Consider the following 60948-nt stretch of genomic DNA (forward strand, 5'->3'; position numbering starts at 1 on the left):
CCCACCTCTACCCCACACCACACTTTGGGTCTCCCCAAGCTCTGGTTGTACAGATGGGTGTCCGCTGAGAGGCCCAGGCCAAGCAGTGATCCGCTGAATGGCTAGCAGATGAGGAGGGCTGGCCTGAGTAGGTGTGCCCACTCAGGAGGGACACTCGGGTGGCTGGGAGGAATTTGGCTCGAGGTGGGTTCGTGACAGCTTGTTGTCATCCTGAAGTTGGGGGGAGCACTGGCCACAGGCCCTGGGAGGCTGCAGAGCTGAGGCTCAACATCGTCTCTGCTCCTAACCTATCCTTCCTGGCTATGCTATGGGAGCCGCCCTAGGCCAGGGCTCCAGGCTCCTCCCTGGTGAGAGAAAATGCATCCCTGAGCCGCATTTCTTCCTTGCTGAGCTCAAGCTTCTGCAAGAGCCCATCAGGGTCCCCAGCTTCATCCACAACATATATTCCATTTATCCCCCTCCTTGGGAAGCACAGATGCAAGAGGGTCCGCCAGACCTGAGCTGAAGCCTCTGCCTCTTCCTACCCATGTGATCTTAGGCAGGTCACATCATGCCACCTCTCTGAGCCTGTTTCTTTACAGCACACAGGGACACTGGCTCCTGCCTGGTGGAAGGATTCAGTATATATAAAGTATGTATGTGCACAGAGCCTGGTGCAGAGAAGGTTCTTAAGACACACAGACAAGCTCCTCTAGGGGCGCCTGGGTGGCTCAGTCAGTTGGGCATCTGACTTCAGCTTGGGTCATGATCTCACGGTTCATGGGTTTGAGCCCGGTGTCGGGCTCTTTGCTGACAGCTCAGAGCCTGGAGCCTACTTCAGATTCTGTGTCTCCCTTTCTCTCTGTGCCCCTCCCCAGTTCGTGCTCTGTCTCTGTCTCTCAAAAATGAATAAGCGGTAAAACAAAATTTTAAGACACATAGGCTCTCTGGACCCCAGCCCCCGGAAGGCCTTGGAGGCCAGATGTGATTTAATATTCCACAGGGGCTTTCTCCCAACTGAGGTAGGGGCAGTTGTTACAGAATTGCTCCCTAAGAGAGCCTAGCAGGTTTTTTATTTGTTTTAAATAACTTGTCTGTTTTTTAAAAAAATAATAAAAGTAAACATTGCTTATTGTAGAAAACGTACAAAATATAGAAAAGACAAATGGATACCTCATTCATAATACCACCATTCAGGAGACCTTCGAATCCTGCTAGGTGTGGTTTTGAATCTTGCTTTTACATACATTTAGCATTCACCATTTTCCCATTTTATTCAGTTATTCAAAAACATCGTTTGTAATAGCTACATAGTGTTCTGTATTTTGACTCTATCATAAAAGGGTAGCGTTTTCCCTATTATTAGCATTATTGTTACTACTCCCACATCACTAGTAATAGCTAGAGGTTTATTGAGTGCTGTGTGCTAAGTATATCAGTGCACAGGACCCCGGGCAGACTTCACAGCAATGTTCTGAGTACATACTGTCACTTTGTGGAGGAGGAAATGGAGGCACAGAGAGACTAACTGAATTGACCAAGGGCACATGAGGACCTGGCCAGGTGACATTGGACTCTATGCTTTTAACTACCACGCACCGTGATTAAACAGCCATGTATGTTCACCAGGAGGTAGGTGCCTCTCCGAATCGCTTCCTAGAGACGGAATGATAAGGCAAGAGGGTAAAGTGGCCAAATGTCCTGGTCTGCCCTGGACTTTCCTGGTTTCAGCACTGAGGGTCTTGCATCCCCAGAAGCCTCTCCGGCTACTGCGCAGGGGTGTGAGCAGTGGGGGTTCTCCCTGCCCGTTGCCAGATGGCCCGTCAGAGGGGTGGTGCCACCTTGCCACGTTTCTCTAGTTTCCGTGAGCTGGCTTGATTTCTCTTAGTAGGTACGGTGACAAGAACCTCTAACTGCTTACATTTTAATGATAACTGTTAATACCACCCCATCAACTATGTGGCTGGGGCTTTTAACACCCCTGTGGTGTGTGACTGGTGGAGAAGAAGCGTATCTGCCTCCTCCTCCCTGTACCTTGGGGTGGGCTCAGTAAACACATCATTTAGGATGGAATAGAAAAAACATAGTAGGGACCCCAGGGAGATAGGAGGTGAGTGCTTCCGTCCCCGCCCTCCAGTCGGGGCATCAGCATCACAGTGGGTGGCCCAAGGAGCCAGCACAGGCTCCAGAGCTAGACACAGACTCTGGTCCAAACTGTAGCCCCAGGACTAACTGTGTGACCTCGGGCAGGCTGCTTCACTCTGAGCCTTTTTCTTCTCTTCCTTTCTATAGAATGGGGCCAGTAATACCTTTGGAGGCTATTGTAAAGATTTCTGATCTGTATAGGAGAGAGCTTGCACTGCCCCCGGGACATAGTAGAGGGGGCGCTTCTCCTTACCTGCAGGGTTCACTGAATTCCCCAGTGAGCCCCTCACCAGCCTCCTGCCCCCACACCAGAAACCAGCTATTCTGTCCCGGGTACCTCCGTCATCACGTGCATATCAAGATGTGATCCTGTGTGTCCCCAGCATGCCCATGTGCAGCGTTGTGTCAGGGGACGTGGGGGCGGGGCTCAGGGCAGGAGCAACAGAACCGCTCATAAAGGCCTTCGGGGAGTTTCTCAGGTTTCCAGGTCAGAACTCCAACCAAGGACCTGGAAGGGGGACGGGGGAGGGTCTGAGCCTGTCTGCTGTCCTGTCCCACAGGTGTTTTACCAGCTCAAGGGTGACATGGTTCTCCAAGTCCTGGAGCGAGGGAAACACCGAGATGTGACCATTCGGCAGGGTGAAGTGAGGCTGGGCCCCGGGGGACGGGTGGTGAAGGACCATGGAACAGAAAGCCATTGTCCACTCACCCTGGCTTTGGTTGGAGGGTGCCCTCCCTGCCCTGTCCAGCCTCCCTTCCTGGTCCTCAGGCACTTCCTCCTGTGAACTTCCCATCCTCAGCAAGGCCTGACACTCCCTCCAGTTCCCAGCCGGAGGCTGGCCGAGATGCGGGCTGGGTGGGCCCCGTGGGTCTGTCGGGGAGGGAGGACATGAGGGCACCAAGGCCCCTGGAGGGGGTTGTATCCTTGCCGGCACCTTGTCCCCACCACTGCACTGCAGATATTCCTCCTGCCCGCTGGGGTACCCCACTCTCCGCAGAGGTTTGCTGACACCGTGGGGCTGGTCATTGAACGGAGACGGCTGAAAACCGAGCTAGATGGGCTCAGGTAAGTGGGCCTTGCCTGGGGGTCTTGGGCAGAGACGGGGGCAAGCAGCAGAGGAAAGGACTAGATAGACCCAAGAAAGCACTCCCTGGCCCCTGAGAGGGTCGGAGGCGGTGCGGATCCTGTGTTTGCTGGCTGATGGGGACAGGGTAGGGGAGGTGGTGGCGTGCGTTTGATGATGAGGTTAGGGAGGGATGTCTTCTTGATCCCTTGGGAGCCCACTCAGCCTGAAGGCCTTCTGCCTGGGACTAGAACCTGTGCTTCCTGCACTGAGCTCTGCAGGGACTCGGGAGTGGGGGGTGCCAAAGTCAGAGCCCCCCAGCCAGGGCAGCCAGGAACACTGCTGTTCCTCCCAGCCTCCGACCCCTGGATGTATTCAGTCTCTGCCAGGATGCCCTTGGCCTGTTTCTCTACCCCAGCTCATTCCACAACCAGTGCTAACATGTGTAGGACACTTGCTAGAGCACCAGCTAGGTGCTTCAGGTGTATTTATCCACCTAGTCCACCAGGGATCCTATGGAGTAGGTACTTTATCATCTGTACTTTACAGACAAAGAGACTGGGCACAGGGAAGTTGAGTTTGCTAGAAAGTGGCAGAGCTGACATTGTAGAGAAATAGAAAGTTAGGGTCAGGACAATCTAGATAAGAGTGTGAGTAAGCACCAAGAAAGGGACAGGGGCGCCTGGGTGGCTCAGTTGGTTAAACGTCTGACTTTGGCTCGGGTCATGATCTCGTTCGTGCTTTGTGAGTTCGAGCCCCGCTTCGGGCTCCGTACTGACAGTGCAGAGCCTGCTTGGAATTCTCTCTCTCTGCCTCTCTCTGCCCATTTCCTGCTGTCCCTTCTCTCTCAAAATGAATAAATAAACTTAAGAAAAAAGTTTTAAAAAGCACCAAGGAAGGGACAAACACCAGTGCAGAGGGGGTACTCTTTCTATAGCTGAGTTCCCATTGGGTTCCAGTCAGTCACCTAGTTATTATCTGATGCAGCCTGTGGTTCAGAGGGACACAAATTTTTCCAAAAGCTAAACTATTTTTTGTATTTTTAATTAAAATTAAAATTTCTCAACAAGATCCTGAGGTCAGGATACTTTGCCCCGTATTTTCTGTTACACTGGATACTTTTTAATGCTTCCTTTTTTTCTAATCACTAGAGTCATACACATTCAGTCTTGAAATCAGGAAAAGTAAAAGAAAGCAAAGTTAAAGTTATTTGTCAGGAAAGACATAAATTTTGGTATGTGAATGATATCTCAATAAAACATAACAAATAATAATAAGGAGAAAATCAGGGCGCCTGGGTGGCTCCATCAGTTAAGTGGCCAACTCTTGGTTTCAGCTCAGGTCATGATCTCATAGTCTGTGAGTTTGAGTCCCACATCGGGCTATGAGCTGACAGCTCAGAGCCTGCTTGGGATTCTCTCTCTCTCCCTCTCTGCCCCTCCCCTGCTCTCTCTCTCTCTCAAAACAAATAAATTAAAAAAATTTTTTTTCAAAAGATTCTCTCTCTCTCTCTCGCTCCACCCCTCCCCAGCTCACACCTACTCGCCCTCTCTCTCTAAAACAACAACAACCCCCCCCCCACAGTGTTAGTGGTTGCATACTCATCAACTGCATAATAATCTGTTATAGAAACAAGATGTCTGCCTTTGAATTCCAAAAGGAATTTTTTACATGGGTCTTTATATAGGGAGTCTTTTTTTTTTTTTTTAAGATTTTTTTAATGTTTTATTTATTTCTGAGAGAGAGAGAGAGAGCGTGGGTGTGACAGGGGAGGGTCAGAGAGAGAGGGAGACACAGAATCTGAAACAGGCTCCAGGCTCTGAGCTGTCAGCACAGAGCCCAACGCAGGGCTCAAACCCATGAACCGTGAGATCATGACCTGAGACGAAGTCGGACACTTAACCGACTTAGCCACCCAGGTGCCCTTATATAGGGAGTCTTTAGTGACAGAGTGGACAGTGTCCTCAATAACGTTTTTACAGAAAATTCAATAACAGATTTTACCTGGATGCTTTTTTTTCCCCTTAAGATACTATTTTTAAGTAACCTCTACACCCAACATGGGGCTTGAACCCACAGCCCCAAGGTCAAATCACTGCTCCACCAACTGAGCCAGCCAGGTGCCTCTGGCTACTTTTGACCCTTAATAAAAGCCAGGGACTCAGCATTAAAATGCCACTCTGAAGGCATGCTTCCTGGTGGCCAGCTCCACACCAGGAGAGAACGTAAGGTGCCAGATGGGGTGGGTCCAGTGTATAAACCATGTCCCACGAGCAGGACCACTTCTGGGACAAGTTGAAAAGTGGACGGAGCTGGCCTGAACCCTGGGAGCTGAGCCTGAGGATTAGATATTCAGTCATCGGAAGTGCTGCACACACAGGGGCCTGAGGCACGGCCCGCGTTGGCCAGCAGAGAAGCTCACCGAGCCAGGCTGGGGATTGGATGGTCTTCCAAGAGTTTCCCAGAGACTGCGTGTCCATGCATGAGGACCTTCCTCCAGAGAAGAGGCCCAGCGCTTTGCTCCAGTTCTCAAAGGCATCCATGACCCCTCAAGGGGCAGGCCACCTCATCTGGGGAGCATCTTCCGTGCGCCCCGATCTAGAGCTCCAGCAGGGGGCAGAGCATCCAGCCACGGGCCCTGTATTCAGGCTCAGCCTCGGCTTCCTCTTTGTAATTGATGTTTTCTGTGTTTCTAAGACTCTCAGATCTGTCCTGCTCCTGCCGTGTAATCAGTTACTCAGCTTCTCTGAGCCTTACAGCTCCTATCCACTTTGTGAAGTTTGGGGGATCAGGAATGCAAATGGGGTCAATAATACCCACTCCGGAATTGGAGGCACACTGTGCTTTGGGGAGAGCCAGGTGTGGACGAGCAAGCATTGGCCACTAGGTTGTGCTAACAGGGTGAAGCAGGCAGCCAGCTCTGCAGGGCTAGCCTGGGTCCAGACTCCCACAAACAGAGCCAGGCTGCCTGAGGCTACCCAGGTGGGGAGCTGAGTTGCCTGCCCTTTGCTCTGGCAGGTACTATGTGGGGGACACCACGGACGTCCTGTTTGAGAAGTGGTTCTACTGCGAGGACCTCGGCACACAGTTGGCCCCCATCATCCAGGAGTGAGCCCCCCGCCCAGCCCCTGCTCTTGCTCTCTGAGGCCCCCTGCTCTGGCCGGGGAGGGCAGACCCATCCCAGCAATGCTCTGTGGCCGTACCCACCGCACAGGAGCCATCATGCCTGGGATTTGGGGGGAAAGTCTGCCCCTCCCAGGGTGGGAGGGCCTGGGGAGGGGAGGGGACGGCTCCATGGGGCTGGAAGGGGGTGGTGGACCTATATCAAGTTGCATGGGGGCCCAATGAGTGGTGGGCTCCCACACCTGCGAGTGTACGAGTGTGTGTGTACATGTGCGTCTCACTGGCCACTCCTCCTCCCCACTTCTCCCTGCAGGTTCTTCAGCTCTGAGCAGCACAAAACAGGAAAGCCCATCCCTGGTGAGCCCCCTGGGCACCACCTTTCTCCCTCCCTCTCTGCTTTCCCAGAGTAGAACGGGTCTTGGTCCAGAGTACCAGTCTCCTCTTGAGTACTCTGCCCCGTACTCAGAGTATAAGACAGCGGCACCAAATAGTACCCTCCACATGACTGCTTGGTGCTTGAGATGGATCCAGAGCCCATTCTGGTGATTCGGAGCTGGGAGCCCTGGGGCTGGGCGGGCTGGGCCAGAGGCCACTGACACAGCTGTGCCACGGGTGCAGACCAGCTGCTCAAGGAACCGCCATTCCCCCTGAGCACACGATCCGTCATGGAGCCCGTGTCCCTGGAGGCCTGGCTGGACAGCCACCGCAGAGAGCTGCAGGCAGGCACACCCCTCAGCCTGTTTGGGGACACCTATGAGACACAGGTAATGAACCTGAGCCACTCAGGGCATCTACCTAGGAGCCCTAGGAAATGGGAACTAATCACACACACACACACACACACACACACACACACACACACACACACACACAGTTTCAGAGGTTGTGACATGAGCAGGGGCCTTCCTGTTTTCTCTGACTCAGAGAATGATGGCTTTGCTATGAGTGGAGTATATGGGCTCAAGCGGTCTTTCTTTGCCTTCAGAGTAGGGGTTTGTGCAATCCATGGACTAGTTCCCGAGGGTTTAGATTTATCCTTCTATTAGGAATTCCCGAACCTTTGGCCAGTTGTTAGCCTGGGGAGCCAGAAGGAAGAGAGGTGCCTGGGGTTGAGGGGTGGGTGGAGTGGTGGACAGGGAGAGACCCACCCAAGCAAAGCTGGCCTTCTTCCATTCAACATTTATTGAGTGCCTATTATGTTTCAGGCTTTGGTAGAAAAATAAGATAGAGTCACTGCCTCGAAGAGTGTATGGTCTGATTAACAGACAAGTTCATCAACAATTACCGGAATCATGTGGTATGTTATTTGATAGAGAAGCTTCAGGAAGCCATAAGACAATAAAGGTGGAACTCAGGCTGAAAGGGAAATCAGGGAAGACTTCCTGGAGGAAGTGATGTGTAAGCTACATTTTAAAGCAATATAGGCATTTGTAAAAGGAAGAAAGGGAGACTGAGAGCATTCTAAGTGAGGGAGAAGCAGGAGCAAGGTCGTGGAAGCCTGAAACAGCCTGGCACTGCAAGTAGCTAAGGTTGGCAGGAGCTAGGGCAGGGGAGTGGGGGCAGCAGGCACCGTTGCTAGATGGCAAGAGTAGCAGGCAGTGCCCCAGTCCTGACAGGTCTCCTGGGCTCGACAAGGTGCAGGGATTTATTCTGGAGACAACGGAGCTTCACCCAAGCATTAAAGCAGGGGGGGTGACAAATCCCTCTTCAGAAAGATCACTGTGCGGTGTGAGGATGGGACCAGAAGGGCAAGTGTGGAGGCAAGGAGACCTGCTGGGAGGCTCGTGCGTGCTGGTGCTTCACAGTTTGCCGCCGGCACATCCCTTGCTGTTTGAATTAAACACTCTCATGGAGAGAGGCTCAGTGGATACAGACCTGCCCTGAAAGGTCTGGCCTGCAGACGCCTGGGCTTACACGGGGCTGTGAAAGCAGGCGCACACCACAAGTGTCCTCCCAGGCCATCGTGGCAATGGCCTTCATGGCCCCGCCTTCCACCTCTTTCACACCCCTGCTCCCACCTGCTCTCGTTTATGGTGCCAGATATCTACTGAGTCCCACTCTGAGCCAGCGGGAGCATGGCCCACACAGTGCTGTGTGCTCCCAGGCTAATGCAGACCAAAGGGCTTCATCCCCACCCATCTCCCTCCTCCTTCTTAGGCCAGAATCTCACGGAAGAAGGGAGGTGGGCATTCTGGAGAACTATGTATGTGTGATACAGAAGTCCACACTAGGCCGTGTACACGCAACTGTGTGTGTCCCGAGTGTGCCCCCGGCAGTCATGACTTCGCGTGGGTCAGCAGTAGTCGTGATGGGCATCAGAGGAATCCAGTGTGTGTGTGTGCATGAAGGGCAAGCACATGTGGTCCCGGATAACACATGGGCAGCTCTGTTCGTCACGGAGGCGGCAGGGAAGCCGGGGCCTGGCAGCTTTCCTCTCTGAGTCCTGGTCTTTGCTCTACACGTGAAGATAAGGCTGTGCCTGGTGCTGTGGGGCTGGTGTCTAGGGGCCAGGTTCAAGGCCATCTCCTAAGTGGGGCAGAAGCACCAGAAAGATGTATGTCACTCCCTACCAGGTGATCGTCCACGGACAAGGCAGCAGCAAAGGCCCAAGACAGGACGTGGATGTGTGGCTGTGGCAGTTGGCAAGTGGGGCCCCTGGGAGAGGGTGGCATATCCTTCTGCCCATGGGGACAGGCTTCTCCTGGGTCTTGGACTCCCAGAGCCCAGGGCAGCTCCCAGGGCCTGCTTGCCAAGGCCGACTCAGGGACTCTTGGACAGGTGTTGAGGCCCAAGAGCCCCCATTCAGTTCTCCTGCTTCTCTTTCTCAGGAGGGCTCCTCTGTGGTGACAATGGAGGACCAGCCCCTGAGCCTGGGCCCTGATGACAGCCTTCTGGTGCCAGCTGGGAATGCGTGAGTGCAGGGGAGGACTTTCCCCCAGCTGCGGGAGCCCGCCCCTTTCCCTGAGATCCTCAGGGCCCACCTGTCTGCCCCCGGGCCACCCTTGTCTCTGCAGGTATGCCTGGGAGCGAGGGCAAGGCTCTGTGGCCCTGGCGGTGACTCAGGACCCTGCCCGCAAGAAGCCCCTGGGGTGATCCTCTTGGTGTGGCCCCAAAGCAGCCTCCCCCCACCGTTAGTCTCCTGTCTTCTCTGCCTCTGCGCATCCCGCTGCTGAGCTACTCAGCGTCCTGGAGCCAGACCCTGGACATCGTCATCGTCTCAGCCGAGATGCCAGGCTCTTGGGGGGCTGGGCACACCCCTTCTGCGCTAACAGCTCTCTGCCCTCCGCCCTGCACAGTTCTGCCAGTTGTTCTGCTGCTAGAGGAGGGGCTGCCTCTCCATCCCTCTGTCCCCACACACTCAGCACAGCACTTGCCTGCCACCAAAAAGGCCCTCAATAAAGGCTTCCTGGTGGATGAACACCCGCGTATCTGCATGTACACAGGCTGTCACCAATGGCTGACCTCGTGTGCTCCTGTGACTGTGTGTGTGTGTGTGTGTGTGTGTGTGTGTGTGTCGGGGGGCACTGGGTGACAGTCAAGGACGTGAAGGCAGAGGCTGGTGTGAACTTGGGCTGCAGCACGGCGTTGCTCTGTGCAGGAGCTGGGGGGAGAACATGGGAATGCCCCAGAGAGGTCCCCTGTGCAAGGCCAGGTGGCCATGAGAAAACAAGTTTGTCCCTGGTGCCCAGGGTAGATAATCCAAGAAAACGATAAAAATTAGATCTGTTTTGGGGCGCCTGGGTGGCTTAGTCAGTTAAGCGAAAGTCCGACTTTCGCTTAGGTCATGATCTCGCGGTTCCTGGGTTCGAGCCCCGCGTCGGGCTCTGTGCTGACTGCCGGCTCAGAGCCTGGAGCCTATTTTGGAGTCTGTGTCTCCCTCTCTCTCTGACCCTCCCCTGCTCATACTGTTTCTCTCTATCTCCTAGAAATAAATAAAAATATTTTAAAAAAATTAGATCTGTTTTTTCTAGGAATTCCCTAGAAGTTTTTACATACATTATCTCATTTAATCCTCACCATGCTTTGGGAAGCTCAGAGTGGTTTGGGAAACTAGCAGCTCTGTTTCCAACCCAGGTCTGTCTGCTCAGGGTGGTGATCTCACCCTGCTGCGCCCTGCGGTCGGAGCCTGTCTTCCTCAGCCTTGGCCAGATGGGAGCCCGGGACAGGGGAGAGGCCTGGAGGCTCTGAGAGAGAGAGGCCAACGGGCACCGTGCCCAAAACCCAGAGGCCTCAGCAGAGTTGGCACACGTGACACCCTGCTGACCCCAGCCCGCTGGCAAGGGGCGTGTCAGGTCCTGCAGCCTGGAACCGCAGCCTCCTTTGGTGCTGTCCCAGGTCATCAGAGGCTCAAGGCCCTCATGTCTGTGCAAAGGCCTGGCTGGCCCCACGGCCTCCTGGGAACATCACGCAGTGGAGGAGCTGGAATGCACCTTGTCTGAAGGCAGCCCCAGCCTCCATGCCCTTTCTGTAGTGAATGCTGGGTGGGGTTGGAGTGGCAGGGACAGGAGTCTGGGAGGCTCTCAGGATTGTTCTATCTGGGGGAGAAGCCTCCCGGTCCCAGGTCATGGCAGTAGAAATTGGCAGGGGAGTCCTCTGCCTGTGGGTATTTTATCCTGTATGTTGACTTTGGACCATCGGGAACCTGGGAATAGCTACAGCAGGCAGGCAGGGCACAACAGGCGTATTCGACGAGTCCGTGAGCACCAAAGTCAAGGTATTGGCTGGACTGCCCCCGTCGCTCTCCTGGGACGATGTTCTGTTGGCACCACACTCCCTGCTGCCAGAGCTGGTGAGGGCGTGGAGGCGACCCACCCAGTCTGTAGGCAATGGGCTGGGGGGCTGGTGTCCAGGGTGGCCTACATGACCCTGAGCTATGGGTGCCAGGACCAGCTCCAGCCTTCAGGCAAGCAAATCTGTGAACACATTTCCCCACCTCACCCCAGCTGGGCCTTCCTCCCCCTTCAGGGTCCTCCTGGGCCTCCATCTCCCTCCTGCTGAGCCCTGCTCTCCTCTCCTGCCCAGGGCAGCACAGACGGCCCCCCACCCCCCCCCCGCCCACTTCAGACACTGTGTGGCCAGGGCGCTGGGTGTGTGGGGGGAGGGGGCTGCAGGGGTGGGCGGGGCCTGCAAACAGGAACGCTGGGTGTTTCTCAGGGCTGCAAGGATACTGATGAAAACCCCAGGATATTGAGTCATCGTGGTGGCCAGCTAATAGTGAGCTCCATCTCACTTTGCCCTGAAATCTCCTGCAGGGGTAGAGAGACTGGAAACTTCTCTCAGGCCCATGGCCTAAGCAGCCCATGGAATCTCATAACCTGAGCTCTTCCTCTCCCCTCCTTTCTCTCCCTGCCTCCACTCTCCCTGCCTCCCTCCCTCCCTCCCTCTCCTCCTCTCCCTCTGCCTTCACCACAAACTGGGGGTCACCTGGAGAAGCCTCGGCTCCCTGCTCCCCGGCCTCCTCCCCCACAGTGTCTACCTTCCTGGCTGCAGCCTTGGGTGTGGAGTTTGTCCTGGGCCTGCTGGGGAACAGCTTGGCATTCTTCATCTTCTGCTTCCACACGCGGCCCTGGACGTCCAACACCGTGTTCCTGGTCAGCCTGGTCATTGCCGACTTTCTCCTGATCGTCAACCTGCCCCTTCGTGTGGATTACTACTTCCTGCACGAGATCTGGCGCTTTGGGGCCACTGTCTGCAAACTCAACCTCTTCATGCTGTCCACCAACCGCTCGGCCAGCGTGGTCTTCCTCACGGCCATCGCACTCAACCGCTACTTGAAGGTAGTATGGCCCCACCACGTGCTGAGCCGGGCTTCCGTGTGGGCAGCTGCCAGGGTGGCCGGGGGGCTCTGGGGAGGCATCCTGCTCCTCAACGGACACCTGCTCCTGACTGCCCATACCAACCACTCCTGCCTCAGTTACCAGCTGGGCACGAACACCTCGGCCTCACTCCGCTGGCACCAGGCTCTGTTCGTGTTGGAATTCTTCCTGCCGCTGGCACTCATCCTCTATGCCATCGTGAGCATCGGGCTCACCATCCGGCGCCGCAGCCTGAGTGGGCAGGCGGGCCCACGGAGGGCCGTGCGCATGTTGGCCGTGTTGGTGGCCGTCTACGTCATCTGCTTCCTGCCCAGTATCATCCTCGGCATGGCTTCCATGGTGGCCTTCCGCCTGCGCGCCTGCCACATCCTCAACATCTGCTCGCAGCTCTTCCACGGCTCCCTGGCCTTCACCTACCTCAACAGTGTCCTGGACCCTGTGCTCTACTGCTTCTCGAGCCCCAACTTCCTCCGTCAGGGCCGGGCGCTGCTGGGCCTCAGCCGGAGCTGGCAGGGCTCAGGCAGCGACGAGAGTTCCTACCAGCCTTCCACTCGGCGCCGGGAGGCCTCCAGGAAGGCGAAGGCTACAGAGAAGCTACAGTTGGAGGTCTCACTGGAGTCGTAAGGCCCCTCCCAGGACAGGGGGTTCACAGTGCTGCGGAAGTCAGGACGGCCAGGCTCCCACCTGGAGGGATAAGGTCACTCCCTGGACTATTGCCAGCTCAGGGCCTGTTGGGTGACAGGGAAAGGAAAGGGTCTTGACCTTACAGAGCAGTGTATCCTGGATGATGTCCCCAGAGCACAGGAGAGGGCACCATGGCAGGTGGAGACAGGCGGGGGCTGTGGCAGCTCCACCGCAGACAAAGGGCCACATAGCTGCCCAGTCCAGGGGCCAGAGTGTGATGATGGTGAGAACACAGGCCTTGCTTTAGAGATTGGGCCTCCGCATTTTCTCTTTTCTCATTTGTCCCTTCCAATGCTAATAAACTTCCTTTGGAAAATGCAAGCTTGCCTCGGCTGCTCTAAGGAAAACCCAGTGTCTTTGGGTCCATCTGGCCCTGGGGTCAGCAGGGTTCCAAGTGAGTGCCCTAAGATGAAGGGAAACTCAGGGGACACAGTGGGGAAGCCATCTGGGGCACCATCCTTCCACATTGCTCCTGGGGCTCTGGGATGTCCTTCAAGGCAGAACGCTTCTCCGGGTCACAGGAAGGGCAGCTTTGTCTGGATTCCCAGGAGACCCCTGCTCCTCTCTGGCCTTCAGCACTATTTCTGCAATCCTGGAGGTATCATGCAAGGCACCAAGGGCCCAGCCCTGCTCTCCCCTGGAACAACGAGGATATCTTCCACCTTGGAAGTTACCCACTTCATCCAGGTCAGGCTCCTAGCTCAGCTTGGGCTCCCTCTGCCCACCCTCACTGGCTTCCCTCAGCCCCAACTTTCCTTCCCTAGTCTTGGAACCTGTGGTTGGCTGCTACCCCGCCAGGACAGGGCCCAAGTGAGGACAGGAGCCTCAGAGTCACCAGGGCCGGCTCGGAGGCCTTCTCCCAGAACCAAAGCCACCTTGCCCACCTCCATCCCTGGTTCTGCTCAGTACGCCTGTGGTCAGTGTCTGAAACCAGCTGGGCTAACCCATCCATTGGCCTGGGCCCCCCAGGCACAAAATGTATACCTGGCATGAATTAGGGTTTTGGGCGGGGAATGGGGGTTTGTCCACAAGGGAAGTCACTCTTTGGTAACTGCTTTTAGGACAAATTCCTAAAATAGTTATGCAGACCCAATCTGCATTTTCTACTCTTAAGTCTCCTAACTGTACCCTAGGAAAGCAAGAAGTTTTCTAATCTAGGTTGGGGGAGGGTGAGGCATGGCCTTCAAGGTTTCCAAAGGGCTACTTAGAGGTCAGTAGGGTCCCAAATACGCACCACCTGAACCCTGTGTGTCTCCAGCCCTCATTACCTCGGAACAATGAACACACATGCACCTCCCTGCTGAGGGGACAGAAGGGGCCGGAACTGGTTCTCCACTCATCACCTCCCCATGGGCCCCTGGACTTCTAGGGTCTGATGAATGGGACCAAATTCCCTCTCAATTTCCTTTGGAGTGTTAATCCAAGTCCAACCCTCTCATATCATAGACAGGGATGTTCTCTCTCTGTTAAAAGTCTTCAGAAATGGAGGCCAAAACCTAGAAATCACTCCTGCCTGGGGAAGGAGGCATCTAGGAGCAATGCAGATGTTGGGGTGGGAGATGGAGAACATGTCAGGTGGAGGGAGGTGGCCTAGGGGACAATAGGTTGGCTAGATACTGGAGCCGATCTCCCTGGTGTATCTCCAGCCCTCTTTCCTTTCCTGAAAAAGCCCAGCTGCTCTCAGAAACCCACAGAGAAACAGAGAACTCAAACCAAGGGTGTGCTGCTTAGACCCCTACAAGATGGCTCCTTATGTGTCCCTGCCCTGCATGGCCCCCTGCTCCCTGTCTCCCTTCTTATTTTTAAAGATTTTTTTTAAATGTTTTATTTATTTCTAGGAGAGAGAGAGAGGGACAGCGTGAGCAGGGGAGGGTCAGAGAGAGAGGGAGATGCAGACTCTGAAACAGGCTCCAGGCTCTGAGCTGGCAGTCAGCACAGAGCCCGACGCGGGGCTCGAACCCACGAACCGCGAGATCATGACCTAAGCGAAAGTCGGACGCTTAACCGACTAAGCCACCCAGGTGCCCCCTTGTCTCCCTTCTTATTGTTGCCTCTTTCACCCTCCTAGAGTCACTCCTAGGGACTCCCCACCTCTCCACCCTCTGCCATGGGAGAAGAAAGGGTCAAGACTGACCCAACCCAACCTCAGCTTGAGATTTTTAATTGTCAAGTCAGACTGGAGGCTGGGGACTGAGCACTTTTCCATGGGGCCCCACTGCTAGGGTGCTAACACACACTGTATGCTGAACGCCAGGAACCTTCCCTCTAGTACCATCTCTTTCCAGGTTTGTACCTGCCTAGGCACAGGGATCTATGGGCAAGTGGGGCTCCGTGTGTCATTTCCTCCCTCTTCTCTTTGCTGGCCCCTTTTCTACCCTTTCATGTCCTCCCACCCTCAGCAACTGGGCTCACTCACCTTGCCCCCACCCTCTCTCATTTTAAGAGAGTAATCAAATGGTTCCCATGGCTTTCATGCAGTGCTGTCTCTCTCCTTTGAGGAGTCCTAGGGTAGAGACCAGTCAGAGTTTGGGCCCACTCCCAACCCGCCCAGGATCCTCCCTGTCCCTCATCTTGACATTAAGGACTGTTTCCTCCCTGACAAACTGAGCCAGCCCACCTTTGACAAGGCCCTCTCTACCTGGTGTCCCAGGGAGAAGCAGAGTTGCCTCCACACTCCCTGCATGGAAGGCCTCCTTGGCCCTAGCCGTGGTCCTGAATTAATTCATTTGTGAAATGGGAAGAATGGCTCTCATCCAACTCCAAGGGTTGGAGATGGAAACAACTGACATGGCTGAGTGCTGAGTGAGGAAGGCAATTACTACACGGAGGGAGGGTGGGGGGGAAGGGGGGTAAGGAATGAAAAGGGATGGAGGAAGAGGAAGAGAGGAAGGCCAACTGTGTTGAAGAGCATAAAACTACAGGTGGGAGGGCAGCACCCATGGTGGTATAAGGTTAGCTGGAGGAAGGCTGATTAAAAATCCCATTTCCTAGGGGCGCCTGGATGGCTCAGTCGGCTGGGTGTCTGACTTTGGCTCAGGTCATGATCTCATGATCTGTGGGTCTGAGCCCCACCAGGCTCTGTGCTGACAACTTGGAGCCTGGAGCCTGCTTTGGATCTCATGTCTCCTCTCTTTGCCACTCCCCACTTTGTGCTCTCTAATAAATAAATAAACTTAAAAAAAAAAACCCATTTCCTACATTTGGGTTCCAAATGGCATTTTGGTCCCTGGGGTGAGCTACACTGTTCAGTGTGAATTTGGAGAAATGCCTTCTCTTCTTTCTCCTAATGTCCCCTGAAAGATGAGCAAATGGCATCCGTGACTTGACTCTGGGGACTTCCGTGCAGGGGGAGGGGAGGCAGGGCTGGGCTGATGGCCCATAGCCACTCATCACCCAGCGTTTACTGGCCTCCCACCAGGGGCCAGACACTAAGCTGGAAGCAGATAATCTGACTCTGACCTTGAGCCCCTCCAGGCCAAGCCTGGGAGAGGCTGACCTGCAAGTGGATCAAATGCAGCCCAAGCCAGATTAATCCAAGGTTTTGGAGGTAGCAAGTCATAGCCAGGAGCAGTCAGAAGAGCTAACTGCCTGGTGTAAACAAGGCAATGCATGTGAGCTGAATCCTGGAGGATAAGGCAAGCAGCAATGGGAATGGCATCGTTGGCACAGAGCTGGCATGCAAGGGAGGATGAAGTCGCTGAGGCAAAAGAGGAAGTGGCCTAGCAACAGATTTAGGGACAGGCATAAAGGTAGGCTGAGCCACATCACATTCAGAATGTGATCCAAAAGAAAGGGACCATTCATCCACACGGGGCTCCACAGCTGCAAAGTCCCATGGCAGCAGGATCAAAAGTAGTCCCTGGCAGGAGCACGTCAGTTGAGGTTACAAAGCAAGTAAGCAGTAATTGTCAGGTTCCCCGTCTGCAAGAATGCCTATTGAAACAATATGCCCTTTTAGAATTCATGTGGGTGGTGAATGATTTCTGTTTCTGGCAACCATTGATCCTGACTAAAACATGCTTCAGAAAGGGCCATAAATAGGTAATGAACATGTTTCTGCATTATAATTTGCTATGACCCCATTCCTATACTCCTGAAATTTAAGACAGCTACCATTTAAACAATCTAACCTTGATCTCTCACTTCATCTGGCTCACCCAAGTCAGTGAGACCAAAGTTGGGAAAGAATACACCCTGTCTCTACAAACGATGGTAGCAAGATAAGCCCACACATACTAGGACACTCCAAGTAGACTACCAGAACCATGGCTTCCACCCACAGAGGGTTCCAATGCTAAGTGGAGGGACCTGGAATTCATGAACAGGAAGGAAGGTCCTCATGGATACAAGTTCACAAATAATCTGGAGGTTGGAATTCATTCATTCATCTCTAAGTCTTTATGTACTTATTGGAGGGGATAGTGGTATAGGATGTGCAAAGGGATTTCAAACTCTCACGACCCAGGGCAAGGGACCCCACCTACTGATTCTGTCCCAGCCAAGAGCCCCGCCATAGCCACAGCAATCACTTCAGGCCTGGGGGGAAGTTAACAGAAAAGGGCCACATGAATGCAAAGCCATCATCTCACCTCCTGGGCTAATGTCCATGTATGTGTCCCATCTCAGAACCCCAGCACAGTGCAGAGAACAGACAGTGGTGGCAGACTGCTTGCATTCTAGTCCTACTTATGCCACTTCCTGCTGTGAATTCTCTGTGCCTATTTCCTCACCTGTAAAAAGGAAATTACAGTACCCACCTCTTGGCACCGGGCATCTGTGAGATGACTGCTGGCATTACCACACTATCTTACCTTTTACTTTCTGTGCCACTTCACGGAGTGGTTATCAGAATAAATATGAGAAATCAACTGAAAACAAGTTGAAGAAATCCAAAGTTGCTTTTATTTTCTTTGTTGTTTTTGCTAACTCAAGAATGAACCGTGACAGTGGCTCAACTCTATAACCCACCCAGCCCAAGATTATTCTAGTGGTGGGGCCAAGAAAAGATAGAAGATCTCCGCCCAACAGTGACCTCTTCTTAAAGCACAAGGACATCTTCCATAGGGCATCAACATGCACCTGTCATGTTGAATGTCAAAAATTGAACTAAAGCCTTCCTGGTCCTTCTACATTCTCAACCAGTAGTATTGCCTTCCGACGTTAAGGACTCTAGGTCTGATACGTGATAAGTGGAGGAAAGCTTCTGTTCACATTTTGAGGAAAGTGGTGCAGAAGAGTGGAGTTGAAGACCATGACTCTCTGGACTTCAACCACCTCCCTCTTTAGTCTATACCTCCAAAGTGAAATATTCTCACAATTCCTCTTTCCAGGTTTGGCTTTCTTCAAGGTGTACAACCAAAGCCTCAGGAAGTCATCCATGGGGAGCATATGATGGTTTACACAAATGCAGGACAATACATTAGTTTTTCCTTTGGTCCCAGCACACACTGGGCCAGCATCTTTCAGGAGCAACCCCTCCAGCATTGTCTAGGCTGCACTTCCAAGTCATGAATGGATTGTTCAGCATCTTCTGCTTGTTCTAAATGATTCCTAAAAGCTTCAGATGGTCTCACACAGTCTGACTGTCCTCGGTTCCTACTGGAGTGTTATGCTACCTATAAAGTTACCAAACCCCTGACCCATGGATGCTTCTTTCAGATTTCATATCTTCCTCAAACTTACTAAATAAATTTCCAAAAGCAGTTACCTACCAGCTAATGTAAGAATGAAGCCTAATATTGTGGAAATCACTGCTGAGACCAGCTCTGCAGGAGGTCAGGGAGGGAGGGCCTGGTTGTTCAAGAGGCTCTCTCCACGCCTATCATAACGCCCCCTCCCTGCCCACAGCACTCCTTTCTGCTTTGTCTCAGACTCCTACACACTGTGTACTCCCTCCTGGCTGCCAGTGAGACTGGCAGGCGAGGCTGCTAGAAAATACGGGTGATCTGATTTGGATATATGCTGCACCATGGGTCAGGACCCTGGACCACAGCAATGGCATGTTGTGCGCCCTCCTGCCTACTGATACTGAACAGAGCCAGAGTCACATCTGGGTTGCTCTATTAGTGACACCTTGGCTGGAAACTTCTTAGAGTACAGAAGGGTTGAGGGCCTGGAGGATGGGTATGATGCCAAATCTAAAACTACCCTGGCATACAAGTATTGTGAGGATGTAAGGAGGGGCTCAGAACTTCATCTTCAGTGATCATTCTCCAGGGCTCAGGCTAGTACCAAGAGCCTCACACAGCAGAGTCAATGTCAATAACCTTCCCACTACTAAGCAAGAAGACAAGAAGTTGCCTGGAATGGAAACAGAAACACTAAAGCACTGCCTTCATTATCTTGATGCTTAAGCTTCCTGGGACGGCCAGGCCAAGATGTTAACTTAGCCAGTTATCCCTGTTTCACTTCCAAGCACTGGAGATAGAAATTTCAGGGATTGGGGTTTCTTCCCTGTGACTTGGCAAATTATTCTTCTCATCTCCACGTTGAACCAACAGTTCCTTAGGTACTAGGTGCAAAGCCTCAAGCCCCAATCATTTTCTCCACAGGACTCACTGGCATATCCTTCAAACCACTTCATTTCTCCCATTCCTCTTTTTCAGCCTTTCTGGACCTGCAGGTTTTCTGCACACAGGAACTGCCCGAAGCATGATGAAAAAAAGAAAGGGGCCAGCTTTCACCTCCTGGCCAACTTTTGCTCCCCGCCATCGACGGTGGCCAAAGGGACGGAAAGATGAAAGCCCAGTCCTCTTTGCCCTATCATGGGTTTGAATTTAGGAGGTCCCAGGTCTCAGCTGGCTAATTCAGTATCTGATGTGGTTCTTAAGAGGAACTGTACTCACCCATGGCTGCTCAGTGAAAGTAACAGTGATGTCCAAAACCAGCCCTCTGGCACTTCACAAATGTCAATGGGCCAGGATGATCCCTGTCCTCAGCAAAAGGCTCTCAATCCTAACTCCTGAACAGCCCCAGACCATGCAGATGTCTTCTCCCAACTTGGCACGGGGGCAGCACAGACTTCCAAACGGAACTTCTTTATTAAATGCAGTGAGCCGTACAACACTGCTACTTGGGTCAAGTCGCAGCTAATGCTGGAGAAGTGCCTCTGATCCATGCACAGCCAGATCTTCTGAGGAACCCGGGGATTCTGGGAACCAGACCCATAGATGCCAGAGGACATCTTTGTCTCCCTTTGCTGGTGCCATATCACCTAGCCTAATGGTTTCACAAGACCAGAGGCCCATTCTGAAGACAGTTGGCAGGGAGGCAAAAATGGCAGTCTTCAGAGGTCTCAGACAAGTGGACAGCTCAGCAGGACAGCACGTGTGTGCCCAGCGCTCACTGTGCAGCAGCCATCACCAGCTTGGTGAAGGAGGATATATCACACGGCATCTTCAGGGCCCTGGAGGCAGACGCTATGGCAGGAGAGGGAGGGAACAAGCGTCAAAACTTTGCCAGGTTAACACACCCAGACCCTGAGAATTTATTCCAAAGAAGTCATTCTCAATGGAGAAAAAGCTGGATGTATACGGGCATGTGTTCTAGCCTCCAAATGGTTACTAGAATGTGGACTCTGCAGTTAAGAGACCCACCTCAACCACTTTTTAGTGCAAGTGATGAATGCTAAGTCTCTTCTTCCTCATCTGTAAGACACAACAACAGCGCCATCTCCCCAGAGATGTTATGAGATTAAACCAGACAATCTGAATAAAGAACCTTGAGTATAACAAAAATTCAACTACAAAGGTTTTCTCTTATTATTATGCATAAAGGCAGGAAGAGAATGCAGGGAAAAGGAAAGAGTAAATTGTTAAGGATGATAGTTGGAGGAAGTTTTCCATGGCTCTTCTGACAAAATCAGTTTTTTAGGTCTTGCCCATTTTTTAGTTGTTATGGAGGATGCCACAAATTTCTGAGCCCTGTAGCTTAGGAAGAAAAAAGCAATGTAGAAAGAGTTGGCCTTTTTTCACCACGGTTTTCCTCACTTTTCTAGAGTTCATCTTTGCAAAACTCCTAAGAGGTCTCTAAGAATGCAGAAAAAAGGGGGAAATGGGAGGGCAGAGGAGAGGGTAAACAAAGAAGGGTTTGACAATCAAAACTTAAAAGGATCTGCCTACAGGTGCTCACCCTGCCTAAAGGCAGGGCTGTGCAGAGGATTACTCTGTCCTGATTAGAGAGTCTACTCTCCCAGGGGCTACTGCAAGGGTTGCAGGGATGCCCCCTGGCTGGGCAGACCACCATGTGGCCAGAGAGGAGAAAAACCTTATAACCACAGGGAAGGAGTCCATTCTCAGGACTCTGAGGCCAGGCACAACACAGTCTCTGTCTCTCCTCTTCCTCTGAAGGCTTTGCAGCTGTAAAGGGTATATAAAAGTATGGGCGCATGGGTGGCTCAGATGGTTAAGTGTCTAATTTCAGCACAGTTCATTATCTCACGGCTTCTAAGATTGAGCCCCGCATCAGGCTCTCTGCTGTCAGCATGGAGCCTGCTTTAGATCGTCTGCCCCCCTCCCTCTCTGTCCCTCCCCCACTGGTTCTCTTTCTCTGTCTCTCAAAATAAATAAACTTGAAAAAAAAAAAAAAAAAGAGTACATAAGAGTCCAGTTCCATAAAAAAAACACAGTAAATATTCATCGGTGCCAGAAACAAAACAGATAATTAAGTGTTTGCACAGACCTTAGAGAAGTCTAGCCAGTGTTTATAATCTTTCTTTCTCATTCTATTCATAAATATCATATTATGAAACTCAAAACTAGAAAAGGATTATTTTTTCAAATGTAAACACCATTATCACACATTAAACAGTTAATAATCCCTTAATATCAACTATTACCCAGTGTTCAAATTTCCAATTGTCTCATAAATCATCATAAATGGGTGGTTTCTCAACCTTTAAAAATTCAACTTCCCAAAGTCTGAGGAGATTCTGAGACACCCCCTATTAATCAATCCTACCACAATAATCACTAATTTAGACCTACTAGGCCACATAAGAAAACCAAAACCCAGAGAAGTTAGGTGATTTTTAAAAAAATTTTTTTAGTGTTTATTTTTTGAGAGATAGAGAGACAGAGAGGGAGACACAGAATCTGAAGCAGGCTCTAGGCTCCAAGCTGTCAGCACAGAGCCTGACGTGGGGCTCGAACCCACAAGCAATGAGATCATGACCTGAGCCGAAGTCAGCTGCCCAGCCGACTGAGCCACCCAGGAGCCGCAAGAAGTTAAGTGATTTGCTCAGAATCACACAGCTGGCTGAAGACCTGACCCACAGCCCACTGCTTTCTCTGATATCACACAGTCTGGCCGTGTGAACACTGAGGTAATCATTAGAAGTTCTCAAGACAACAATCTTAATCTAATAATGTACCCTTTCTCTATAAGAAAAGAATCACCACTAAAACCCTCCTAGTAATTATACACTCATTTTACTGAGATAAAAACTAAGCTCTCAGGTTAATACTATTAGGTAGACATCAGATCTTGATCTTTATTCTGTGCTTCAATTTAGCCATGGAAAATGATTCTCAATGAGCTCGATCTAGCCTGTTCTCAACACTAACTAGCTCCCCCAGGCTGCCGCAAGCTGAAGAGGACCACTAATGGAGGAGGTATTACATGGTGGGGACATGCATTCTAGCTGGGTTTCGGTATGGTATCAAAAAAGTTAAGACTGCCTGATAATAGACCCAAATGGTTTTATAGATAATTTCTATCATACTATCAAGGAACTTATAATTTCTGTGCAACATGAATGTTTTTAGAATAGAAGGGCGCCTGGGTGGCTCAGTTGGTTAAGCATCTGACTTCGGCTCAAGTCATGATCTCATTGTTCATGGGTTCGAGCCCCACATCCAGCTCTGTGCTGACAGCTCAGAGTTTGGAGCCTACTTTGGATTCTGTGTCTCCCTTTCTGCCCACTCCTGCTCAAGCTCTCTCAAAAATAAACATTTAAAATCAATTTTTAAAAGAATAGGAAAAAACATGCTTCCATCTCATTCTATACAGATTTATCCCCTTTATACAACTGGACAAGGGAAGCACATACACAAAAGCAGGGGTGGATGGGAAGAAAACTATAGGCTTATCTCACTAATAACACAGAGGCCAAAATCCTAAGTAAAATAAAAGCAAATCAAAAAAGTAGATATGCTTTTCCTCTGAAACACTTAGCTTCTTTATTTTTTTGTTCTCTTTTGATAGGGTCTCGTTTCCTACATGTGCACACTACAAATAGACTGGGGCATATGCAAAACAATAGTAGGACATATTGAACAATCTACTGAATGTGGAATTTAGATAATCTGACATTTATTAAAGTAACTCAGCATTTTAAGTAATTCAGAGGAAATGTTTATGCTCATTCATCTGATTCCAAGATGGCAGTTGACAAAATTCAAAACCCATTATTTATCAAGAAAAGAAAAGAGTAACGGTAGCAAACTAGAAACATTCTGGACACTTCATTAATTGGAGGACCTGCATTATCAAACAATTTCATTAACTTATTGTGAGAACAGACGGGTCACAGGTACAAAAAGGCCCAAGTGTATGCAGTAATCAAGAATGTGAGAGGGGCGCCTGGGTGGCTTAGTCGGTTAAGCGTCCGACTTTCGCTTAGGTCATGATCTCGCGGTTCGTGGGTTCGAGCCCCACGTCGGGCTCCGTGCTGACTGCCAGCTCGGAGCCTGGAGCCTGTTTCAGAGTCTGTGACTCCCTCTCTCTCTGACCCTCCCCTGCTCACGCTGTCTCTCTCTCTCTCCTAGAAATAAATAAAAATATTAAAAAAAAAAAAAAAAGAATGTGAGAGCAGCAGATTTCAAATGAGAAGAGAGGAAGGATACATGGACTCTTCTGTATAGATCCTTACCTCACTTAGCATACAAAAATAAATTCCAAGTAGACTGAAAAACTAAAGGTAAACAAATGCATTATAAGAAAATACCAAAACCAGAGTTTCAGTACAGGATAATGGAAAGTTCTAGACATGAATGGTGGCAATGGTTGCACAGCAATGAAAATGTACTAATGTCACTGAACAGTAAGCCTAAAGCCTAAAATATGACAAAATGATAAACTGTACATATGTATTTTACAATTAAAAATAAAATATTTATAAGAACACAAAACGATCATATCCTTGCAGTGGGAAGAGCTTTCTTATGACACAAAACTTTGGAGCTATAAAGATTTGAAGATTTTGCCATGTAAAAAAATTTTTTAATGTTTATTTATTTGAGAGAGAGAAAGAGAGAGCATGAATGAGCAGGGCAGGGACTGAGAGAGGGAGACAGAGGATTTGAAGTGGGTTCTGTGCTGATAGCAGCAAACCTGATGTGGGGCTCGAACTCACAAACCGTGAGATCATGACCTGAGCTGAAGTCAGACGCTCAACTGACTGAGCCACTCAGGTGTCCTGCTATGTAAAGACTGTTAATGTATGATAAAAGATCCCAAAACAAATGTTAAAAAACAAGCACTTAATACTTCAACAGAAGGGGGGAAAAAAAAAAAAAGAGAAGTAGTTGACTGAAGTATATACAACTCGTATAACAGATAAAGGACTGGGCCAACTACATGGCTCAGTCAATTCAGTATCTGACTTCAGCTCAGGTCAGGAACTCGCAGTTCCTGGGTTCGAGCCCCACGTTGGGCTCTGTGTTTTATAGCTCAGAGCCTGGAGCCTGCTTCGGATTCTATGTGTCCCTCTCTCTCTGCCCCTCCCCTGCTTATGCTCTGTCTCTCTCTCTCAAAAATAAATATTTAAAAAAATGTTTAAATAGATAAAGGATTAATATCTGAAATGTATAAAGCTGCTATAAATCATAGAGACAGAATATGATGAGTAATTCATAAAAGACATACAACCTCATCAGTAATCAGGAAAACACACATTTAAATAATTTCACCTCACTCATCAAATTAATAAATTAAATTTAAAATACTGATTTCCATAACTGATAAAGGCATAGGAAAATAGTTCTTCTCATCACTGTGGCTTAAACTGTAACCAGCAAGACCTCTGAAAGGCAATTAGCCAGCAGCTAGCCAGATATCAGATGCACGTACCCTCCACTACTGGTCTCTAGACCATAGAAAGCTCCCGGAGGCACACAAAACTCAGGAGCAAGGGTGTTCACTGAACCATTATTTTCTGTATCAAAAACAAAACAGCCCAACTCTCTAACAGGAGGTGATGAAATACACGTTCATACATCCACCCAGTGGAACATGAGGTAGCCACTGATGAGAAGTAGATAGGTCTCTATGTAACCCACAGGGAAACATGTCACAATATGTGTTGTAAACAAAGGCCAGTTACAAAATAGTCCATATTCTGTGATCCCATTTTTGTCAAAAAAGTAAAATAAGATAATGTATTTTGTATAGAAAAATCAAGGAGGGGGGCGCCTGGGTGGCTTAGTCGGTTAAGCGTCCGACTTTTGCTTAGGTCATGATCTCGCGGTTCATGGGTTCGAGCCCCACGTCGGGCTCTGTGCTGACTGCCAGCTCAGAGCCTGGAACCTGTTTCAGTCTGTGACTCCCTCTCTCAATGACCCTCCCCTGCTCACGCTGTCTCTCTCTCTCTCTCCTAGAAATAAATAAAACATTTAAAAAAAAAAAAAAAGAAAAATCAAGGAGAATGCACAGATCAAGCTATTAGTGGATATCATATCTGAGAGTGGCATCATGGGAAATTTTTACTTTCTAAATTACATTATTTCTGTAATGTTTGAATTATTTAAAATAAGCATATTTCTGTAATTGGAAAAACAAGGAATAAAAAAAAAACACCACACCTCCACTTTTTTGCCAAAAAGGCAGGGAGGGGTAACTATGATCCCAATGAAGGCCAGGTAACAGTCTCTGTGCAGTATTTTCCTCTCAAAAGGAGGAGGCAGAAGGTCATCTAGAACCGTTGGGACTTGTCAAGTGCCAACAGGAGCCCACCTCCACTTCCGGGGCAGGGCTGGTGTAGTGGGAATGACGGGAACAGGGCCAGGCCTTCTTTCATGGCAGCCCGCACAGCAGCCTCATTCCCACGAGGGAAGGCCATGGCTGAAATGGTCAGTGCACCCTTGAAGGAAAGCCCACTCAACACTGGACTCCAGCTATTTTTTTCTTTCACCTCTGATCTCTGGGTAGTTCTCAGATCATGACTTAAGATTAGAAACATTTTACACGACAAGGTCATAACAGAAATCAGATCAGCTACAAGGAACTGTTAGTGACTTGTGGGTAAGAGCTATAGAAATCTAGTATGTCCCTTGGGCACCTGGGTGGCTCTGTCAGTTAAGTGTTTGGCTCACGTCATGATCTCACAATCTGTGGGTTCAAGCCCCAGGTCGGGCTCTGTGCTGACAGCTCAGAGCCTGGAGCCTGCTTCAGATTCTGTGTCTCCCTCTCTCTCTGCCCCTCCCCTGCTTGTGCTCTGTCTCTCTCTCAAAAATAAATAAACATTAAAAAAAAAAAAGAAAAAGAAATCTAGTGTGTCCAAAAAAGATGGCAATATGGCAATGAATGCCAGGAGCTGGAACAGCACAATGCCAGAAAGCTGGTCAAAGAAAGGCAGTTAATCAACTAACTAGCTTCTACCACAACCTGTGAACGATGAAGCCAAGAACAGGAAGAGACAAGGAATGGAGAGGGAAAGCAAACAAAACTTAATTACCAAGCACTGCTACACACCTGAACACAGTTCCAGATTCAATCCCCACAATGATCCAGGGGATACCATGGAAGAAGAGACTCAAAGAAGTCCACAACTTGCTCAAAATTACCCAGGTCTGGATTTGACTATGGTCTGCCTACAAGTCCAGTGCACTGGCAGCTCCTCCGATAAGCCAGTCAGCCAGCCCCAAACTTCCCAATACTGGAGCCTATGTCCTCAGTCTTTCCAGGGAGACTCACCTGTGAGCTGGAGGGCAGGGCCTGGGAGTTGGGCTCCTCTGACAGGGTTGCTCCTGAGCCCATGGGGCTCAGCGTAGTGATTCGGCTGGGCTGGCCACGCAGTGTCAGAGTAATGGTGGTAGGGACCTTCAAGCCTGATGGGAGGTAGAGGGGGGAAGGTTGTTTTTGGTCACAGCCTCCACTTTCTTCTCTTGTAGAGTTTCTTCACATCACACACCACCCCCTCACAGCCTCCCACCTCAGTATCCCCAGCTGGGTCATCTACACTCTGTCAATCAGTCTGAAAGGCAACAGGAAACAGCTGTGTTCTTTCAATCTCTCTGGGGGCTGGTCCCACACAGCTGAATCCTTGAGGGTCAATGCCAGGACCCTGCTGAGCTGAGTTCAACAACATGCCTTGCCCATGTGAGATGGGAAGAACCTGGGGAAAGATCCCATATCTAAGAGTTCCCACAGCTGTCATGAGAGACTCACCTGATGCTTGGTTAGAGATCTGAGCCAGGCCAGGGAGGCTGCTTGCCAACTTAGCGAGGCCCCCATTGGTCAGCAGCTGGTGGATGGCTGTGGGCTTCCCACCAGGAGTGGCACCCAAGGAGGAGAGAGTGGTGGCCACAGGAATGGTACGTACAATGGTGCTGGTGCCCGTGGTGATGGCACCCAGGCTCTGCATGGGGGTGGGCAACTTCACACTGGTGGCCTATGGGACACACAAGCCCAGGTGATCAGAAGCTATTGCCCAACAGCAATGTTCGAGTATGGAGGGCCCATAGTATTAAAGGCTACCATCCAATGAGCACCTACTACATGCAAGGTACTCTACCAGGCATTTTCCACATACGAGCTTATTTAATCCTCAAAACAACCCTTTGAGAGAGTATACTATTATCCTAATTTTACAGACAAGGATCCAAAGATACAGAGAGGTCAAAAAACTTGCCCAAGATCTCACAGTAAGTAACATCCCGGTAGTTCCCAGGATGAAGTCAGAAGGCTGTCTTGACCCAGACTCCAGACCCAGTTTCCCTGCCAAAGCCAACTGAACTAAGAATGCCTCCTCCCGACACCTGGCCAACCCAGCAGAAGGCAGATGTGCACCTGTGGGGCTGGTCCTGGGGAGGGATTTGCTGGGAGGCCAGAGGTCTTGCTGCTGATATCCTGCAAGCTGAAGCTGAGGCCTTGAAGGAGGCTGCTGGCTGATGTGCCCCCTAGAAGAGGACACAACAGAAGTCAATACAGGCTCAAGTCCTTCTCCCAAGAGCAGTCACACCCATCCATCCTCAACAACCAACTAAGATACCAATGCTCTTTCCCTGGGACATTTCCAGAGCTCTCAGAAAGATGCCAGGATGCACAATGTATGCCCATGTGAGGAAAACTGTTGTTCTAGACACATTGCCTTGGATTTGCTCTGCATATCCCAACCTGCTCCAAGCCACCTGTCTTACATTTCGGACAATTTTCAGAAAACCAGAGAATTTGAATCCCACTTTGGAAATCTAAATGCCATCCTTTCCAGGAAAGGGGACAGTTTCTTAAGCCAAAAGAATTCCAAATACCTGATTTACACTTCACGACACATAATCCAGTGGCCACAAAGCAAAGAGTGAAGTCCTCCTGAAGGAGGACATCTGCAGAGCCTTGTCCCTGCTGGGCTCAGGCAACCAGCCTTTCCATGTAGGGTGGGGTGGTAAAAGTGAGGTGACAAGCAGAGGCAGAAAGATGCCTCGTTTTGCTAATGCTAGTACAGCACAATCTCCCAATTTTCTGCAATCAGATGTGTTTAAAAACACCAGAAGTGAACATGATACATACATCTCCCACCAGCTATTTCTCCTCCTCAGAGTACAAGAGACACTACCTGCAGACCGGGCTCTTTACTACTATAGATATTAAGACCAAGAATTCTCCCACCTCAATGCTAATCCCAGCTTTACATCAAGCCTCTACGAAAGCCTGCAACCCAGAGGAGCATCCTCCAGATTCGGCTGCTTTCCCAGGACCACCCTCCAGCAGCAGCCCAAAGGAAATATTGCTGGGAGGAGGGAAATGCTGGGCTACCAGATACCTGGGAGGCTGCTTCCAGGAGAGGTGGCCACTAGGCGGCTCTGGAGTGTATGCAAGGCACTGGGTGCAGTGCTGCTGGAGACTGAGGAGGCTGGGCTGGCTGAGACTCCCCCTTCCGAAGCATTCGACCTGGAAATAAAGACAGGAGCTCCGTTATCCAAAGGATGGAGGCCAGCAGACCCCAGCAACAAAGGGAGGGTCCAGAGTGGGGCCCAGCAAGGCTTTCAGTAATAGACACGAGAACCTATAGTTTTCTTTGTTCCACTTTCTGAACCTGGTCTCTAGTCCTTCTGAAAGCCAGGCCTAAAATAAAGATTTCAAACCTTAAAGCAAGAGCTATGGGAAGATTTGCAAACTTTCAGTAAAAAAGAACTGAACTGACCCCCCGCCCCTCAAAAAAGAGCAAAGATCCCACTGAGAAAAAAGTCATATTCCCAAAACTGACAGAGTCCAGACTCTATCACCTTTCTAAAGCACTAAATGGACCATAGAAAAGGTGAAAAGAAAGGACCAGAGACAGAAAGGCCAAGAAACAGACTCACTTGGTAGTGGTGAGAAGCCCTGTGAGCTCCTTGGCCCCTGCTGAAGCCTGCCCCAGCGTCATGGTGATGGGCTTCCCTCCCACAACTGCAAAACAGAAAACCCCAAGGCCACTGGTCAGTCCTGCTTGGCCCCTACCTTTCAAGGTTTCACAGCCCAGGCTAAATCCAAAATACTATGGACAAAGACTGGAAGAAGAAAAATGAAGAATAAGTAGAACAGTAGAACATGGAGAACTGGAGGTATTTTACTTCCATTTTTTAAACTTTCCAGAATATTTTATTACCTTTTTTCCCCTAAATATTTTATGTAATCTCTGCACCCCCATGTGGGGCTCCAACTCAGGACCCTGAGATCAAGAGTTGCATCCTCCTCTGAACCAACCAGGCGCCCCCAGAATATTTTATCTTTACCGATCCTCGTTCTGCCTCCCTGATTCTAGTTCAGATCAGGTCACTGCCCACTATTGCCCACATGCTACCTCGTGTCCTCTCTGCTCCAGGGACATCTTACACTGAAGTAAAGACTGAGATGTCCAGCAAGCCACCAAGATAGCAATGTTATGTGCTCTGAGAGAGCTCAGTTTTTATTTAGACAGGCAAGAGAAACTCACCTTCTGGAGCTCCTCCTTGGGAAGGAGTACAAGGCCCTCCAGCTGTGTCCCCTTGGGAGATAAGGGACACCTTAATCTTCGGTCTCTTGGAAGTCTTACTGCCAGGAAGAGGACTGGAAGGATGGTGGCGCTTCAGCTGGACCCTAAGATCCTCTTTCTCTGCCTCCTCCGTTTGTTCTGATGAAATGGGAACTAAGAGATGGAGCTGAGGTGAGGTCTTCCACAATCCAAAAAAGCCCGAGACACTGACAGACAGTAGCAGCAGGGGCATGACTGTGTATCACATACTAAGTCACACTTCAAAGGCAACTGCCAATAATTGAGTCCCACTTCACTCAGGTCCCACCTGTGGTAGACACCATCTTGTCCTCTCAGAGGATGGCTCCATCCCCATCCCTTACCCTGTTCTGGAGTTAGGAGGAAAGAGGGCTCTGAGTTGGCGGAAACAAAAGGAAAGGAGAAGACAGCCTGACCCTGCCTAGCGAAGGCCAACCAAAAAAGACTCACTATAATGGATCTAAGCAGTGCTTCCTGGACTCAAAAAATGTGACAATTTTCCTGTTTCAAGCCCACCCTCACATCATACAGCTGGGGGACAATAAACATTCCATAAAGCAGCAGCAAAGGAGCACACTGCCCAGTCCTCTCTAAAGGAGAGATTTTTCACAAGGCTCTCAGAGTCCTACCCTGTCCTAAGAGCCTAAGGCTGAAGATTTGCTTGCCAAATGAAGGCAACAAGAAGGATTATTGCAAGGAATTATGGTTGGCTTTGAGTGGATACTAGGCAAGGGAGCATCTCAGCCAAGACAACTTTACAGCTCCTGCCCAAAAGTAACAGGCAACGGTGGTTCATGTCACAACAAGTCCCCAGGTCACTTGCACTAGTACAAAAAAAGGCCAACTGTTCACACATGGGCTTTCCCCTCCACTGAATCCAACAGACTCATCCTGTACATGGCCAAGCCTCCTGAACTTTGAAGTTATCCTTCAGGTTTCCTCAAAGACCCCCTTCTCTTTTTTATAATTTTTTTTTTATTTTGTATTTTAAGTAGACTTCACACCCAGCACAGAGCCCAATGTGGGGCTTGGACTCAGGACCCTGAGATCAAGACCTGAGCTAAGATCAAGAGTCACACATTTAACCAACTGAGCCACCCAGACACCCGAGAGATCCCCTTCTCTTTATTTTTTTTATTTTTTATTTTTTTTGATCCCCTTCTCTTTAAAACCAGAAGCCCACCCCAGTCCCTCTCCTTAGCACAGGCAATCAGGGGTAGGGTGGGGAGGAAAGCAGTAGTATATGAGGATTGGAAGAAGGAATGGGGGTCCTGGCCTGGGCCACAGAGAGCTACGCTGGGCCACAGGACATAACCAGCTGGATGGATCACTTAGGGGACAAATGCATGGACTAAAATCAGAATAGGTAGAAGGGTAAAAGGGAAAGGAGCTATAGGTTTTATGCTATGATAAGTGGCTGGTGTGCTTGTAGCAGCCAGGATGGAAGCAGGAAACCAGAGGCAGGGAGAATAATATACAGAAACTCAGGTTCAGAGGCAATGGGCCACAAGCACACACAGGAGAAGCAGAGCCAAGAACCACAAGAGACAAAAAAATAAAAATCATGAGAGGCCAACAGAAAGTATGGAGGAAAAGCAAAGACTATGAAGTAAGCAAAAGGAGTCAGCCAAGAAAAGAATCAGAAGACAGAAAAAGGAAGAAAGAAAAGCAGGAGCCAGAGACAAATAAGAAACAGAATGGGAAAGAAACTGAGGGAAAAGTGGAGAGAAGCAGAGAATGGAGCGTGAAAAGGTGAAAGGAAAAGCAATACTCACCAAAGAGACAGGAGGAGGTGCCAGGAGGAAGAGCTTTCCTCACCAGCATATTTTGTTTCAGAAAAGCAGCAAACTGTGCTGGAATGAATCAGAAAGAATTACAGAATCACAGCCAGCCAGAAAAAGGAGAAAAGGAGAGGGAGTAAGAGAAGATATGAACATGTTCTAAAAAATGGTCAACAGGGGCCCCTTCCAGAATTACTGCATGGGTTTGAAACCTTGACCCCCAGAAATTTCGCTGGGAATCACCTATAAACCAAAAATAATAAATGTACCTGCCTCATGGGGCCATTGCCAAAACTCAACAAGCAAAAGCAAGTCAAGTACCAAGAGGGCATGGCACATAGTCAGGGCTCCATAAAAGTTAGCTATAAACATTCCCTCTTGTATATGAGCTCTGCCAAAGCCAGGGCACTAGTGCTGCTGCTCTGCACCATGATATTCTGGGTCTCCTTTCAAACCCAGCTCACCAATCAGCCTTCCAGAACTCCTTACATTCTCAACTAATTACCCCTCCATAAGCAGAGCAGACCACTGGTTCTCTCTTCATCAAAAGCCTACAGGAATACCACCCACCCCCAGAACTTGGCCCTGGCTGCCACGTAAGAAGATCCAGGTCACAGACCATCCACATGCACAGTAGAGGCTTGGCCTTTTTTTTTTTTTTTTTGCCTTTACCGATCCCCTCACACTTGTACTCCTTGTTAGCACCACTCTTAAGGGCACCCTCTTAAGATGCCTGAGTTTAAGTCGTGGCTCCACTAAAAAGAAACAATTTCCCCTGATCACAGGGGAAGTGAGCAGATCAGCCTGCTGTCATCTCTACATCTCTCTACTGGACAGTCAGCTCTGGTGCTGCCACTTTCCAGGCACGTGAGACCTCAGATGATATATGCTTCTGGATACATACACACACAATGCCCGAGAGGCCTTACCTCAGGGCTGCACAACAGGATCAAAATGGGGGCGAGGAAGAGCCACTGTTTCTTTTCTACCTACCCACAAAACTCTCCCTTTTCTGTAGTTTCAGTAGCACTCACTGTTCTCCAAACTCTAATCTCAACCATACAAACATTTCCCAGCCTACTCTAAAACTTATCTGCAGAGAGCCTGATAAACTTCACTGAAAGTCCCAATGTGGAGGGCTTAACCTTCAAGGTCAAAACGAAGAAAGGGCATGATGCCATTTGCGTTGCCCTGGAACCTGATGAATAAGCTAATCACCCTGTCCACAAGAAATGAAGAGTACCCTGACTGCAGGAATGCCTGGGCAGGGCCTAAAACAGAAGTAGCTTCCCCAGTTAGGAGTCAGAAAAAGGTTTTAGGCAAATACACAGAGTCAACTCATAAAGCCGAAATTCCCCAGAACTCCAACGCAAACCTGTAATTAGTGGAACTATACAGCCCCACTAATGGACAGACTTTTTGTGATATCTTACCCTTGAAAACAATCCTCCGTATTCATTTCAACCTAATTTTGTCTGGACAGAAATGTGGGAAAGGGTGCCTCTCTCATGGCCCAGAAGAAGCTACAGGATGTCGTACTTTCCAAATGCCACATGATGTCACTGCAGAAGATAACCTGAGAGGCCACGGGGCCAGGGGCCTATACCTTGGGCTTGTTTGTGGGTCAGCACAGCTTCTGTCCGCTGCACATGTCTCTTCAGGAGCTGAGAGCTCCCGATCTGACTGGACTTCTGGGCAGAGGTCACTGTGGTCACTTTCGTCTTGGGGCTGGAAGTGGGGCTGCTAGACACACTGGAAAGATCCTAAATAGGGTGAGAAGGATAGATAAGAGCTGAGCCAATGCTATTTGGATTTGACCATTAATTATCAAGTCCCCCTGGAATTCCCTGGTCAGGAATTCTCATAGGAATTCAAAGGCCTACAGCAATGGCAAGGCAGACAAGCATCCCCAGGAAGTGAAGGAAACAACTCCACAGTCTTACTTCCCCAGCAAAAGCGCTTCCTCCCTGCCTTTATTACCTCTGAGCCTGAGGGTGAGGCAGGCAGCTTGGCAGCTGGTGAGGCAGGCCGACTGCCCCGCTCAGGGACCTCAAAGGCCAAGTCTCTGCGGGCTGCATCCCGAGGTTTCTTCTTCTTCTCAGCATCCTGATCCCGAGGCTCAGAGGCCATGTGTCCCTCAGTGCGAGTGAGCACTCCGGTCAGAAAGTCCACGATCTCATCCTAGTAAGAAGAGGGGCCCGGGCCGCCGAGCCCTTCAGTCTAGGGAACAGGCACCTCCCTGACAGGTTCAACTCATTTCAATCAACCCTGGCTTTGGCATCAGGTGTGCCAGTCCCTCTCCAGGCACACAGAGCCAGGCACAAAACCAAGACTCAGCCAAAGACCAGCAGGAGCCTGTGCCCTGATGCCTCTGTGGGGTGGTGCTCTCAGATGGTTGTGCTCCCCCACTCCTCCAACAACCCCTTTCTCCCCTGATGCATCTTAGACTGTTACTCTCATTTCTCTTTTTCCTTGCTTATGATTTAGTTCTACCAGAGGCCTCACTGGATATTCCTTCGGAGCCAAAGAGGCTGCTGCCAACAAGATCAAGCCTAAAAGGTTGAAAGGGAAGCCTAGCTGAGAAAAACACATAAAGCAACTGTGTACCTGAATACATCTGTCCACCATGCTCTGAGTCAGCCCCTCTGATTTCTTCTTTGCTTTGCTTATTCTAAGAGACAAAGAGGAGAAAATGGCATCACATGGAAGCAAGAATGGATTTATCTTCTGTGTTATTTATTTTCTAGGCCCAGGAAGGAGGACTAAATTAGCCCTCAGGCAGGTATCACGACCTCTCTGAACCTGTTTCCATATCTGCAAAATGGAGACTCATAACACCTCACTCATGGAATTGTGGGGATTACAAAAAATTTATATGTAAAAAATCAAAGAACATATGGCAATTGCCTAGGACTGTACATTCTACAAGTCTTATACCTATGGCTTCACAGATAAACTCTATCTGACTTCTAGGACCTTACCTAGAAGTCCCCCAACAGAGGCCCAAACCCTGAGATCACTGGTTGCTGTTGAAATGAAATTAGTAGAAGAGGAAAGGTGTCACAGGTTAGTTCTAAAGGGACAAGAGAGGGGCACCTGGGTGGCTCAGTCGGTTAAGTGTCCAACTTCGGCTCAGGTCATGATCTCACAATTTGTGGGTTCCAGCCCTGCGTCGGGCTCTGTGCTAACAGCTCAGAACCTGGAGCCTGCTTCAGATTCTGTGTCTCCCTCTCTCTCTGCCCACCCCCAACTTGCACTCTGTTTCTCTCAAAAATAAATAAAACATTTAAAGAAAGGGGATAAGAGAAAATGATCACAGATGGCTGCATTCTCCTCTTTGAAAGCTAGTCTGAAAACCCCTGGCTTCTGACTGGGGGCCTCAGGAAAGAGAAAAATGGAGCCCAAGTGACAGGGTAGAGAACAACATTCTGAACCTACAAATTCTGAGACCCCAATTTACTGGCTGCTGGTCTCTGGCCTAGAGTAGTACCCTCATCTTACAGATAATGATTTTGAGTCCGAAAGTTAAGCAGTTTACCCAAGCTTCTTAGCAAAGCAGCCAAGACTAAATTAAGGTCTTCCAATTTTCAGGATGACACTTATGGCACCATGAAAATATGTCGCATAAGCAGCCTCCCAACACAACTCCCACTAGGGTATCCCCACCTCTCATGTTCCCTCACAGCCACTCAACACACACAAGAAACCTTCCTATAGATATGAATGTCTGAATAACCAACAAAGACAATCTATTTACATTAAAACACTGCCTTGAGCACCAAAGCATTAGCTTCTAGGCCCAAAAGAAGCTGCCAAATGACAAAGATCAGGACTTCTCCAAAACATCTCTGGATAAGAAACTAACAAGACAGATGGCAGCAGATACTTGCTTTAAGCTGCTAGCTAAAACATACAAATGAAATTAATCTCAGGGTGCCTGGGTGGCTCACTCAGTTAAGCATCAGACTTCGGCTCAGGTCATGATCTTGCAGTCTGTGAGTTTGAGCTCCATGTTAGGCTCTATACTGACACCTCAGAGCCTGGAGCCTGTTTTGTATAGTGTGTCTCTCTCTTTCTCTACCCCTCCTCAACTCATGTTCTCTCTCTCTCTCTCTCTCAAAATAATAAACATCACAAAAAAATTCTTTTAAATTAATCTCTACAATTGAGCATATAAAAAAAGGAAGCCCAATAAATGACACAACCTCTTTTTCAGTACATTCCATGAAAGCATAATTAAAGTCCCTACAGGAAGCCAGTCTTGTAAGGGACCAATGGCTGTCTCAAGGACCAAAGGTGCCCTTCCAAATTCTGCCTGTTTTTATTCCAAAATACATAAAAGGATGCTCAATACAAATAAAATCTATGTTCACATACATCCTTAGTAAGAAAGAAAATATAAAAAATGCCTACCCTAGTGAAAGCACAATGACCAAGACTGCCTTCATAGAGTCTCAAAGTATCTCCTTCCCATAGGGTAACTACTAATCACAAAGAGAAATATAGTAACTTTACAGTAGAGAAACCTGGAAGATGCCACCTTAACCACACGATCAAGGTTAACATCACCAATGATAAGACACATTAATATCATGTATCCTCAGGGAAGATGTGCTGAGGGCTTATCACCTCTGGCATTCCTGACAAAAATGTATATACTCAACCTAATCACAAAAATGTCAAAAACCTACATTAAGGGGCAGCCTACAAAATAACTCGCCAGAAGACTTTAAAATGTCAAGAATATGAAAAACTAAGGAATAGTATCAAATTCAAGGAGGCTGAGGAGACAAAGCAACTAAAAACGTGATTCTGGACTGGATACTGCACAGAAAAAGGACCATCAGTGAAACAACAGACAGTATCTGTATCTGTAGATTAGATAATAGTGTCATATAATGTTAATTTTCTCATTTTGATCATTATACTTTGGATATGTAAGACATTAACACATGGGAAATCCGAGTTAATGATATAATATAATTTTTTGTACTGTTTTTGCAACTTTTTATAAATCTGAATTAGTTAAAAATGTAAAACAGTTCCCCTTTTCACAGAAGCAGATTTAGTCTATAGCTACATCACCACTTCACAGGCATCTCTCCAACACTGCAACATGGCTCTCTCACAGCTCTGGGGGAGCCTACGCACCTGAGATTATCATCAGCTCCCCCAACCACCACCAAACTGTTCTCAGCTCGAATCTTCTCCCGGAAATCCTCCATGGCTTCAGGATGACACTGCAAGGAATTCTGCCCAATGACAAAGAGGACTGGAGTCTTCATATCCAAGAGGGGATCATCCACATCCTAAAACATGGATAGGTTATACAATCAGCCAGTTAATATTCAGTGTGCACTGACCTGGTGAGTCCACTGAGGGGAGTCAGCCTGGCAACTGCAGTCACTCATTGCCAGTTTGGGTGAGGTATGCACCCCCTTAATCTTATCAGCCAATGACCCAGCCATCGGCTGCACCCCATACTTACCCCTCTGGGACCATCCACAGTAAGCAAAGGAAACCCAAGGCAGACAACTGCAGTGACGTACTCCATCACTGACACCTGGAAATAACATAATAGTTCATCTCAAGGTCAAATGACATCACTGTAACTACATCTTACCCAGAGTCCAGAGGTGGTCCATACCTACCAGTTAGTCCCATCTCCTCCCTGCCAGTCCTAATTCTCAGGGGTACTAGCCATAGTGGCAGTCGGAAGATCACAGGGCACAAGATACACTGTTCCACCTGGAGAACAGTGACAGGAACCCAGCAGGGGCTGAACCACAGGGTGAAGAGTTCAGTGCTTCCAATCCTATCAGTTCCTTCGACTAGTGGCCTCCTGTTCACTTTTTCCTCCACTAAGAGCAAATGCAATCAGGAGAACACAAATGTTGCTCTTCTTCCTTACATGAAGAAAATCTCTCCCTTTTGAAATGTAATGGTTAGCTCCCAGGCACTCCAAATTTATTAGAGAAATCGCTGACTGAATTCTGCCATTCCCAGGACCTAGGAGTTTAGAGAGATAGCCCTCTTCCTCTTGTGGCCCTGGATGTCACACTTAACCAGACCACATGAAGCAGCACAGACTTCGCTTATTTGATTCATTTGAGAACTGGGGCTTTGGCTAGGTCAGGGACACTTAACACAAACTAAATAATAAAGAAAAGGTTCCTTGATGTCTTAGAAAGGTATAGAATATGAACACAACATCAAATTCCAAAGCTATTAAAATTTATGCCTGCTAGAATTATTGGTTTTTTTGGATTTTTTGGTTTTTTTTAGGTGAGAATAGTATTTACATTTGGGGGTGAAGGGAATATTTTTTTCAGAGATACATGCTGAAATATATACAAATGAAATGATATTTGGGATTTTCTTCAAAACAATTGGAAGAAAGAGAAAGTAGGCAGAGGTAAGATGAAAAGAGTGGATCATAAGTTAATCACTGGTAAAGTTGACTGTTTTCCCTTGAAGTTTCTGCTTAAAATGTTCACAATAAAGTTTTAAAAAATTGTCTTCTACACTTTAAAATGCATTTATGTAAGCAGATCATCTAGCACAGTGCCTGGAACAAAAAAGGACTCAGTGGTAGCAATCAGCAGTATTAGTATTCTATTGTAGGCCAACCTCCAAATGAGATGGGAGTTACTTACGTGACAGGCCACCAAAGCTCCTGTATTCCAGCCAATCAAGATAATGGGTTTGTGAGGGAAATGGCTGTGAATCTTTGTGGGAAGAGAAAGCAGACAGTAAGACAGGAGATTAGAGCTAGGTGCAGAACAAGCCCAGCACGCTGGGTGTACCCCAGTGAACTGAAACAAGGGCATTCTCACCTCCAGCACTTTGCTTCTCACTGCCCCAATCATATGCTCAAGACACTGCAGAACTCCTACCCCACTACCATTGTTCAGCAGATGGGTGGCTACAGGGATGACCTAAAGGAAAGAAAGTGGTAGCCATACCAGCAGAGGTTAAGTTTCAAATCTTCTCTCAATTCTGCCTAACCTACCCTAAATCCCTTCAACCTTGAAGAAGCACCATTCAATTAAAAACCAAAAGAGAGTGGAGGAGATGCTCAACATTTAAGTCCATCCATTTCGACCCCCTCCCGCATTCTGTCTGCTCAGTTCTCCAAGGCTCTATGTCCACCCAGGAGACAATTCCTCTTGCTCCCACACATACCTTGCCTAAGCAGGACAGCTGAGACTGCCAGAAGCGGTGGCGGCGTGAGGTGGGGAACACGGAACTAGAAGGCCCAGAGGACGCAATGAGAATGAGAGGAGAGCCAGGGAGTTTGCTCTAAGGAGAAGGAACCCCAACAGAGAACCAGTGAGGAAGAGGTGCTGCTCCACAAAATCCCAAGTATCCCAATACCTTTCTTATCCCAACCAATGCTTATTTCCTTATGAAACTATGGCTAAGCAGTATACACAACCAGTTTTTAATGGGAGTTAAACAAGTCATGTATTATCCTCTTGCTAAGGTTCTGAGACTGAATTCTAAAAACTTCATGGGCCAAAGTTAAGTCTTGAGCTGCTCTGACTTACTGGTTTGTTATGAGAAAGCACCCCCACAGCAGGATCCCAGGGCCTCTTCAGCAGGAGGGACAAAGCCTCAGCTCCTGCAGCCCCAGTCTTCGTGTTAGATGACACAAGCATCCGGTCAATCAAAGTAGGGATCTAAAAGCAAAAGCAAAGATGTTTCCAGTGTGAAGCAAAAGACCTGTCCACCAGCAGCAATAGGGTGTGAGGACAGAACCCCACTATAAGCCACAGACAGATTTCAACGAAGCCTCTCAAACTTTACTCAGGGGCAAAAGTACAAGTGGATGGCTGAAAAGTATGTCTCCCATCACTAAAGGTAAATGGACACAATCCTTTGGAAAGGAACCCAATGATATGCATCAAGAGACTTAAATTCATTCCTATACCTTTCCCAAAGGATTCTACTTCTGAGAACCTTTCCCAACAAAATATATCAAAACCACAAAGACACACACATATGGGATTGGGGGGGATGCAAAAGATAAATTCTCTCTCAATTATAATCAAAAAGAAGAAACAACCTAAATATCTCTATAAGAGTGGTTAAGCAAATTATCCATATAACTAGATAGTAAGGGTTAATTTAAAATATTTTAAAAAATTTGTAATATAGGAAAATAACATTAATAAAATGTTAAAGATAAAATAAAAACATAAAAATATCCTCTACTCAGAAAAAAATGCTGTTAGAAAATATGACAAAATACTAATACTGATTATGGAGTTATGGGCAGCTTTTCCCCTTTTAGATTTCTGTGTTTTCTAAGTTTCCTCAATGAACATCAGTCAATTTTATAATTTATTTTTATCTGCATTTTCTTCTAGAGTACTGCCTTTAAACTTTGGCATATTAAGGAAATCTGTTATTGTGTCCAAAATAATATAACTTATGTACTATGTATATGATTTATACCATATCCTATTTTTCACTATTCACCAGAAATGTGACCTCACAGATGTGTAAACATTCTAATGCTTACACTGAAAAGAAATATCTCTGGGAATTCCATATTACCCACCAAAGGTCACAGTGACCTAGGGAAAAGGAAAAAAATTTTAATGTTAAAGGTAGTCTTCAGGAAAAAAAAGGTTTTGAGAAACTGGAGGATGAATACTATGGTGATGTGGGTTGTAAAAGGTCAGTCCACAACTAACACCATACCCAATAGTGAAAAGCTAAGAGCTTTTCTTCTAAAATCAGGAACAAGATAAGGATGCCCACTCTTACTACCTTTACTCAACACAGTATTACTATTAATCCTAGCTAGAGCAATTAGACAAGAAAAACAAAAGGTATCCAAGTCAGAAAAGAAGAAGTAAAACTGTCACTATTTGTAGATGACATTATATACAGAAATCTTGACTCCACCAAAAAGCTGTTAGAACTAATAAACAAATTCAGTAAAGTTTCAGGACAGAAATCAGCATACAAAAATCTGTAAAACAATAACAATCTGCTAATAACAAACTAGCAGGAAGAGAAATTTAAAAGGCAATCCTGCTTATAACTGCATGAAAAAGAATAAAATACCTAGAAATAAATTTAACCAGGGAAGTGAAAGACATGTGCACTGAAAGATGTAAGACATTAACAAAAGAAACTGAAAAAGACACAGATATTTTTGCTCACAGATTGGAAGAATATTTTTAAAATGTCGAAAATACCAAAAGCAACCTGCAGATTCAATGCAGTATCTATTAAATTCCAACAGCATTTTTCAAAGAAACAGCACAACTCTAAAATTTGTATGGTACCACAAAGAAGCCTGAATATCCAAAGCAATCACAAGAAAGAACAAAAGCTAGACACATCACACTCCCTGATTTCAAATTATTATTACCAAGCTATGGTAATCAAAAGAGTATAACTGAGGCATAAAAGCAGATCAATGGAACAGAATAGAGAGCCCAGAAATAAAACCCATGTTTATATGATCGATTAATCTATGACAAGGAAGTCAAGAATACAATGGGGAAAATCCATTCTCTTCAATAAATGGTGTTGGGAAAACTGGACAGCTCCATGCAAAAGAATGAAACTGGACCACTTTTTTACACCATATACAAAAACAAACTCAAAATGGATTAAGGATCTAAATGTGAGATCTGAAACCATAAAACTCCTAAAAGAAATCATAGGGGTGCCTGAGTGGCTCAGTCGGTTAAGCTCTGACTTCAGCTCAGGTCATGATCTCATGGTTCATGGGGTCGAGCCCAGCATCAGGCTCTGTGATGACAGCTCAGAGCCTGGAGCCCACTTCAGATTCTGTGTCTCTCTCTCTCTTTCTGCCCCTCCCCTGCTTGCACTCTCTCTCTCTGTCTCTCTCTCAAAAATAAAGACAGAAAGAAAGACAGACAGACAGACAGACAGACAGAAAGAAAGAAAGAAAGAAAGAAGGAGGCCATAGGCAGTAATCTCTTGGACACTGACCTTAGCAACATACTTATGGATATGTCCAGGCAAGAAAAACAAAAGCAAAAATAAACTATTAGGACTACACCAAAATAAAAAGTTTTTGCACAGCAAAGGAAACCATCAACAAAATGAAAAGGCAACCTCCTGAATGAGAGAAGTCATCTGCAAATGATATATCTGATAAGGAGTTAATATCTAAAATACAAAGAATTTATGCAACTCAACACCAAAAAAAAATAACCCAATTAAAAAATGGGCAGAGGAGAAGGCATACAACATGGCCAGTAGACACAGAATTACCATATGATCCAGTAATTCACTGCTGGATATTTACCCAAAGAAAATGAAAACACTGGGGCACCTGGGTAGCTCAGTCAGTTAAGAGTCCACTCTTGATTTCAGCTCAGGTCATGATCTCATAGTCACGGATCGAGCCCCATGTCAGGCTCTGCACTGAGCATGGAACCTGCTTGGGATTCTCTCTCCCTCTCTCTGCCTCTCCCCTGCTCACACACTCACTCTCTCAAAATAAATAAATATTTTTTTAAAAATGAAAAAGAAAACACTAATTTGAAAAGATATAAGCACCTCCATGTTCACTAAAGCATTATTTGTAATAACTAAGGTATGCAAGCAACCACATACCCACCAGTAGAATAACGGATAAAGATGATGTGGTATATATATAATGGAATATGCTCAGCCATCAAAAAGAATGAGATTCTGCCATCTGTGACAACATAAATGGACCTGAGAGGATATTATGCTAAGTGAAATAAGTCAGAGAAACACAAACACCAGGTGATTCAATTTATATGTGGAACCTAAAAAGACAAATGAACAAACTAAAAAACAGACTCATAAATACAGAGAACTGTGGTTGCCAGAGGAAAGAGAGTTGCAGGGATAGGCAAAATAGGTGAAGGGGATTAAGAGATATAAACTTCCAATTATAAAATAAATTAAGTCACAGAGATGAAAAGTACAGCATAGGAAATATAGTCAATAACACTATAGTAACATTCTATAGTGACAGGTGCTAACTACACTTACTGTGGGGGAACACTGAGTAATGTACAGAATAGTCGAGAAACTGTGCTGCATACCTGAAACTAATATAATTCTGTATCTCACCTATGCTTAAATAATAAAAATGAAAAATAAATTTAAAAAATTTTAGAGAGAAACAATTGAAGTATTCATTGTAAACCTGACAGTCTAAGAAAACAAGAGTTAAAATAGAGGAACCATTGCTGAGAGCACAGCCTAGAATGGGGAGTATTCCCCCCACTCTGCAACCCTGCACTCCAAACACCCAAGTCTGCTTCTTTCCTTCTTCTCAACACGTCACCCTAGTAAGACCTTTGTCTTCTCTGTGGTAATTCTTTTCTCACCTGACCTCAGAGGTGACTCAAACCACAGCTGCAGACATGACTGGAGAGGCTAAAAGTACATTTTGGTTTTCAGGCCCTACACTTCATCCTGGAGACAGCAGGGCTGAGGACATTTATACCAGACAAAACGTGAAATGATAACATGTCTACTATTTTTAATAGCAAACCTGCTGGCTTCAGTCATGTCCTCCAGGCTGACCAGGCAGTGACCTTGCCCAACCCCACTTCCTGAACACACAACAGAGGCTGGCTACCTCAGGACAAGGCAGATGCCAATCACAGCCTTACCTTCCCTTTCAGTGTCTGCAAAGCATCCAGGTAGGCGGCCAGCATGGGCAGACTCAAGGTCTCCACCAGGGTAGTGTGCAGCCACTGGATCAGCTTGGTGTCCCAGCTCACACTTGCCAGAGCCTGCCGCACTCTCCTCGCACACTTGTCCACAGCAACACGGCGTAGCACTGGCTCATTACAAGCCTAGAAGATTTAAGTGAGGTGATAATACATGAGGGCCACCTTGTTAACAACCAGGGTGAGTGGGGGGGATCACAAGGTAGTCAGCCAGTAAGGCTAAATTAGGCAGAGCCCACCATGGGCAGATTTCTAGAGTCTTACCCCTTCATTGGCCAAGCGGGCAAGCCGGTCAGACTGCAGGGCTTTGAGGATCTTGTTAAAGAGCTTGTTCTGGGCCATTGTCCAGCCAGTCCTATAAAAGAAACTCTGAGGAATTAAAGTCAAACCCTCAGGACACTCCTCATCCAAGTATACTGTACAAAGATTATGCCACTTTTTTTTTGTCTCTACACTATGAAACATTGTAACTCAAAGCAGCTTTATCTAAGACCACTGAACTAAACTACAAGACCTAGATTCTGGCCCCAAGCCTGCTCATAAGTCACCTCAGCATACATTTATATTAATATGTACATTACAAGTCAAAACCAGTTATGAAATTTTTTCAGTGCTAGCAAAGCTAATTACCTAGAGGCTAAAATAATCCATTAATAAATAAAAGCATAGCACCACTGCACAAATATATTTGAATTTCACAAGTTTAATATTTCACGAAAAAAGACAGGATGAACAAGCATTTTAGTGTACTAAAACCTCAGACTAAGGTAAGAGGTCTATTTGAATTAGCTTTAGGGGGCACCTGGTTAGCTCTGTCGGTGGAACATGTGACTTTCAATCTTAGGGTTGTGGGTTTGAGTCCCATGGTGAGTGTAGAGATTACTTAAAAAAAAAAAAAAAAAAGTAGGTAGGTAGGTAAATAAATAAATAGGTAAATCAATCAATCAATCAATCAATAAAATTAGCTTTCTTTTTAAACATAGGCTTCACACCCAGGGTGGACCCAACACGGGCCTTGAATTCACAATCCTCAGATCAAGACCTGCGCTGAGATCAAGAGTTGGATGCTTAGCTGACTGAGCCACCCAGGGACCCCAAAAACAAATTAGTTTTAGGAATATAAAAGATGAAGCTTTTCTCCCACTCTCTAATATTCCACCCCACACTACCTCTCTCTCCCTTTTCTGTGTATATTTTTTATACTTTTCTGTATACTACACAATTATGAAATTTACTTTTGAATGGTCTGTTCCATGTAAGTTAATACTGTACCATCCCCGCATGAAACTGGCATACACACTTCTACTTTGATTAGGGAAGGCTTTGTGTCAACTTAGCTGTAAACTCCCCGCAATTAGAAACTAGTCCGGCCATCCTGTTCCCACCCCATCACACGTCATTGCAAGGGGCTTCTGAAGTCCCCCTCAGCCCACTCTTGGCAATCCTAATGACTCTGATACTCCAACTCTGGCCAGTAATCTTCCTAAAGAGACTAAGAGAAAGGTAATAGTAGGTGCCCAATTAATATTTATTAACTCCCACTGCCTTACACACACACACACACACACACGCCTGGTGATTAAGTTACCTTTAAAAAAAAAAAAAAAAATTTAAGTGGATGCCAGACCTAAATGAGAATCTGGAATGAGATCATAGCAGAATTTCAATCAGTATTAGGGTTAAAGTAAGTAGGGCAGAGACAACCACTAGCCAACTGGAAAAAGAAAATCTGGACACCTACGTATCACTCTTTATACCAAAATAAATTCTAGGTAGAAAAGTTAAATATTAAAAAATAAAGTCACAAAAGTAATAGGAAAAAAGTGGCAAATATATATTTACTCAGAATGAATAAGACATTTCGAAGTGTGACCTAAGACCTAGAAGCCATATGGGGCGCCTGGGTGGCTTAGTCGGTTAAGCGTCCGACTTTCGCTTGGGTCATGATCTCGCGGTTCGTGGGTTCGAGCCCCGCATCGGGCTCTGTGCTGACTGCCAGCTCAGAGCCTGGAGCCTGTTTCAGTCTGTGACTCCCTCTCTCTCTGACCCTCCCCTGCTCACGCTGTCTCTCTCTCTCCTAGAAATAAATAAAACATTAAAAAAAAAAAAAAAAAAGACCTAGAAGCCATAAAAGATAAATATTAAAGATACAAAGATCAAAAAAATTATAAACTTCTATAAAAGAAAACACTAAACTATCATAAACAAATAACTGCAATGGAAAAATAACTGCCATTTCATTAAAATAGAAAAAGCTGGGGCGCCTGGGTGGCTTAGTCGGTAAAGGTCCGACTTTCACTTAGGTCATGATCTCGCAGTTCGTGGGTTCGAGCCCCAGGTCAGGCTCTGTGCTGACTGCCAGCTCAGAGCCTGGAGCCTGTTTCAGAGTCTGTGTCTCCCTCTCTCTGACCCTCCCCTGCTCACGCTGTCTCTGTCTCCCTCTCTCTCCTAGAAATAAATAAAAATATTAAAAAAGTAAATAAATAAATAAATAAATAAAATAAAATAGAAAAAGCCACCAGAAAATTAGTGAGGAAACGACGAAACACTCAAAACAAAAACAATTAGCAAAGAAAATGAAAGGCAGTTCACCCAAAAATGTAAACTCCCTTCAAAAATCAAACATGCAAATTAAAATCATAAAATATTATTTTCCACCTATCAAATGGGTGAAGTTATAAAGTTATTAAAGATTAGTTATTAAAAGCAATTAAAGATTAAATAAATGTAAAGTTATTACTTCGTAACTTAAAAGTTACTAAGAAGTTTACTAATAGTCTGTCATGAAAGTATAAGAAAATAGGTTTCTCCATACTTTGTTGATGGAAATATAAATTAGTAAAACCTTTTAGAAAGTCAATTTGGAAAATCAATTACGGGGGGAAAAAATCAATAAAAAAAACCTAAGTCAGATCATGACACTCTGCTCAAAGGCCTTTAGTGGCCCCATTTCAATCAGTTAAAAACAACAACATCCTTACAGTCTGTCTGTACAGTTAAAAACAACAACCTCCTTACAGTCTGTCTAACAACCTCACTGTCTCTCCAACCTCATTATCCAAGACTGCCCCTGACCTACTGAGCAGGGGCCCTTGTCATCCATCCCTTCTACTGAAACAATGGCTCCTTCTCTTTCAGGTCACTGCTCAAAGGTCACCTTCTAATGAGCCTCCCCTGACTCAACCTTATTTTAAAACTACCAACACCCAGATTCCCTATTCCCCTTTCTGGCCATATACCCACCTCATGCTCTACTACCCATTTTACTTCTTTGTTTAGTCTGTCTCCCTCTGGTAGAATATAAATGCTAAGATGGCAGGGATTTTTATCAGCTTTGTTTAAGTGTTATATTGCCAGCATGTAAAAGTGTCTGACACATAAAAGCCACCTGAACATTTGCTGAATAAATAAATGGATGAACTGTACACACACTACATACCAAGTCCCATAAATAGCTGAGTACAAATTCCAACCCTCACACTCCCTACCACACTAAGCACATGGGTACTGAGTAGGACAGAAATGCCAAAACAGGACTCAGGCTCAACTGTTAACTGAGCCCTTCATGATACCACGGTGGGCAAACTGAGGGAAGCTGTTTGAAACTTCAACAATCCCAATTTCTCTTACTCTATAACAGATTAGTAATCCTTCCATCATACACTCACCAAGATACCCTATTTTATATAGGTCATCTAAGAATACTAGTAACACAGCCCAGTAAATATACAGATATGGGGCAAATTATCCTGTTATTCACTTTTTGCAACTATCCTATACTGTGCTTAGAAAGAGTAAATACCCTCTAGAAAGGGAGAAGGTTCTCTTCCTTCTGTAAAATAAAATCTCCACCTACCACATCTCCAGTTTTACAACTCACTACAGTTACACACAGTCCAGGAGAACACTAACTAGGAGCCAGGACCCTAACCAGCTCTGCAATAAAGAGCTTACTGTGTGTCCTCAGTCTCCTGGTCTGTAACATAGATATAGACTGCACGACCTCTAAGGACCTCCTTTTAGCAACCAAAAACTCAGGTAGCTATAATAATTGATGGAGGGAGAAGTTGTAAGTGAGTAGCTGAAGTCCATGATCGAAAATTCAAGAAGCACCCTCTATCTTAAGTAGCTATCCTTGCTACACCTTTCTGTAACCTGGGGTACTAAAAGCAGTCTTAGGTTTTGTGGAATTGTCCTTTTTCTTATTTTCCCCTAGTTCTTGTGGCTTAATTCCTGCTACTTCATCAGAATCCAATCAGTTTTTGTTGTGGTTTGATATTTCAGAGATTTTTGACTTGGGAGATGGGGAGAAGCTTCAACTCAACGTTGGCACTCAGGATACCCTGGGATCAGGAAGGCTTGTGATTTTTTCATAACCTCATTTTCTACATATTATTTAAATGTACAATATATTCACTGAGTAGTGTCTTTCTCATGTGTAGCAATTTTTAGGTGGGCTCAGAAATAAACGGATATATTTCCATCCATGTTGTCAGCACAGAGCCCAACACAGGGCTTGATCTCATGAACCACGAGATCATGACCTGAGCTGAAATCAAGAGCAAGACACTCAACCAACTGAGATGCGCAGGTGCTCAACACAACTCTTTGTTTTTAATGGCTGCTTCTACCTTATTGGTGGGCGTTTAGGTTGTGCCTTTTATTGCTATTATAAACAGCTGCAGTGACCAACCTTCTTTTCCCCACCAATACACACATACACATATCTGTCTACATCTTTATAGGGGCATGCAAGAATCTCCTTAGGATGCAAGTATTTCTTGAAGTGGAAACAAAAGATCAAAAGCTAGCTGTGTTAAAAATTTCAAAATTTTCCAATTCTGCCTTAAACACTTCAAAATTCCAGTTCTGTGAAAATAATATGTTTAAAGAAACTGTAACACTTCAGAAGTGGTATCATTACACTGTAGCCTCACCTCAGGTAATAATGCTTACTTTTAATCAACCAGGTTAAGCAATGAATATACTTTCTTCATGTTCAACAATCTCTTCTGCTTTCTCAAAGTCTATCGATCATGTTGCATACACTAATTCCAAGGACAGAGAATGAGGTATAATTTATTTACGAGGCACCAACATTTCCAAAATTATCCTGTTCTTTATTATATAACAGGATGTTTTCTCTATTTGTTTTTCTTACTCTATATTTATTCTAAAACCCAAAATGATGAGAGCAAGGAAAATGATGTGAACAAAATGGGGGCTAGAAAGCTACTTAGAAATTACTACCATACACCAACGACAGCTGAAATTAAACTGAAAAACCACAATGTTGAGAGTCTAAAATCCCAGAAAAAGTTCTTAGGATTGTTGCTGGATATATAACAAAAGCGATTCCAAGAACTGAAATGTGTTCTCTATATTTTGTTAGCTTCGTGGGAGGCTGGAAAATTAAGTGGGCAGGAAAAAAATGATCTAACCCAAGATTAAGATAAAGAGCATGCAAAAGATATAATTAAGGAAAATTTTAAAAACAGGAGACAGAATTTTAAATACAAGTCTAAACAGTCAAATAGCTGATGGGAACTGCGGTGAGTCAAAGTGCTCCCCCTACCTAAACCAATTCAATTTTCATGAGTGCAAAAGTGCCTTTTCTACATTTCTTAGATGAGATCAGATAATTCATGTTCCCTATGCTTTGAGAGAACCTGAATGATGTCTGACTCATCTTATCCAAAGCAGCCAAAATCACACCGGTCCCAGGAAAGTCTGATATTTTCAAAGGCAATTATTCTTTCTCTGATACTGTTTTATGAGAGACTAACTCAATATGAAAATGTCTAAAGGATTTTTTCTTTTAACCAGAAGTCAAACTGGGAGAGACAAAGAACATCAGAGACTGAATAGGCCACACTTATTTTTCTCAGATTATAAAAATTCTTTGCTTAGGCACTGGGAGAAAGGAAGAGGAAAGAGGAGAGGGAGGAGTGGGAGAGGGAAAAAGAACTCAAAAACAGATCTTAGACTCAAAATATCAAACATCCAACGTAAGGTTAATACACAGATAGATACACACAATATTAAGAGATATAATTAGAGCAAATTTTTAAACGGGAACAATTTTCCTTTGGGTGAATTCAGAAGTTCTGAATTCTAAGACAAGACAACCTCCTTGAGAACAGTAGATTCTTTTACTAAAATGTTGGAAATGTCCTAAACTCCATTTCAGCAACACTAAGAAATATCATGTGTCAGGAGTATTTTGTTAAATGTCTTTCAAAAGCTATGTATCTAATTAAGCTTGGTGTTTGACAAAACATCTGCAAAAACAAAAATGTTGGTCCAACTTCCTCAGGACAACATTGCTGTACTAGCAAATGTAAACCATTTTCAAAGGTTCTCCAAGTCATATGACTTTGACATGCAGATATAAGAACACGATCTAGACCAGGGGTCAGCAAACTTTGTTATAAAAGACTTTGTTATTTCAGAGTTTGTGGGCCATTTGGTCTGGTCACCACTCTGCAACTCTATAGGTATAGTGCAAAAGCATCTATGGACAATACCTAAATACCATACATGACTGTGTTCCAATGGAACTATATTTATGGACACTGAAATCTGAATTTCACGTGTCTTTTGACTTTTTTTCAACCACTTGAAAATGGAAAAACCTAAATTCTTAGCTCATGGGCCATAAAAAACAGGCAATAGGTTAAATTTGGTACATGGGCCAGAGTTTGCCAACCCCTGATCTAGACAATTAAATTAGGCAGAGAGGGATATTTAAACTGTTTCACAAAATATTAGGCATTACCAGGGAAAGTCAGAGTTAGTTGGGGGTGGGAGGTGGCGCTGATTATCTATACACAGAAAGCTATCTAAAGGTAGTTTATAATGAAATAATTCAAGAGGGGGAAAAGGGGCACTAACAATAATAACTTAAGTTTCTAACTCTACTGACAGAGAGATCAGTAGCTCTGAGGAAAAACGGATTTCTAGAGTGCTGTCCTATAGCCCATGAGTTCTTGATGTGGGAAACTGTAATTTTACATGATTTTATACAGGAAGAAAAGAAGCAGCAATTTAACAATCAAGTCAAGGGAAAGAATGGCAACAAGATGATTATAATCAGAGCAGAGGGAACTAACTGCAAGCTCTACACAGGCTACACATCCAGAATTCGGGGGGCAGGGGATAGGGGAGTACAAGGTCATAAAATGGTGACCTCTGAAATTGAAGCCAGTAAGTATCATCAAATTATGAAATTAGCTGTGTGCAAAAGTGACCTACCTGAAGAGATGGTTTGTAAGCCTGTTGCTAATGAGAAGACGCCTCCAAAATCTCATCAGACACTAAAAAACAAATAATCTGAGGTAAACTGAGCGCTAATTAATCATTTCAATCTGTGGCAATGTCATAACAGAAGGATGGAGGTCCACATGGAGAAAGACAAGCCAAAGATAAGACTCTGTCAATGTTGGTCTGCAGGACTGGGCAGATGAAGGTGTGCCCTGGCCTACTTTGTGGGCCCATCTTGCTTTGAGGAAAGATGGGCACATCTAGCTGCCCTGTTGAAGGAGGGTGCCTCCAGTGCAGAATGTCCACTCACCACCCATTTCTGGAACAGAACAGTTTCCCAGACTCAAACTGAGAATCGATGCTCTGGCCAGGCCACCCCCATATCTTACCAGCCTCGCAAGTTATTTCTCTTATAAATTAAGAAACTGATATTCATATGCATTAACTCTAATGACTTTGGTAAGTATAAAGAGTCCCCAAAAACTTCTTGATCATGACCATGGGTGAACAGATAAAAAAAAACCTTCATGCAGTTCTCCCATGCAGTTTCAGAAACTGCAAACTGAGAACAAGGCAACCTCTAACACCGCAAAAGGACAGTGTGAGGCCGCCTTGTGCAGCCACCGCTAACTGTTCTCTCTTGTTGACAGATGTGCCCTTAAAGAGAGGGTACATGGCCAAGAACACTGAGCTCTGGAGTCAGACAGCTTGCTTTGAATAAATCTCTGCTCCATCACTTCCTAAACTAAGGTTTCTTAAACTCCCTGAGCTCAGTTTCTTCATCGTATAAAATAGAGATGAAGAAGGGATAGATATCGGAGAATTTTTGTGAGGATTAGAAGAAATAATGCATATGAAGTGCTTAGCACAATGCCTGGCACCTAGAAAGCACTCGACAAATGGTAGTTCTTTTCTTGTTACTACCACTGTCACTATTTTTAAAATTACTATTAGCTGTAACAATGGTGATAAACCATTTTGCTGAATTCACGGACTCCGGTAATATTCCAGTAGTTGATCTTCAATCACAGCAGAAGTTTCCCTGTTAAGCTGAAGCTCTGGAGAGCATTGCCCCTTCTTAGGGCACAACATTAATTCCAATTCAAGACCCCAAGCAACTTTTTCATGAGCTCTTCACCCAGGTGCAGAACTGCTCCTCCTTCAATAGCTACTGTCTTGCTCACACAAGTATACCTCCTCAATCTCATTCCCTGCTTCGGACCAGATTCATAAATCATGCCAATTGCCTCAAACCTTCGTACCCTTCTTCCTATCTAATTACCTCTTCCTCTTTATTATAAAACAAGAGCCTTCCATCATTATGGCAAGTTTACTACCTATCAGCTCCTGATGTGAAGATTTTAACATTCCCTTACACATAGTAGATAAATAGAGATAGAGCCATCAGGGAAAAGCAAATTAAAACCACAATAAGATGTCACTTCACATCCACTAGAACAGTAATAAAAATAAAAGAGGCAGAGAGTAACAAGTACTGGCAAGATGTGAAAAAACTGGAACTCTCATACACTGCTGGTGGGAATGTAAAGTTGTGTAGCCCCTTTAGAAAATGGTCTGAGGGGCGCCTGGGTGGCTCAGTCGGTTAAGTGTCCGACTTTGGCTCAGGTCATGATCTCGCAGACCGTGAGTTCAAGCACCACATCAGTCTCTGTGCTGACAGCTCAGAGCCTGGAGCCTGCTTCAGATTCTGTGTCTCCCTCTCTCTGTCCCTTCCCTGCTTGCATTCTGTCTCTCTCTCTCTCTCAAAAATAAATAAGCATTTAAAAAATAAATTTAAAAAAAAAGAAAATTGTCTGAAATTCCTCAAAAGTTAAAAAGAGTTACCAGATGACCCAGCAATTCCACTCCTAGGTATATATTCAAGAGAACTAAAAACATATGTCCACAAAAAAATGAGCACATGAATGTTCATAGCAACATATTCAAAATAGCCAAAAAATGTTAGCAGCCCAAATATCCAACAGTGATGAATGGATAAACAAAATGTATTATATCCATACAATGGAATTTCAGCAATAAAATGGAATGAAGTATTAACTGGTGCTACAACATGAATGAATCTTGAAAACATTATGTTAAGTGACAGACACAAAAGGCCACACACATTTATATGAAACATCCACAGGAGGCAAATTTAGGGAGACAGAAAGTAGACTGGTGGCTGCCAGGGCTTGAACGGGTTGGGAAGAAATGGGAAGTGACTGTTAATGGGTAGTTTCTTTTGTGGATGACAAAAGTGTTCACCAAATTGATTGTGGTGGTGCATAAACTAAAAACCACTGATTGTACGCATTAAACAGGTAAATTGTATGCTATATAAATGCTATCTTCATAACACTCATGCAGTAAGTAAAAGATAAACATAGGCTAAAGGAGGGGAGCCTTAATGGCTCAGTTGGTTAAGCATCCAACTTCGGCTCAGGTCATGACCTTACAGTTCATGGGTTCGAGCCTCATTTGGGCTCTGCACTGACAGTGCAGAACCTGCTTGGAATTCTCTCTCTCCCTCTCTCTCTGCCCCTCCCTGACTTGCACTTTCTCTCTCTAAATAAATAAGCTTTTTTAAAAAAAGTATGCTAGGGGTGCCTGGGTGGCTCAGTCCATTAAGTGTCCGACTTCAGCTCAGGTCATGATCTCAGAGCTTGTGAGTTTGAGCACCGTGTCAGGATCTGTGCTGAGAGTTCAGAGCCTGGGGCCTGCTTCAGATTCTGTGTCTCCTTCTCTCTGCCCCTCCCCTTCTCACACACTCTCTCTCTCTCTCTCAAAAATGAATAATAAAACATTTTTTAAAAAAAAAGTATGCTAAAAAAACAATGACAAATGAGCTGGAGAGGAGTGGAGTCCCCTGGGTCAGTGGGAAGCATGGGAATAAAATCAGCCAACAAACTCATGAAAATGGGCTAAAGTGTTCCCTCAGAACCACAGACTACAAATTTATTTTTAAAAGCCACGCAAATCAAACATTTGTTAGCTCTTCAAGTAACTCCAAAACATTTTCATTACTCTAGTTATAGGCCATATAAGTAAAGTATCTTATAAATGTACTCTTATTTAATGGTTTGTAGTCCCATATCATATATAACCTGTACTATATAAGATACAGAACTAGTCATACCTATCATATTTAATTCATTTACTTATTCAATAAACATTTATTACATGCCTACTATGTGCCAGGCAGTGTCCTAGGTGTCAGGGATGCAAAGATGTCTGAGATGTAAGCCCTCCTCAAGCACCTCACTGCATCCTGAGCTAAGAGTTATAACACAGAGAGTTAAGAAAACATTCTGACTTGCCCTCTTCGGATCCTGTTCCCTCTCTATGCCCCTCCCCTACTGTGCACGCTCCTGTGCACCTGTGGTTTCTCTCTCTCTCTCTCTCCAAAATAAACAAACAAAAAGGAAACATTCTGACTTGTGTGGCTGCAAATGAAATAAGCTCCTAATAGATGCGTTTCAATGAAGATGATGATACAAAATATTTACAATGCAATGACTATCACGCTGTAGTGACCAGTCCTCCTGAGCAGCGGCCTACCTGTTGACATGCTCCTCCCAGTCCTCTGGTGGAGGAGGAGCATCTGCATCGGTCCTGGCGAAGATGACATGCCGTTCACACTCATTCATCACGCTGCGTGCCTTCTGATTGTCGTAGAGCGGCACAGGGGTTGATGTGACTGTCTCCACATCTATTGGAACGTCTGATTCACTGTAAACAGGTGAGGAAATAGGACCAAGCCACACGTACTTCACACAATACAGGTGTTTTAACGATCACCTGGTTGCCAAAAAATGATTCTTTAATATAATCAGCTTTAAAGTATGTATAAGCATATTACACCCACAAGAAAAGTATTTCTGATCCAAAGTCATCTTTCCCACACCTGTCTAGATCTCTGCCCTCTGACATGCTATTATGTATGTGCTGGGGGAACACAAAGTCATTTTTAAATGAGTCTATACAAAAAATAACAAACAGCTGGGTTTCTTAAAAGACAAATATATTCCATAAGCAAACCTGATTGCCTAGATGTGCTTTCCAATACAGTATCTATAAGCCACATTCAACTGTTTAAATAAAAAGTAAACAGAATTAAAAACTCAGTGCCTCAGCAGCACTAGCCACATTTCAAGGGCTCAACAGACAGATGTGGCTAGCAGCTACCATATTAAATAGCTCAGATACAGAGCATATTTTCATTGCTGAGAGTTCTGTTGGGCAGTGCTAGCCTAGAGTTTTAAATTATTCATACACACTTTCCCTGTCATTAGCACGTCAACCGGTAGTTAATTATATGCTGTAAAAGTCTATGATTGTCTAAGTCAGATCACCTGGAATGTAGACACCTTATTTAACTCACTGTGTAAGATGCCTAGAACAGAAACAAATAGAAATGGGCATGTGATGGGTCTTTCATATTTTAAAATGTTGTTAATGAAATCCTAGTGCCATAAAGGGCTCTTCACTGCACCAACTTGGTCACTCAAAATACTATACCAATCAAAATTGCCTACTGACTGTCTACCAAATACCATTTCAACTTTTTGACCCCAGTGATCTTAATTACACCCATTCCCGATAGCTGCAATAATTACATTATTATGAAACAAAGTGAAATAATGTGCAGCTAGATCGGGTGGTAGGTGAAAGAGCTGATTATTTTCTCGGGACCAGACACTGGGCTAGGCACTTGGACTTGCCTAAAAGAGAACTCTGGATTTCGCCATTCCAAACCTATCCCCCAAGCCCTCCGTCCCCAACTCATGGCACCACCCAGCTTCTCAAGCTAAAAATCTGAGTCATCCTAATTTCACCTTTCCCCTTAGCCCTGGTCCATGTTTCCAATTCACCACAGCAGGTCCTGTTGGCTCTACTGTGAAATCTGTCTCAAGACCATCCTTCTTTTCTATCTGTACTATCCTGCTCCTGGTCTCCACTGCAATAGTCTCCTAGCAGGCCTTCTCTATTTCCACTTCCGAAATGTATCTATTCAATAAAAATTCAAAGTGATCTTTCAAAAATATAAATCCAATCTCTAGCTTAAAGTCCTTCAGTGACATCACTCTTAGCATCAAATTCCTACACGAGGTGGCCTGGGCCAACTTCTCCCCTAGCCCCCACTAACATCCTCACTACACCCATATTCTAAGCACAATGACCTAAAAAGAGTCCCTAGAACATGCTAAATTCCCACTTTCAGGACCTATATATGGAGATGGCTTGTAAGGGGAAATAAGTTTCTAAGCACTGAAATGAGCAAGTCCACAGAATCTCACTTAAAGTATCACGAGATCTGAACACAGGAGTTTCAATGTTAACAAGAAGCTTTAAAAGAGCTCTTCAATTATGCCCTAGGCCAGAGGTATCAAAATTATGCTGGATTATTCCTAAAAGTCACAAATCCCCCACCCTGTACAACAAAAACAGCTAACAAAATGCTGCCTTCACTGGGAAATGAAATAAAACCACTATTCTACACTGTTTCAAATGCACATTATGGCACCTCTAGCTCATTAAGGCTCAGTGAGAGAGATAAAGAAGCAAAATCCAAAATCTCTATTCACCAACACACCTAAAACCTGTGCTAGAGGAAATATTAGACCTTCAATCAGATTAAAACATAGAAAAAAAAAATCTCTTCCCCCCAAAAAGTTTATAAAATTAAGGCCATGATTTGATCATCAAAACAGAATATATCGACCAATCTTGAAATATAATTAGAATACCATATCTTAAAGCTCAAAAGATCTGCTAACCAACTTTATTTAGGCCAACTGTAACTGTATCACACATTATACAGTAAGTTTATGAAAAAAAATCCTTACCCTATAATGTAGTCCAGTTGAAAATACAATCAGACCTAGCACCCATGGGTGGTGACAAGCTAAGAGAGAAAGCAAGGTCTTGGAATATGCTTCTAAACTTTGCTGGGTGAAGCAAGCAGAAGGAAATCACATTACCATACAAAGGTTATTGCTGCCAGTGCTGGAGCAAGCCAGAACACCAGACTAAAGGGAATGAGTCTAATCCTGAGTGGCAATAACTCTTCAGTCTTTTTCTCCGCTCTTTCCATACAAGTCTTATTATACCACATTATGTGGAAGATGTTGTTTGCTTTCCTAATTTCTTAAGAGGTCTTGAATGCAAAGGTCTACAGATAGGCCTGCTATCCTCACAATGCTTAACAGAGATGCCTGAAGTATCCAAGGCCCTCAAGACAATCTCCCACAATAAAACTCTCTCTAATCCCCACCATCCACCTCCTGCCCAATTAGGACAGCAGCAGCCCTTAGGAGAGAAGCCCAAACTCACATGGTACTTTCGTGCTGCCTCCGGGGAGTAACAAAGAGCATGCGGGTGGGGCGGGCACTACTGGCATCTGGGTGGGCACTCCATGGCTTGGCATAGCTATGATCCAGAAAAACCAGGTCCAGCTCCCGCTCATGCACCGAAAGCTGGAAGAGCAGCGAGGTGCCCATGCGCCGTGCTGACGTCTGGAAGTCCCTCTCCCCACCCCGGTGGGCCATGTCAGTAGAGGGCCAGCAAGTCAGAGACCGGGTATCTGCATGCTAGTCACCTGCAGTGAGAAGTTTCAGTGTAAAGTCAATTCAAAGACTCCAAGTGTCTTCCAACCTAGGATATCTAATACGCCTCTTACTTTTGTGTCCTTCTATCGTTCATAATGGAGTGTCCATTACCCCCGCAGACCTTTGCCCGCCATAGGAAGGGCTGCTGAGATCCCACAACACCGCCCAAAAAGGCTATAGGTACCACAGGATCCTCCATACGCAATCCCTACAGAATTCCTTTACTGTACAGACGACTGAATCCACTGTTCACAAAGGCCTCACACGGACACATACTCAACTCGCTTGGCCAGCACCATAAATTCCTACGTAGGCAGGAATTTTTGGCAAACAACAGAAATCACAAACATTAATTCTTCCAAAGCTAAGGGTGTCGCTCGCTCGGCGGCTCCACACCATTCTCTAAATCTCAGTGCGTCTCCGCGGCCAGGACGTGAGCACCCTCCCAACAGCAGGGCAACGTGGGCCTCAAAGAAGCCCTTCAAGTTTCTTTCCTATGGTAAAAGTTTTGCAACTACTTCGTAACGCTCGGGAGTCTTTAAAATCTCCAAAGGACAGCACCTGCCCAAAGCCCGCAACCAAACGCTGCCCCAGAAAGCCCCCTCTCCCCTGCCCCAGGGTGGGCAGTCCCCGGCAAACCGCCTGGTGCTCCACGTACCCCGCCGAGTCTCGCCACCGAACCTCAAAACGCCCCATCTAGTAGGCAGGGCTTATAATTCGCACTTTACAAACGAAGGCGCCCGCTCGGAGGGGAATGAAGTGACTCGGCCAAGGTCACCGAGAGTTCGCGACGAGGAGGAGCCGCCTCGCACCCGCCTCCCGCCCGCGTCACGGGCCCGGGCCCTGCTGGGCGCCCGCGTCTAGGCGGCCCAAGTCCGCCCCCGGCCCAAGGCGCCCGTCCGACCCCAGCGGCCCCGCCCCGGGCTCTGGCCTCCGGGCCCCGCATGCCCAGGGAGTCCTGAAGCCCTCGTCGAGGTCCCCGCCCGCCCCGCCCCGGGCCGCGACCCCCCACCAACCCCGGACCGGCCACCCGGCCTGCGCCGGCTTTCCCTCACCCGCAATCGCCGGGCCGCGCGCTCGGCCCGGGCCGGATCCCTGCGCGCGTGCGCGTTACCGCCTCCACGCCCGGCTCTCGGCAAAACGCGGGAGCGGATTTTCAACAGAGAAGGGCGGTGAGCGAGAAAACCCGGAAAGGGAGGGGCCGCGGCCACAAAGGCGGGAAGAGGAGAGACAGGAGGCCCGCGAGGCTCGCAGGCAGAGTCAGCACCAAGTCTCGAGTCGACGACACCACGGCCCTGCGGCTGAGGAGTTTAAGGAGGCAGTGAAGTTCAAGGTAGAGACCAGACCTGAGGGGGTGGCGTCTCAGCGCCAACACTTAACTCCCCAGCTTTATGACCCCAGCAAGATCTCAGCATCCCACCCCCTCCCCCACCATCTGTAAATGTGCAAATACTTCACTGGGCGGCTGAGAGAATTAAGTGGGAAATGCCTGGTACCTGGCAGGAGCACAAATAGGTCTCAGGATGGTAATTACCACGAGGGACCCCCAGAATGTTCTACAAGAAGGAAGATTTCTGACGAAAGGATTGCGGGCGGTGTCATGAAGGGGAAGTCTCGCCTAAGGCCGGGTTCTGAAGGACCAGGCCATTGCAGAGGGATTGGGAAGGTTAGTGAGGGCAGACTCGGGGCTAGCAAATGGGCCAAGTACAGCCCAACACCATTTTCTTTGGTCTCCCCATTGCTTTCTTTAAAATTTATTTAATTGCAAACATTTGAACCTAAGGAGGTTTCATGTAAAAATCCAGACTTCTGGGTTCTTTTGAAAAGTTGGAGGCTGTGGCAGCACTGAACTCACCTTCCAGTGTGGCAGGTGTGGAGTGTGCATATGCCCTCACTCTGGCCAACTTCACTGGGCCTCCTTGGCCGCCCCCTCCCCAGCTCCCAACTGTGACATGGTTACCCAGCTCCGTACCACACACACACACACACACACACACACACACACACACACCCCACCCCCAGGCTAGATTTAACTGCAGGTGTGCCTGGAATGGAAAACACAATCCAGAGTCAAGTCCAATCATCTTAGGGTGTTTAGTGGATTGGTTCAACTCATTTTCCTTGTCTATCAGGGCAGGAGTGAGATAACTGAAATAAAGCTGATGGAAATAGGTGCAGAGACCAGCCGAAAGAAAGAAACACAGTGCGGCAGAGGGCCTGCACTGTGCAACACAGAGCCTAGCATGCCCAAGGGAAAGATGGAAGGTCAGGGAGTGGGGAAGCAGTGGAGAGAAAGGAGGCAAACTGTGGTCATTTCACAGTTCCAGACTATTTCCAACAAGATGGTGACCATTCTGTATAGCAGAGATGTCAAAACCTTAGTGCTTGCTTTGCAGGGTTTTTGTTTTATTTTGTTTTGTTTTTTTCCAGTGCCTTGGCAGATGTGATTAATCAATTACAGCCCACTGTGAACCCACACACAACTTCAAAATCTTTTTCTCCACACAGGACTCCAGTGGTCACTACCAATTGATTAGAGTTGGCCATCTTCTCTTTAAAATGCCTTTCCTTCTTCTGATATCCTGTAGGATACACTTGGCTTTCATTCATTCATTCATTCATTCACAAATAGTTCTTAAACTCCTACTATGTGATAGGCAGTGCGTTAGGTGCTAGGGATATAGCACCAATGAGGCATGCTTCTTTTTAATCTGCATAAATAATTGTTAAATTTCTAACTGTGAAAATAAGAATATTTATATATAAGAATACCAAACAATTCTAAGTGACATAAATTTCCCTATTTTCATTTCAATGGCTTTATATGCTAGGTTCTATTATAGTTGTATCCAAGACAGTCTGGCTCCAGAATCTAGGTATTAGATCCCTCACAGCTCCACTCCCCAGCATGCCTACTGTGATTAGATAATGAGCAAGGTGATGACCATATAGAACAGTGAGCCAGCCTTGGTTGGGTGATGGGATAGTTGTCCCTGTGAAGGTAACAATGAAGTTGAAGCCAAGAGAATGAGTTAATGTGATAGATGTTGGGAGAGAAGATCTCCATGAGAAAGAACAGGGAAAAAAAAGGGGGGGGGGGACTGAGGCAAAAAGGAACTTGATAACATTAAAAAAAAAAAAGTGAGAACGGTATAATTAGGAAACAGGTGGAAAGAGATGAAGTTGGAGAGAACATAAGCCAGAACCTGCAGGGCCCTAGTAAGAATTTTGGCACTGACCATAGACTGCCTTGTGTTAACCTTCCTGTATTTGGTAAATAAAGAGTAGATCCTCAAAGTCACTAGCAGTACCTTCTTTGAATCCTTCAGAGAACACAGCCCAGGACAAAGTGGGTGGTTCTGTGTTGACTAATGGTTGATGGATTGGTTGACAGATAGCAGGACACCCCAGGCAAAAGACATGGTTCAAGTTGAAAAACAAATCTTTACCACTTTACATCCACTAGGATAGATAAAAGTCAACAGTGACAACAAAAATGTAAAGAGTGGGGCACCTGGGTGGCTCAGTCACTTAAGTGTCCGACTTTGGCTCATGTCATGATCTCACGGTTCGTGGGTTTGAGCCCCGCATTGGG

The 60948-nt window shown here is 46.4% G+C and overlaps 3 protein-coding genes across 6 annotated transcripts in view; 2 read left to right on the forward strand and 1 right to left on the reverse strand.

Moving 5' to 3' along the window:
* HAAO (3-hydroxyanthranilate 3,4-dioxygenase) overlaps positions 1-9729 on the forward strand; it is a 14093-nt gene extending 4364 nt beyond the window's left edge. Inside the window, exons 3-10 of the mRNA XM_039232376.1 lie at positions 2685-2768; positions 3084-3190; positions 6207-6296; positions 6625-6668; positions 6930-7075; positions 8885-8953; positions 9140-9222; positions 9326-9729. Of these exons, the coding sequence (XP_039088307.1) occupies positions 2685-2768; positions 3084-3190; positions 6207-6296; positions 6625-6668; positions 6930-7075; positions 8885-8953; positions 9140-9222; positions 9326-9404 (702 nt within the window). The 3' untranslated portion in view covers positions 9405-9729. The remainder of the gene's footprint in view (positions 1-2684; positions 2769-3083; positions 3191-6206; positions 6297-6624; positions 6669-6929; positions 7076-8884; positions 8954-9139; positions 9223-9325) is intronic.
* Positions 9730-11596: 1867 nt separating this feature from the next.
* OXER1 (oxoeicosanoid receptor 1) lies at positions 11597-12843 on the forward strand. The gene has a single exon (XM_039232439.1). The coding sequence runs from the start codon at positions 11612-11614 to the stop codon at positions 12749-12751; it is 1140 nt and encodes a 379-aa protein (XP_039088370.1). The 5' UTR covers positions 11597-11611; the 3' UTR covers positions 12752-12843.
* Positions 12844-17690: 4847 nt separating this feature from the next.
* On the reverse strand, positions 17691-58481 carry KANSL3 (KAT8 regulatory NSL complex subunit 3). Of its 4 annotated transcripts, XM_039232402.1 has the most exons (22): positions 58012-58302; positions 57079-57343; positions 54304-54474; positions 43747-43837; positions 43423-43608; positions 39328-39459; positions 38963-39079; positions 38614-38715; positions 38434-38505; positions 37266-37340; positions 36929-37086; positions 34385-34448; positions 33758-33958; positions 33384-33540; positions 31772-31849; positions 29940-30131; positions 29329-29413; positions 28788-28915; positions 27818-27927; positions 27197-27419; positions 26723-26856; positions 17691-20229 (listed from the first exon to the last, which is right to left on the reverse strand). In XM_039232402.1, exons 2-22 carry the CDS (start codon positions 57291-57293, stop codon positions 20209-20211), a joined length of 2712 nt encoding a protein of 903 aa, XP_039088333.1. In that variant the 5' UTR covers positions 57294-57343; positions 58012-58302; the 3' UTR covers positions 17691-20208. The 4 variants fall into 4 exon arrangements, with proteins under 4 accessions (XP_039088333.1, XP_039088331.1, XP_039088330.1 ...); XM_039232400.1 differs by lacking the exons at positions 31772-31849; positions 58012-58302 and adding an exon at positions 58409-58481; XM_039232399.1 differs by lacking the exon at positions 31772-31849 and having other exon boundaries at positions 58012-58301.
* Between the last annotated feature and the right edge of the window lie 2467 nt (positions 58482-60948).

The sequence above is a fragment of the Hyaena hyaena genome, unplaced genomic scaffold (assembly GCF_003009895.1).
Source record: "Hyaena hyaena isolate Hyena2069 unplaced genomic scaffold, ASM300989v1 scaffold_64, whole genome shotgun sequence".
Lineage (NCBI taxonomy): Eukaryota > Metazoa > Chordata > Mammalia > Carnivora > Hyaenidae > Hyaena > Hyaena hyaena.

What these genes read in the sequence shown, in the direction of transcription:
- KANSL3 (XM_039232402.1), bottom strand. Translation starts at nt 57,293, where the DNA reads ATGGCCCACCGGGGTGGGGAGAGGGACTTCCAGACGTCAGCACGGCGC. An exon ending in CCCGCTTGGCCAATGAAGGG is followed by an intron (nt 43,609 to 43,746) that starts GTAAGACTCTAG and finishes TAAATCTTCTAG; the next exon opens with GCTTGTAATGAGCCAGTGCT. An exon ending in CCTCACCCTCAGGCTCAGAG is followed by an intron (nt 33,541 to 33,757) that starts GTAATAAAGGCA and finishes CACCCTATTTAG; the next exon opens with GATCTTTCCAGTGTGTCTAG.
- OXER1 (XM_039232439.1), top strand. Translation starts at nt 11,612, where the DNA reads ATGGAATCTCATAACCTGAGCTCTTCCTCTCCCCTCCTTTCTCTCCCT.